This window comes from Halichondria panicea, chromosome 3, assembly GCF_963675165.1.
Source record: "Halichondria panicea chromosome 3, odHalPani1.1, whole genome shotgun sequence".
In the NCBI taxonomy this organism is placed as follows: Eukaryota; Metazoa; Porifera; class Demospongiae; order Suberitida; family Halichondriidae; genus Halichondria; species Halichondria panicea.
This window is the reverse complement of record NC_087379.1, coordinates 4,272,521-4,342,727: the sequence shown is the minus strand read 5'-3', so window position 1 is coordinate 4,342,727 and position 70,207 is coordinate 4,272,521. Positions and strand designations below refer to the sequence as shown.

Here is a 70,207-nt window from a genome sequence, read left to right as displayed (position 1 = left end):
ATCGACTCGATGTGTTATATCAACTCGATTTCATCTGGTAAGGATCGACTCGATGTGTTTTATCAACTCGATTTCTTCTGGTGAGAGGAGGATCGACTCGATTTCACGCCGCTGGGGGGAAAAGGCGAGTTTCGAGGGCGGCTTGATATCGAGGCTATCTATGGCTGTACTCTTGCAACAAAGGCGCTAGGCGCAGCAGGTCAGAGTAGCTGACCTTCCAGGCACGCCTGCAGAAGGTCACAGCAGCTTACTTGTGCTGGATCACAGTACATTCACTAAATGCTTGTCTACTTGACTCTTGAGTTTATGAAACATAGCAAGTAGCTGCTGTGTGATCTCAGGCTCAGAAGGTCCCCATCTGAGCTACTCTGAGCTGCTGTAGGCGTGCCTGTGGCCTCAAGAGTCTCAGTGTCTTGTCTGAGCCTAGCGCACGCTAGAGTACAGCGACTACAGCCATATCAGGCCGCCCTCGAAACTCGCCTTTTCCCTGGAACCGAGTCGATCCTTACCAGAAGCAGTCGCTAAATCAAGTTGATAAAACACATCGAGTCAATCCTTACCAGATGAAGTCGATAAAATCGAGTTGATAAAACACATCGAGTCGATCCCTACCAGATGAAGTCGATAAAATCAAGTTGATAAAACACATCGAGTCGATCCCAACCAGATGAAGTCGATAAAATCGAGTTGATAAAACACATCGAGTCGATCCCTACCAGATGAAGTCGATAAAATCGAGTTGATAAAACACATCGAGTCGATCCCTACCAGATGAAGTCGATAAAATCGAGTTGATAAAACACATCGAGTCGATTTATCCTTCCACACCAACACATGGTATTTTGTATCGCCATTTTGAAATAAAAGGCTCACCATAATTAGCTGGATGGCGTCTAAGCTTCTACTCTGAACTGTGACCATCATCATCTATCTACACTGCGCTAACCACTCCCTAAAGTGTATTGCCTTGAATAAATACCAAGAAAAGTTTTGCGTTTATTGACAGTAATACTGGGACACGTGCCAGGGTATGGTGTGGTATCCGTGCCAGTATTGGCCGCGTTTATGCCAGGCAATAGGTGAGCCAAAAACCAGGCCCTCTCCCAGGACAGGAGCTCCGAGGGGTTTCCGTCCTTAGGATCCCAGAGTTTCTGTCCTAGGATAAAAGCTCCTACTCCAGGACAAGAGCTTCCCCATGCTGCGGTGGAAGTCCACAGGTAATCTGAGAGGTAGTCTAGCTACAAAGTAGCAACAGATCACTCTGACTATGCTATATATAGTATTGAGGACTGGGCAAAAATCAATAGGTTTTGAATGAGAAGACTTTAACCTGCTTTAGGCATGCTTGAGTGTCTGCATGTCTCCCTTGAGAGGTGCTGAGAGGTGCTGATATATGTACAGAGTCAATACATCAATACAATGCAAGAGAAATTAAGAACAACCAAAAGTGCACAAATCATAAAGTATAATACAAATCATAGAACAAAACCAATTACCTATACTGGTGCTTTGCTGATTTTCGCACAACGATGGTGATATACCACTTATTACATCTGTCACACAATGCCATATCCTCAAAAGAGTCCAGTCTCTTGCACATACAGTATATTATAATGGCAATGCTTTGTGGTGCTGGTCTCCTGGGCATGGCTTTCTTTGTGCCAAAGCACTTGATGAGATGTGCTCTCATTTTGGCCTCGTCAAACACTAGAGTACCCACAATTCGTCTCATTCTGTGCATGCCAGTGCTGTCTCAGGCAGGTATACAAACATTGTTGCTGCAGAGTTGTCTTGTACACTTTAATTAGTGGAGAGCTCATCTCTGTATTTATTCTGGCCAGCATTGCTGGCAGCAGTCTTGTAGAGCAGTAACTACTCTTGTTGATAGCCATTGACTAGAAATACAATACATTCATTTCGCACGCACACTACAATCTTAACCATAGATGAAGGAAGAGAAAGCAGTGGCGGATCCAGGAAAAATGATAGGGGGGTGTATAGGATTCTCAACTGGCTCTGACAGGTGTTCTAGCTGACTGCATGCTACTTCACTAAACACTTTCACTTCACTTCGTTAATAATCATCCATGTGGCAGACTGAGTCACCAGACGTGCACAAGATATGTTGTACAAATAGATAGTAAAATGATAGTCAGTGGTGACGTAAATATAATGATATACATAGCTAATCAATAAATTCCATACAGGGGGTTCCAAACTACGAGCGCGCAGCGCGAACTTTTTGGGGGGTTACGCCCACTTCCAGTCACACGTGACTAGGGAAAATCCAATCATGCCCCAAGGGAGGGTTTCCATCACTACGTCACAACGAAATCAGAGACATAACGGCCAACCTCCTATCAGAAGTCTGCAACAATGTATGCATCGAACCTCACTTGCAGCCAATCTCAGGAGAGCACCTCCCAGGAACAACAGCAAACATCACAGAAGGAGCTCGCCTAGACATTGCCGCAAATGGGCTATGGGGAGGACGCTTTGAACGCACCTACTTTGACGTGCGCGTCTTTAACCCCCATGCAGCCTCAGACCAACCTCTACAGAAAACACGAAATGGTAAAGAAACGTGCTTATGAAAGTCGAATCCAAGAAATAGAGCACTTTTCCTTCACACCACTTGTGATGTCATCAACAAGAGGCCACTTACAAGCGTCTTGCCACCCTCCTGGCCACAAAATGGGACCAACCCACAATGAATTGGCTGAGATGCCGCCTCTCTCCTAAGATCTTCAATCCAAGCCATCAGCCTCAAAAGCAACTTCCCTCCTAGTGATCAGTGAGTCACTGATAACAGATCACTGATCCTTGAACATTGAACTAACTAGCATAATTATTACACTGTACATTGAACTATACTGTGTGTGTAAAAAAAAAAAATACTCAGCCAGGGGAAGTCCCATAATAGACTTGCGTGAGCTAGCCTCGATCCCAGGCTGACTTTTCGCTTTTATAACGGTTAGGTGAACAACCGATTTAGTGATCAGTGAGTCACTGATAACAGATCACTGATCCTTGAACATTGAACTAACTAGCATAATTATTACACTGTAACATTGAACTATACTGTGTGTAAAAAAAAAAAATTCAGCCAGGGGAAGTCCCATAATAGACTTGCGTAGAGCTAGCCTCGATCCCAGGCCGAGTTTTCGCTTTTATAACGGTTAGGCGAACAACTAGCCTACCGTTATAAAAGCGAAAACTCGGCCTGGGATCGAGGCTAGCGCGCGTAGAGCTAGCTAGCTAAGTAGCCAGCCCTTCCTCGGGGTAAGGGACTGGTGGATTGCCTATCTGAGAGTTGTGCCGGTGGAATTTTAATGACATCATGTATGACATTATCATGTGGTTTGTAATGTCTGATATGCGTGGGTTGCAAATAGCTACACAATTACAAATAAGCTCCCCTTGCTTAGTTTGTGGCAGAGAAACCAAGAAACATTGAGACTGGTGGTAGAAGGCTATACTGTCAAGCCCTTTCCATCCCCAGACTGGAAAGATTTTCTCCAATGTAAGACAAGTGGTGCAAATCATTTACATACTAAAGGATTTGTCTCAATTGCAGCTTGATTTGATAAGCTCTGCTTGGTTGCTTAATGTTGCACTAGCACAGTCTTGCCTATCCATTATTTTGTTATTATCATGCATTCTACCACAAAGAAATTAACTAAGCAATACTGTGGGCGTAAGAATGTCACATGACAGTGATACTGCACTCTGATTGGTCATTACCAGATTCAGGTATAACAGCACAACTCTCAGATAGGCAATCCACCAGTCCCTTACCCCGAGGAAGGCGAGTCTAGCTAGCTAGCTAGTAGCCTCGATCCCAGGCCGATCCGTCTCCAATTGAACGCTAGGTCGCCTCCTCGGCCTGGTATTGATTGTATCTGGGCATGTGCTGTGGTTGCTGTGGTTGCTCAGGTATTTGCTAAAAAAGAGCGAATACCTGAGCAAGGTGGAAACACTAATAGTGTATGTAAGCATACTTACTCCGTAAAATCACCCGGGCGTTAAATCACAAAGAACTCCGTGTCATAGGTCTATTCTTTGCAAGTCAGAGATATAGGCTTAGCTAGAGTGTGAGGAGCTGTCTTGTGCGAAGGAAGAAGGAGCATCACTCTTGTGAAAGAACAGACCTAGGTTCTCAAGTTTCTGCTATCAGTTGGCTACCTTTGATTGACTACACAATTTAATACAAGCGCTTGTGATTAGACCATTGATTGCCAGATACACTTGGTAGAGTCTATCCTCAGACTCCCTCCAACCCCCGTCGTACTCCTCCTAGCTGATGGGTGCGAACTCATTGAAAGAGGATGCCCCAGTGCCACTCGTGTCCTTCCCAAGGGGCCGATCTTATAGAACTACTGCACTGACGTGGAATGGCTCTTTCAACACTTGTGGTTGCTATCCTGACCAGTGACATCAGGATTCTACTGTCTCTTGATGCACTGTGAACACACAATCTTTGTTATGCCACCTGAAGGCTTAGCAGGCATATCCAACGCAGTATTTACTAAGTCTTTCTGGAAGCTCTTGTTTGAGATCTTCGCTTCTAAACATCTGCATTTATTATGGACGCAGTACTGCTGTGCACTCTACAGAGTATTAATTTCTAGTGTCATTATATCATTATACTGTATTTTTAGCTAACTGTTGAACTGAAGATGGCCAGCAATGCACACACGATTGTGGACATACAGGATATTCTCTAATACAACGTTTATAAATCATATTCATAGAATTACATCATTCTCCTACCATCATATCCTGTTCCTAGACTCGCTGGCCACTCCCATCATCACTATCTTGAGGATTGGGACTGGTCAACTGCCAATCTGCGAGTTGTTCTTGTGGAATTTTAATTAGTTGCATGACATCATCTTGTGGTTTGTGCGGTTGACCAAAGTTGCGTAACTATCAAGTGAATGTGGGTTATGTCCCGTGGTTTATCTAACACAACATAAGACCCAACCCAACAACAACGAATTACGTGGGCGAAATATGTCATATGACATTGCTTCTGCACTGTGATTGGTCATTACCGATTTCGGTAATGACAGTTGACCAGTCCCAATCCTCAAGATAGTGATGATGGGAGTGGCCAGCGAGTCTATCCTGTTCCACGACGTCTAAGTATATATCTTTAGAGAGATTCTACACTTCTTTAGCTGTGTATATAATTAGATACAGCACATATGGAGAAGACTATAGCTTAGTGCTGGTATTCATAAAATAAAAATACCTTGGAAGGCATTGAGTTTGTTGTTAAATAAGTGTTATACTATAATTATGACATGTATGCATCAAACACAATTGTTATTTTGGTTGAAGTCATTTACAGACTGGACGGAGTTGTCGTGGATCCCTGAAGAAGATCTCAGTCACTGAAGCTGCCATATCAACTATAGTGATGGTATAGCCAGCCACACAGACGTTAGTGATGACTCTGGACTTGGGGATAGACCAAAATATTGTTATTTATATATATAATGACGGTACTATTATACTGAGTGAGCTAGGTTGTATGCGTTGAATTGTGTAAGAAGATGATAAAAAGTCATTTCTAAGGGTACCGCAACCTGAATAGTCAACACACACTCTGGGTTTACAGCTAACCATCCAGGTAGACCTATATAATTATATGCAACAAAGTAAGTTCAACCATAACTGATAGAGACGGATCAACACGCCAAGTTGGACTCACAGCTAATCCTTATTCGTCTCTACCAAATTATGGTTGACAGGGACAACCTACTTGATTGCTCAACGCATACAACTACCTAGTACCTATACATATAAATTCTAAGAGAAAATATATCACAGTCAGTAATTAAAACGTTTATAATACTGGCTTCCACATGCTTCCACAAAAAAACTTAGTAACATTAGTACCTGGGAAGCTGAGACTCCCTTATTAAGGTAACGCTGTCAAACGTCATTGTAACTTAGCCGCGGCGTCACAGACATTTATTAGTGGTACAAACGATCTTTACAAATTTTACGCGGCGTCACAGACATTTATTAGTGGTACAAACGATCTTTACAAATTTTACCTCGCTGGAAAGCAAGACTAATTTCATTTCAAATACAGTTTCCGGTCAAGAATTGATTGAAGAATCAGATAGCGGTGTTTTTCTCCGGATTCGGAAGGTCAATTGTGACGTCACAATGACGTTTGACAGCGTTACCTTAAGCTTATTTCAATGTCCTCTGAGCTTGAGCATCGCTGCTTGAAGCTACATGCCATATGCCATGCATGGCCTTCATTTCTTCCTCCTAGGAAAAGCATATCACGTGATATTTGTGACGTACTACTACATTATTTTTGCTCATTTTTTCCCAAGTTTGTAAGCCTCAGGAAAATTTGCGAGCACTTTCATCAAATTTTGTTGGTTCAGTATGACACACACATCATTAAACCATCGGAAAATGTTAGAAATGTTCAAAAATAGCTGGGTAGACTCAGTATGAAATCAGAAAAAAATTAAAATGACCTCATTTATTATAAGAACAATGTGTTCATATAGTAGTCTAGTTATCCTTCGTGGGAAAATTCCAGAGCCGAGTATAGGCTTAGTTAGGAGCTTTGTTAGACACTATTAGCCCTAGCCATACAGCATCCTAGCCATACAGCATCCATCGGAAAATGAAGAATATTCCACCACCTGTTGAAAGGAGAGCAGTAAGAAAACAAATTTACTATCACTTCAATGTAAAACAGTGTGTTCATAACGCGGAAGTATACGGAGTAGATTACAAGCGGAAATCATTGCATGTCCAACCATAGCCTCGATTCCAGGCCGCTAATTGTTTAGGCCTTGTGAAGGAGGCTAGTCCAACCATTGCTGGCCATGATAGCATAGCCTCCTTCGCAGGCCTTCCTTTTTCAGTTATAATTTTGTTTCTGTTGTGTTTGGAATAATTGGAGGAGCAAAGAAAGAAAAAAGGAAGTCACTAAGAAAAAGGAAGGCCTGCCCTGCTAAGTCTTGTGATCTGCTACTGACGTAGCCAAATTTAATTGAGCGTGGGCAAGAGTAAACCGCAATATCTGTCCTCCCACACACTGTGACACAGTACTTGGAGCGTATTTACAGTCAAATGGCCAAGGCACCGGAAGTCTATGTAAATGCCTAACGGTTAATTTAATATGCATTTCCAATTACGTCATGTTAGAGAGTAAACAAAAACGAGGGCTTGAGTTTGAGGCCAGTTTAAAAGCACGCGGTAGGAAATAGCACTACAAACTGGAAGGGCATCATCTCAGCTACAGGTGGATATCAAGTTTGTGGATTTTAATCACGCTTGAGCTTGGCAACAAGCCTGGATCAAGTGTCTTTTGGGTGTCTTTACTTCTGCTTCTGTTCCCCACCAGATTACAACTGTGCAGTTGGTTATCTTGTACAGGTAGGTCTATTCTATGTTGTGAATGATTATCTAGTTGTTCTCACCGTTTCTGTGGGTTTTATGCAGCTTGAAAATTTCATGGTTTCTCAAGCTGTACAGGGATCTGTAGGATTTTTCAATTTTGGCATGTCAGAAGTATTGCTGTGAGTTGTCCTGGGCAAAGAAGGAACATATCGGATATCCCAGATCCTGGACAACTCACAGCAATACTTTTGACATGCCAAAATTGAAAAATCCTACAGATCCCTTCATGTCATCAGAAGGAATGTTTTAGTCCAAGTCATAATAAAGAAGAAGAAGCTATATAGATTGCCCTGGCACAATCACACTATCCAAACTAGAAGGGCAAGGGCAACAATTTTATCCTCGGATAATTACAGCAGAACTACAGACTACAAGACTCGCCTTATCAAGTGCTCCCACTCTCAAGACCTCACGTTTGACCTAGTCGAGTGTCTCAAATTACAGCAGACAATGTAGACCTGAGTGCTTATCTGCAGGTATTATTTTCGTATCCACTATAGAGCTGCCAGAAAGTTTCCAAAAGGAGCAGAACCTCTAAAACTACTACAATAGGATTGCACGACTATGGAATTGACTGGACCCTATCGATATATCTAACATCAATACAATCTATTACATGTATTGAACTAAGGGAAAATTCGACATTGATGCTCGTGCCCCTGTGAAAACTGTCTCATGCACACAAATTAGTATGGTTTAGTCTCACTCTGTCAGTACTCATGAGATCACAACCTTGCAACATTGTCATGTCGTCTCAAATACACTGTTTCTAGACTCACTAGACTACTAGTAGCTCAATAATAATAATAATAATAATAACTCGAGGCTTGAGGATAGGCTCAAAGATAGACCTTTAGTCTTCAGACTTGACTATGCTAGGTATTAATTCCTAAATCCATCGTCGATGATAGATAGCAGACTTGCAGTAAGTCTGCAATGCGTAGGCATCCTGTGGCTTTGTTGCCTGTCAGGCTCTGCCCATCTACTGAAAGCCCACGCTCATTTTCACTGTGCCACCGTCACGCGACTTAGCGAGGCAGGCTCTCCTTTTTCTTGGACGGTTCGTTCTTTCTTTCTTTGTTCCTCCAATTCTTACCGTCGTGTGACAAAGAACAGAAAAAGGAGAGGCTGCGAAGGAGGCTAATGATAGCATTCCTCTTGATACTTACCAGTTTCCGGTCACGCCCAGATACAATCAATACCAGGCCGAGGAGGCGACCTAGCGTTCAATTGGATACGGCTAGCTAGCTAGCTGCCACGAACAGTCAACTAGCTAACCTACCTTAGCTAGCTGGTAGCTGTAGTAAAGCCACAATAGCTAGACTGAAAGGGGGGATCCATGGCACCCTGGGATCTCCCCCTTGATCCGCCACTGGAAAGGGATTGGAAACACACGTTATTTGACGTCACGTTTTGTACGTTGTGTGGGCTTTGAAGTCTAGGCGCGTTACGCCTAGGCTACTGAAGAACACTGGCTATTTTGTCTGTAGTCACAAAAATAAGAGCTAGATATTGCGAATGAGATGTGCTTCATAAAGAATATACAAAATACAAAGCTGTAGATCTACGTTGTCTGAACGTGAAATAATATGTGCTATGGACTATTAAAGGTCAAATTTTACTTATTAATCCCCTACTCAAAGCTATCTTTCATAGCTTCTCTCATGAACTAGACTCTATGTACACTACTTTAATGTATAGTCTTTCCCCTTTCTTGTTTGCTTTAGACAAAACTGTAAAGGCTGTTATGCCTCTATTCTAACACTGATCTATTATTAGCACTTTTCTGGCATTCATAGCAAGGAAGTATATAGTATCGTAATGTGTACTTACTTTTAATAGGAATGCCACGAGGGAAAAATGCTGCAAGAGATAAACGACCGGCTTGGTGTATGTGTGCCAAGAAGATGCATGGAAGTGCAAACAAAGTCCTCAAGTGATTCTAATGATTACATTGTGTCATTATATCCTCTGATTAATAACTTTTACCGATCATAAACCAACTACAGACGTATGTCTTACATCATCATTTTTTTATAACTTCTATTATAAAACAATCACTTTTACAATTCTATGAAATAATGAACTGTAGGACTTGAACCAGTCTCTCATTCTTATTATCTTGTAAAATAGAGATGGTAATCTTTCCTTTATTGAGCTCAAAACTCTTCAGCTTGAATTGTCATGGAAGTGTATTTCAGGTCTGAGCTGACTTTTCAGCATTCAGATTGTCTGCCCTTGATGAGAAGAAGACAAGCTTTGATTCACTGCCACAACAGCCTCTCTTATTGGTGCCAATCTCGCGCGCAATGTCTCCCTAAATAATGATTACATCACCGTAACGTGCCTGGATTCAACCACGCCCATCGTTTCCAATCCCTTTCTCTTCTTTCATCTATGCTTTAACAGGGTTTAGAAAATGCTTGTTACACAGCCAAAAATCCACGGGTCCGTTTCAGGCCGTTACATGTCTGTTACAGGACGTTCACAACATCCTGATACGGGACCGTTGGGTAGACACGACCCAATGGCTGAACCACAGTTCATTTGGGGGGAGATTGACCAACTAAACAAGGCTTACTCAGAGGTGGTACACTGGAAGAGAAACATATTCTCTGTTCCATCCGGAAAGGCCGGCAAAAGCGAACTATCCCGCCTTTCAGGAGCTATGCAGAGGGCTCAGCACTGGAATCGGTTGCACCCTGAAAGCAGTTACCACGATGAGCATCCTGCTCTTACAGAAACCAAGTCGCTCCTCCGATCACACTACCTGCCTAGAGAGACGCCTAAAAACATGGAAGGCAGGGGACTTCGACAACCTCTTGCTAGAAGGCAGGACCATTCAGCAGCGGTTAGGATCAAGGAAGAGACCCCAAGAAGAACCAGACCAGCTCGCTCGTGCTTTCTCAAACTTAATGTTGAAAGGGAACACAAAGGCGGCCCTGAGACTTATCTCGAGGGGTACGTGTCCTTCACTTGAGCGATATCGCTCTCTCACACGGTGATGAGTCACAATCCGTCCTGGACATTCTGAAATCTAAACACCAACCAGTGGACCTCGTGGATAAGGTGAACGATCCACCAGCCATCCACCCTATTATTTTTGACAGCATCGATGGGAAGACCATACGCTCTACGCACTAACGGATTGACGCACATGGATGGAGGAGGATATGTACCTCCTTTAAGTCTGCCTCTGGCCATTCATTAGCCCTTCTAACTAGAAAGATTTGCACGACCTTCGTCGACCCTGAAGGACTCAGTCCACTCTTGGCCTGTCGTTTAATAGCTCTCAACAAGAACTCAGGAATGCGACCTATCGGAATTTGCGAGACAGCTCACAGAATCGTTGCCAAGGCCGTACTAACAGTCACAAGTGATGATATCCAAGATGCTGCTGGCTCTTGTGCAGGCCAAACGGCTGGTACTGAGGCTGCAGTCCATGCTATGAACCTCGCATTTAATTCTAAAGAAGAAAATGTGGTAGTTTTGGTCAATGCTAGCAATGCATTCAACTCTCTAAACCGCCAGACGGCACTCAGAAATGTCAGGGTTCTCTGTCCATCCATCTCAACCATTCTCATTAATACCTACCGCCAGGCTGTTCGTCGATGGATCCACTCTGTTATCCCAGGAAGGCACCACCCAGGGTGACCCATTGGCAATGCCCATGTACGCCATCGCCCTAATGAATAGAGTTAACCAGTCCGTAGTAGTCACCCACGCTGCTGCCACTAGTAACATCCCTGCTCTTCACAGATGGTGGGAGGAACTGACCAACATTGGCCCTGCCTATGGATACATGGTCAACGCTCATCTGATAGTAAAAGCCAGCCAACTCTCAGAAGCCCAAACAACTTTCGAGGACACACAGATCAACATCACCATAATTGGGAAACCACACTTAGGATCCCCTCTTGGAAGTCAGGAATTTACAGAGTCATTCGTCAGAAATAAAGTGCAGACCTGGTCAGAAGAACTGGAAAAATTATCGATTATTGCGAACATCCACCCTCAAGCTGCCTATGCCGTTTTCACCCACGGCATTGTAGGCTACCTAGTGAGAACCACCCCAAACATAGGCCCACTATTACAACCACTGGAAAACATCACCAGGATAAAATTACTACCAGCCCTGAGTGGAAGAGTAGCCCCCAATGACTCAGAAAGGGACCTGCTGGCACTTCCAGCTAGGCTAGGTGGAATAGGGGTTATCAACCCAACAACAACTCTGTCAGACTCGGCCTACTCTGCCTCCAAACAAATTTCTGCGCCCCTCTACAACCTCATACTAAACGGAAGTCTGGACTACACGCAGTTTACTGCCAAGTTAGAGGTCAAAAAAAGAAAAAGGGAACTCAACGCCACTTCTGCCGACCAGCTTAAGTCAAATCTACCACCTAACCTCCAACGAGCTATGATCTTGTCCCAGGAAAAGGGAGCCTCAAACTGGTTAACAGTGCTACCAGTGAGTGGAAGAATTTGGCTGCCTTCAGAGACGCACTAGCACTCCGATATGGGTGGCAACCCAATGGCACCCCAATCACATGTGCTTGTGGCACCAACTTCACAGTGGAACATGCGTTATCATGTGCAAAGGCGGCTATCCCCAGGGGCGGATCCAGGGGGTGGTTTTGAGGGGCTGAAGCCCCCCCTTTTGAAAAAACTACCTATGTATTGCTAGTCTGAGGTTACAACAATTTTGCCACCAACCTTATTACTTATGCATTACGTAAGGGTTATACAATCTGATTGGTGCATATGCATTCCTGAATGCAAACTGCTTACGTAATGTAGGCAGTCTGCAATCTGATTGGTGCTGCATGTTTTTCTGCAGCAAGAACGAATGCTAGATAGGGCTGCAACCCGTCTCCCTTTTTGGAGGCGGGCCACGCCCATCTAGACCTAGCTAGCTAGACTTACATACTAATTTAAAGTGCATAGGTCTGTTGCTGAGTCAGCTCCTTGTGCAATGTTTTGTAGAAGGAGGCATGCTGCTGAGCTGCAACATGGAGCAGATCTCAGACTAGTTGCAAGGAAGCAGCCTTACCTCCTCTCACTCTCAGTGCAGTCTGAGTATAGGCATTGTGATTCTTTCATGTACCAAGAGTGCATGAATGTGCATGTAACATACTCCTTTGTTGATTAGAACGAGTTTTTTGTATTAACTTTTTCGTATTCAGTATTCACTTAATAATAAGAAAGTTCCAAGGTCAAATTGTGAGCAAAAAGCAAAAAAGTTTGAGGTGGGAGGGGGATGCTCCCCCTCCCGTGCCCACCCCCTGGGTGGCTCTGCCACCCTCGTACGGGGCTTTCTACTAGCCCCCCCCTTTCATTTTTCATGGATCCGCCCCTGATCCCTCCATAAAATAACGAGATCAGAGACTTCACGGCCAACCTCATGTCGGAAGTTTGCCACAATGTCGCCATAGAACCACACCTACAACCCATCACCGGCGAAATTCTATCAGGTGCATCTGCCAACACACAAGATGGTGCCAGATTAGACGTGGCAGGAGATGGTTTTTGGGGAAGCAGATTTGAGAGAGCATATTTTGAGGTATTCAACCCGTACGCACTCTCAAACAGGCTACCGCAAACACGAAAACATAAAGAAGAGAGCTTATGACCAAAGAATCAGAGATGTAGAAAACTCGACCTTCACTCCCCTCATCCTGTCATGTACTGGGGGCCTTGGACGTGCTGCTACCTCCACCTACAAGAGATTGGCGTCTCTCCTATCTACAAAATAGGTTCAGCCCTACAGCACCACCATGGGATGGATCAGATGCAGGCTGTCCTCTCTCCTCAGATCAGCCATCATGTGTATTAGGGGGCCTATCGATCTAGTGACAAGCGAGTCCTTGGTCCCACCATACCCATGAACTAACTACACATAACTTATTTGCCTGCATGGTTCTCTCTTAACCCTTGTTATTGTAAAAAAATAAAAAAATAAACTCAGATACAGCCTGTAAACGGCCCGTACAAACGGCCTGTATCATGCTGTTCTCATGCACAATAATAAGCTGTGAGTATCATGCTTCAAAAGGTCACAATTCAAAGACAAAGAAGACAAAGAAGACAAGAAAACAGCAAGATATTAATTTCTGTTTAGCTACATTATATATGTCTCTCATTTCGTCTGTGTCTTCACATCCCCGCGGTGGCACTGCAGATAAAAACAACCAGTTGAAACCGTAGGCTAACGCTACGTAAGTATACTAACTTACTGTATTCTTGTCTTATTTTGTGCAGATACATGAAGATAGACTCTGAGGAGAAGAGACTGGTAAAAATACACCCCTGCTTACCGGCGTACTACTATGAAGTCAGTGAAAAGCTTGAAGAGCCGTTCTTCATCTCTGAGATAGCTCGCCAGCTGTACACTAATAACACTTATTCTTTATCATTCATCTATTTATGAGGCATATAATGCATCACCAAACACATACAAAACAATGGCACTTACCTAACACGTCCAGACTCCAACTCGGTATGCCGATAAAGAAATCTATTAAAACTAGTGTTCAAGCCTTCTAGACCAACGCAATAGACAGCATAAGCAGAACTCAGTCATAGAGATAAAGTATTACGAAACATACTCTTAGTAAACGGACTAATTTCCGGTATAATTTACTAAGGTTTTATGTTCGTAGTACGATTACCCATATTCTGGGTAATCGGGAATTTGAATTTGCCTTAGCTTTTCGAGATGCCCTCTCACTTCGCTACAGTTAGCAACCATCAGGAGTCCCTTCATCTTATGCATGCGGTAAACAATTCTCAGTTGATCACGCTCTGTCATGCCCTAAGGGTGGTTTCACAGAAATAAGAGATTTAACGGCCAACTTACTCACTGAAATTTGCAGTGACGTCTGTGTAGAGCCTGAACTACAACCTGTAAGTGGTGAAGAACTAATCGGGCTGCCATCAAACGTCCAAGACGGTGCCAGATTAGACATTGCGTGTAATGGCTTCTGGGGTGGGCGCTTTGAACGTACATATCTGGTGTTTAATCCCCACGCAAGATCGAACCAACACACCAACTACTACAGGAAGCATGAACTTGAAAAGAAGAGACAATATGAACAACACGCCTCATTCACTCCTTTGGTGATGTCAGCCACAGCCAACCAGGCCACTGTGTTCTACAAAAGGCTAGCCTCAAACTTGGCAATCAAATCTAATGAATTAAAGCGAACACTGTCCTGGCTAAGGAGTCGAATTACCTTCTCTCTCCTACGCTCCGCCATTCAATGATCCCGCTCCATGCAGTCGTGGACAGCCAGCCAGGTCCCAGAATCACCCTTCAGTGGACTTGGCCAACTCGGAATATTCGGTTTTACATGACTTTAGTTTTTTCACATTAAGTTAACTCATTAATCATTAATTTTGTCATCATTAATTTTGTCCTCTAACTCACTTTTATTTTCAAAAAAAAAAAAAAATATATTCTGGGTAATTTGAAGCGCATGCGCACTATCACCCCTGCAATAGGTACCAGGCCTTAATATTTTAATCGGCCAAGGCTAGTAAATACCAGAGGAGGGTCACATTTAATAAAGGATCAAACATTCTTGTTCTGGGTTCTTGACCTTTGCTGCATATAGCAGCTTAGCGCTTCTGTTCTTTATTTGCCTGCTTGGAAAGCCTAGATCTATCCAGTGCAGCAAGCCAGTGCATCAACATTTATACTATAGCCACAGAAGGCTAATTTCCATATCTTGTGGTTTTGAAGAATGCAATAAAAGGTCAAAGGTTGCAATTAAATCCTGGATCTCCTCTCTCAAGCTGATTCCTCTGGGGCGCGATAGCTCAACCGATTTCTGTTGTGATTATAAAGAGGATCAAGCTGTATAAACTCAGGGGCGCGAGGTAGCCTCGATCCCAGGCCGAGTTTTCGCTTTTATAACGGTTAGGCGAACAACTAGGCCTGGTACTAGTTGTCTGCGCATGCGTCAATCGTTAGTCAGATTCTGACGAATGGATATTCTCGTTCACTTTTGTGACATTTATATTCGTATACTATCAATTTGGAATGGCTACTGCAAGTTAAGTTGTATTGTGTTAGACAGTGCTATAGCTGACGCTCTATCTTCCCTGAAACTTGGAGATCTTATTCTAAAGTCAGAGCAAGTAAAGGCTATAAACCTGCTTTCTCAAGGTCATGATGTCTTTGTGTGGTTCCCGACTGGTTATGGCAAATCCATATGCTATCAAGTGCTCCCATTTGTGTTTGATAGGCTGCTAGGTAGATCTGAATCTCCAAGCGTTGATCAGAGTGTTGTGCTGGTAGTGTTGCCGTTGGTTTCTCTGATGGTGGACCAAGTGAAGAGTTTGCGAGCTAGAGGAGTTGGTGCTGCCATTATCAGCTCCAACAGAGGGATAGACCGTAGCCTGGTGGCTACTGACTGTGGTATTGGCAGTGGGAGCTATAGGATTCTTTACTCAGCCCCTGAGGCTCTAGTTGGTGATCATGGCTCGAGTTGGACCAAAGTGTTACTGTCTCCTCCTGTCTGCAACACTTTGGTTGCTATATATTGCTGTAGACGAGGCAGGCTCACTGTGTTTACAAATGGTAAGAAAATAATTATACATGTATAGTGCTTTAATTAGTATACGTCACGATTACAAACCACACACACACACATACACCACAATAGGAGTTCTTATTTCCGTCCCTGTTATGGTCGTATTTGTGACTTGAGAGCCTATGCTCCACCGGGTACGCCGATGCTTGCAGCCACTGCAACAGTAACAGAGAAGATGAGAAGGCAGATTGTCGGAACTCTTGACATGCGAGGGTGCAAATTTGTTCGCTACTATGGCCCTCGGTATGGGTATGAACTTTAAGGATTTGACTTCTATTGTCCACTATGGAGCTCCAAGATCACTTGAAGACTACTTTCAAGAAAGTGGTCGGGGAGGAGAATTGTCCACGTCTACCATATACTGGTCACCATCAGATGTCCCCAATAGGAAAGACAAAACGACCCCATGTGAGCTGGTGGACTAAGTCAGGTGGCAGAGAAGCAAGTTGAAATTGAAGCTTAAGCGATTCGAGTGCATACTTCGTATTCCTATTCGCAAAGAAGTGGATTTTCCAACATCTTAGCATTCGTAGTCCATCACCTTCGTGCCAACCATTGTAGAACTCTGAAACAAGAGCAGGAAAGTGACAAAGAACATGCGCATAATTGTTGACAACATCACTACTGTCATTAAGGGGCTGTCCAAGAATCGCTTCTGGTACTATAGTCCACTTGTCAACAATTGCACTGGCAACGTCTGAAAGTTTGACTTTAACCTTAGCTCCAGTGCTGTCAAGTGGAAAGTCGTCTACACTCTTTATGCCAAGTTCCAAACGAGCAGCTTCCACTAGATGCCCATAAAACGCTGTAAGAAGACCTGCGTGGAGATTCTTCTTTGGTTTGTTTGCATCAGGGAGTCGACCGATCTTGTGCCGAAGTGTGCCGTGATCTCTTGGGCTGGTCTTAAAGAGGTGTTTCCAAACAAGCTGCAATGGTGAGATGTATTATAAACGGTATACTTTTGTGTGTAGTATACGTACAGTAACATAGTTACAGTAAGATACGTACGTACCTCAGCCGGTTACCTGCAGTTTTATGTACATGTAACATTAGGATACGTATGTCTATTTTATTCTATTAAAGTAACACCCTATAGGTCACATTACTAGCCATGCAGTCCATACCATCAAGAAATTGAGGAGACAGTGCCAATCTGCTATACATGGCTCTAGGTGATGAGACGACCAGAGGGTGTGTTAGAGCAAATAACGTGTCTTTTGCTTCCGTCCTGCCTCTCCTTCGTGAGTAGGTCACCCACCGACAAACATGTGTTAGCGCTGTCTCCTAGGTAAGAAATCATTTCTCTCATGATATCGATCATGTCCGTTGTTTTTGTCTCACACTTGTGTAGGACATCCACAACTCCTGATTTCTCTTTCATTTCCTTGCTGTGGGCATGCTGAATGTGAGCCACTACTCTTACGTTTTTGAGGCTTAAAAACTCCAATGTAGTCAGCGAGAACCCTTGAGACAAGTTGGACCTCAGAGCATCTACATCTGCTTGATTTGGCAGGAAGTAGGATACCGCAATCTTGGTTAAATCAGGGGGAATGAAGTCAAAGATGGGAGGTGGAGGATCAACTCTGGCTCGTACAGCAAGTAAGCTGTACATGTGTACTAATGTGCTTCTTTGGTCTGTTCTTATGTCTCGCACTCCCACTGTCTTGTCCACGTTGTCACCTACAAATTGAAATATTGTTCCCTCGTTGACCCATTTCTCAATTGGTGCCTTGTGTTGCTCACTTATGCCGGTGATTAGTTTCATCACTGCTGTGTAACTGATAGTTACATTCATGTAGTTTAGTCTTGTAAGCACCTGTGTAATTATAAGTTGGCTTTTACAATCAGCAAGACAATGCACACACACACGCACACTACTGACACTCGATATCTAATATCCGTGTGTGCATATAATTATACCAACCTTTTTTTGTACATTAGAATTGCACAAAACGAGTGAGAGAAAGGTCTGGAGCCCTGTCATGTGCTGATTTCGTTCTTTTAAGACGAGAGCAACAGCCATGCACATGCTGGGATAATGCTGACTTGTGCATTTCACAGTGTTCCTCTTGTCAGACCTGGTTACAACAGTCCATAGAAGCTGGTATAGGGTTGGACACTTTGTCTGAAGCTCTGTTATGCAGTTACTGTATGAGAACAACTCAACAAAGGAAACCTCCGGAAAAGTGACAGTGGTGGTGTTGTTTTGCACATGTTGCTACACTCGTCGTCCAACACTCTAGCAACACGGATCAGTACTTCCTTTTTGAGAGAAGGTTCGGCCATCACAGCCTCAGGACAGTTACAAGTTGCTATTGCCTGCACAACCTTGTGCAAGTTTTCATCCACCACGCTCTTCACTGGGCCTATCGTGATCTGTAAGTTAAAATAAGTATCTATTAATAGAATTTATTTTTAGGTATTACAGTACTTTTCCACACCCCCTTTAGTTTATTGCTCGCAAGCTGTTGCATGCCCTCTCTTTTTAATACGCTAGTACTTTGTCATGGATTTTACGGTTCCGTACAGAATGTCACTAAATGGAAAAAGTGCCCCAAGTATATAAGAGAGCTTTAATGCTCGTCGGCACTATACCTCTCCTATATATACTATGAGGCATTTTTATAATGCATGTGCATTAAACAATTTCCCCAGGTATATAGGAGAGCATTAATGTCCATTGGCATTAAAGCTCTCCTATATACTATAGGAAACATTTAATGCTCGGCACCAAATCTCTCCTTAGTAATATGGGATATGCTTTATGATTGAGGGTCTCCTATAATGATATGGGATACGCTTAATGCTCGGCACTAAGTCTCTCCTATAATAATATGGACAATGCCTAATGTCTGGGAGCACTAAGTCTCTCCTATAATAATATGGGGTATGCTTAATATCTGAGGGCACTATAAGTCTCTCCTAAATAACTATAGGAGATAATTTATCCTGTTTGCACTAACAACAATCATTAATTATGCTTCAAATTTGTATGGGGAAGAAGGGACAATTTAACTAAACTATCAATGTCAAAACTAATCAAGGCATAGTTCAAGAGGACGTCTTGCTTTCTTCGTCACGGCACATGCAGGGAAAGGTAGAAAGCTTTCCTGTGTTAAGCAGCTGAATATGTGTCCTCGCATCTCCTTCTGGTTAAACAGCAAACTCGAAGGATCTTCCCCATATAATAATAACACACAAAAGGCGATTGCAAAGCACCCACAGTCCTTGCTGCCCTTTTGGCGCTGTACATATGGTCTTTGTACCAGGCATTTTCCATAGAGCAACAGCATCTGCTCTTTTAACTTCAGGTCGAGCTCCTTTGGCAGAAGAGAATCGAAGAGGAAGACGATGCCACTGCTACGACTTGACAGTGCCCAATGACCAGAAAAATTGTGAAAGAACATCGATTTTTGTTGGGCGGCTTTAAGAGATCCTGGAAGTTGGGCTGTCTGAGGATCTGGAATACCAGGGAATTGCTTTGATGGGGTGTTTAGACAAGCATGCATCCATGTGCTTGTCAGTGAGTAAGCCTCCTTTCAGTAGTATCGACCTCGTAAGTGAAATCCAATACTCGGTGGGTGTTGGAGGACTATCCGAGATCAGAATTTTATCTGCATAAAAATAACTCAGTCTGAATGAATTCTACATGCATGTAACTATACCTATAATTATATACATAAATAATTTAAAGTGTACTCTCTTAATTGTTTGCACATCCTCCTATATGCATAATTATAAATCATGTTAGATCGATCTACTAAATATAATACACTTTGCCCCATCTTCTTAGTACCAACATGATTTTCTCTTGTTGCTGCTGTCTGCTAACTTAAAACTGTGTCTTGCTTTCTTGTGACCTGTTGGTGTATGATCACCTGAATTGAATGCATGTTTTCTGTCGGGAGGACCTTCTGGGTCATTATCTGTGTGCAGTCTCTTTCGATAAGATAAGAAGTGAAGCAACTAATTTATCAACATTTAGCACCTTCATTAACTAATGTAAGCGCCTCATATCATTTTACATTAACACCTTTTGGTGGGCGACTTAGTGCCCCCAGACATTAGGCATTGTCCATATTATTATAGGAGAGCTTTAGTGCTGGGCACACAATATCATTCCTATAGTCATATCTGATATATAGGAAAGGTCTAAAGTAATATAGGAGAGTATTAGTGCCCTCAGTCATTAAGAACCTCCCATATTATTATAGGAGAGATTTAGTGCCCTCAATCATTACACATTATCCATATTTTTATAGGAGACTTAGTGCCAAGCATTAATTAAGCGTATCCCATATCATTATAGGAGAGACTTAGTGCCCTCAATCATAAAGCATATCCCATATTATTATAGGAGAGATTTAGTGCCGATCATTAAATGTTTCCTATAGTATATAGGAGAGCTTTAATGCCAATGGACATTAATGCTCTCCTATATACCTAGGGAAATTGTTTAATGCACATGCATTATAAAAATACCTCATAGTATATAGGAGAGATATAGTGCCGACGAGCATTAAAGCTCTCCTATATACTTGGGGCACTTTTTTCCTTTAGTGACATATTATCCGGACCCGTATTTTACATAGTGTATATTGCTTACCATTACACTGGATATGTCAACATCTGTTTGACTACCAACAGTGCGAACAGGAAGTACTTCTAACACAGGAGACGACTGGCTACAAGTATCTTCGGGACCACCTATTATGTAACAATTTTTTTCAATTATGTATATGTATTATTATGTATAGTGTACGTGCATGTATGTATTAATAGAGTGCCTAGTATAGGAGCAAAGACCAATCTCTTTCCAGCTGTTCCAACAGTGCTCCTCTTCGCTAACGGGCGAGACTGGACAGTGTGAGGTGAGGCTTCATTCCCACTTGTGTCCTTAGGTCTTTTTTTACCTGCCCTACTTTACAGGACTGGAGTGTATCTGCTTCGTTGTTTCTGGTAGCTCTGTCGTGCAAGACACTTAAAGCCTCAAGAGAATCAACCTTTCTCAAGCAAGATCTGCACAGGTACTCGGATAGTCCATCAGATTGAAGAACTGGAAGGTCCAGCAGCCTGCTAAGCCTTCCTGCAAAATCTACCTTGAGGCATTCAGTGCTAAATACCATCCTGAAGTTATGCTGGGACACTATTACTGTGCTGCAGCACAATCTGCAACTCTCTACTTCAGACATACTATACTATTATGCACAACCATGTGCAACTTGTATACTGTGAATTTTCGTGTACAACACCTGTATGATGATTATTTTTACGCAGAGATACCGCGGTAATCGACGCATGCGCAGACAACTAGTACCAGGCCTAGTTGTTCGCCTAACCGTTATAAAAGCGAAAACTCGGCCTGGGATCGAGGCTAGGGCGCGAGGGTAAACTCAGTTTTACATAGGGCCATGTGGTGTTTTAATTAGTATACCTTTTGACACTGGCATTCCTCCTCTGAGTAAAAATACAGGAAATATGTCCATTGTCGACCTTTGAACCTTGAATATAAAATACTCGTTTTAATGGTTAAAAACCGTAACTGTCAAATCATTATTAGTTTCTTCAGAGCAGCTAACTAGGGCCTGGGGCCAGGGAGAGCAGACTGCTAGCCTCCTTGTGATGAACCATGTATCCTCTACTATCTATGGCACAAGTTTATACATATTAAATAGCTAGCTCTAGACGATGTAGATATCTAGTACCAGTAACCCTTCCCACCACCTCCACTCTTGTTTCACTATATCTATTTACTTGATGCATTTCATACTATCTCACTTTTTGTTTCACCATTTGCAATTCCCAGGCCGTACTGTGCAAGTGAAAGCAATCGATCCTTGAGATCTGCAACGTCTCGGTCTACCGAAACAGACTCTAGTATCTTCACTTCTCATTTCTGGATTCTTTACCCATGTTCCAGTGGATCATTTAATACTGTGTGGCTTGTACGCGCTACAGTACATATTTTATCTTCAAATTTTGATTGGAGTTCTATTAGGGCAGATCTAACATCATCCTTGGGACCGAGACTACAGTAGACTCTCGCTATTCCGGCTCTCTGAAGTACGGCCACCTCGATATACCGGCCATTTGGTTTGGCACGGAATGCTATCTCTATGTTTACTGCACAAAACTCACCCTGAAGTACGGCCACTCGCTATTCCGTTTACCGGCGAGTGCTGGCTGTCCCAAATAATGTAATTTTATATGTTTTGGGTGTGGTTTAGTAAATAAAATTGGATTACACTTAAATAGAGAGCAGAATGATTCCGAGACAAGAACTACAAATCAGTGATTAGATTCGATAAGCCGCGGCTAATTATCTGAAGTACGGCCACCTTGCTATTCCGGCCAAGCTGCATGATCCCAAGGGTGGCCGGATTAACGAGAGTCTACTGTATAGGACAAATCAGACTGCTCATATACAGTGAAGAGGCGAACACAGATGGCAGAATGTTCTTTGGCTATAATTATGATTGTTTTTTGCGCAATAATCACTCACAACATGTTGGGAGGAGTATAATTTTAATACCCTGCAATGCAGCATAGATCTAAATGTTAGTAGCTATATGTACACTTAGTTGATAATGATGTCATATCTATGTTTAGACTAGTCTGGAACATTCTAGAACTTTCTTGTGTTATGTATTTAGGTCATTGTGACCATGTGCTTAGTCAGTCCATGATATCTTTCTATCTAGCTAAATCACATTGTAAGCTTTGCTAACAGGTTATGGGCCCAGTGAAAGTTGTGCTAGGTAGCTACTAAGAAGAGTTGAAGTTGCGATTGGAGTTGTGTCGGTAGTTTGGTCGGTTAGACTGGTGCAATTATATTAGTGAGCGTACAGTTTGTTTTGTTCGGGAGTTGTTGGTAACGTTGCTAGTCGGAGAGATGGCCGAATCGAGGAGCATGGTTGCTGTTGTCCCGTTGAATGGTGCCAATGACGCGACATGGAGGGTACAATGCCAGATGTCGCTTATGAAGGAAGGACTCTGGAGAATTGTTGAAGGTACTGAGGCTGCCCTGGCAGACAGTGATGCTGGTTATGTGAATTATTTGTCGAAGCGAGATCGGGCGTTGGCTATTGTGGTGTTGTCTGTCGATCTGAATCTGTTGTATTTGATTGGTGAGCTCCTGCAAAAGTTTGGAAAAAGTTAAGCGAGCAGTTTATGAAGAAATCATGGGTCAATCGGCTTGAGCTTAGGCGGAAAGTCTACTTGTCGGACGGCGAGTCGGTGCTGGAGCATGTCAGAAAGATGACTGAACTCTTCAATGCGTTAGCTGGCATTGATGCTCCACTATCTGATGAGGATTGAGTAGTTCACTTGTTGGCAAGTTTACCGGACTCTTTCAGTGTGCTAGTCACTGCTCTCGAGGCTAGCCCTGAGGTACCCTTGATGGAGGTGGTGACAGAAAGGTTGGTGCACAAGGAAAGGAAGATGTTGAGTGGTATGTTGAGTGGTCAAAGTGATGGTGATGCCAAGGCTATGACAACTAAAGCCAAGTGGTCGAATAAGCCGAAAGGACGTTGTTACTATTGTCACGAGCTTGGGCACTATCAGAGGGATTGTTTGAAGTTGGCTCGGTCTGAGAAGCACAAGTCTAATAGTGCGATAGCTGATGATTTGAGCGATGAAGAGGCGAGTTTAGTAGGTGCTTCGGCTAGTTGGATTGTTGACTCAGGAGCTACGTGCCATATGTGCAATACCAGACGCGATTTTGTTGTTTTCCGTACATTGCCGAGGCCAGAGAAGGTGACGGTTGGAGATGGTCGAAGCTTAGAGGCAATTGGTCGAGATTTGTGGATGAAGTTACCTAGTGGTGCTACTCAAGCTTCATGATGTGTTGTTTGTTCCTGATCTATCGTACAATCTGCTCAGTGTTTCCAAGGCATCTGAGGCTGGGAAGGTAACTCAGTTTGATGAGGCTGGTTGTCGGATTTTGAATGCTGATAGCAAGGTTATAGCAACGGCGGTTCGGTGTGGTAGTCTTTATTTTCTCAACTGTCAGTCCCTGGAAAAATCCAATGTTGCTGAAGATGTTTGGCACAAACGTTTTGGTCATTTAAGTATTGGAAGTTTGAGACAGTTGGCTGCTGATGGTCTTGTTGACGGTTTTAACTTTGACAAATCTAAGGACATTGTTTTCTGTGAGTCGTGTGTTGTGGGGAATCACCACAAGAGCCCCTTTCCCGTCGGTGGTGGAAATCGAGCTAAAGAACCTCTTGGACTGGTTCACACTGATGTGTGTGGCAAGGTTAACGCTAAGTCGATTGGTGGTGCAGAGTATTTCTTAACGTTTGTGGATGACAAGACGAGGTATGTGTGGGTGTATTTTTTGAGACGCAAAGATGAAGTGTTCTCTCGTTTTTTGGAGTGGAAAGCCATGGTGGAGAAAGCAAGTGATCGGAAGTTGAAGGTATTGCGCTCGGATAATGGCGGTGAGTACACGTCAATGAGGTTCAAAGAGTATTTGAAGGCAGAAGGAGTCACTCATGAACTCACCGTTCCTAAGACTCCTCAACAAAATGGCACAGCCGAGCGACTAAATCGTACATTGGTGGAGATGACACGGTCTATGTTGGTTGGTGGTAATTTATCTCAGAGGCTTTGGGCGGAAGCGTTGTCTACGGCGGTGTATTTGAGGAATCGAAGTCCATCCAAAGCAGTGGAAGGGATGACCCCTTTTGAGGCATATCATGGGAGAAAGCCGAGTGTTGAGAATCTCCGTGCGTTTGGATGTGTTTGTTATGCCCACATAGCAAAAGATGAGAGGAAGAAGTTGGATCCAGTTGCTAGAAGATGTGTCCTTGTTGGCTATGGCACTGAGGTGAAGGGCTATTGCCTGTATGATTCAAATCGAGACAGAGTTTTCTACAGTCGTGATGTAAAGTTTAACGAGTCAGCGTTTGGATTTGAGAAGGGCAGTGAACCTGAGCTTTGTGTCCAGTTTGATTGTGACGTCGATTCCGGTGGTGATGTGTCCGATGGTGATGCTGCCGATTATGATGTGTCCGATGGTGTTGATGTGTCCGATGGTGATGCTGCCGATGGTGATGTGTCCGATGATGTTGATGTGTCCGATGGTGATGCTGCCGATGGTGATGTGTCCGATGGTGTCGATGTGTCTGAGCCAGTTCTTAGAACATCGCAGAGAGTCAGACAAAAGCCGAACTACTACTTAGAAAGAGCTTCTATCGCTACGAGCAGTATTGAGGAACCAAGTTCTGTCCAAGAAGCTGTAAACAGTCCAAACAAGCCATGGAATCGGAGATGAGATCACTTAAGGTTTGGGAGCTGGTGAAATTGCCAGAGAATCGGAAAGTCGTGGGTAGCAAATGGGTGTTTAAAGTGAAAGTTGACGGTGACGGTTGTGTGGATCGTTATAAAGCTAGATTGGTGGCACAGGGTTTCTCTCAGACCAAAGGAATGGACTACGATGAAACATTCTGTCCTGTTGTTAGGATGGAGGCCATTGTTGGATTGGCTGCTCGGAATGGTTTGAAGCTACATCAGCTTGATGTCATCACAGCTTTTCTAAACGGCAAATTGGACGAAGAAGTGTATATGAGACAGCCTGAAGGTTTTGTTGAAGAAGGTAACTTGGTGTGTAGACTGAAGCGAAGTTTGTATGGTCTCAAACAGTCTCCACGATGTTGGAATTCGGCTCTGGATGCTCACCTAAAGAAGTTAGGCTTTCTGCAGAGTAACAGTGACCCCTGCATCTATGTGGCAGCAATTGACGAGTTGATGGTTGTTGGTGTGTATGTAGATGATCTCGTAATCGGATGTAAGTCGGACGAGCAGTTGACAGACCTCAAGAGAAAGTTATGTTCAGGCTTTGACATGAAAGATCTTGGAAAGCTGCATCATTTTCTCGGGTTGAAGGTTATTCAGAATGAAGAGTCTGGAAATGTATGGATTGGTCAACCTGCGTATGTTGAGAAGGAGCTGGTGAGGTATGAAATGAAAGATGCTAAGAGTGTTGGAACCCCTGTTGATGTGAGTGCTAAGCTTGTGCGTGCTGGTGACGGTGAGGGTGATTTGTTTGATTCCGAAGTGTATCGATCGGCTGTTGGCAGTTTGTTATATGTGTCTACTGGTACTAAGCCTGATATTGCTTTTGCAGTGAGTATGGTTGCAAAATTCTCTTCTAAACCAACGAAGCAGCACTGGCAGGGTGTAAAGAGAATTCTCAGATACCTCAAGGGTACAGCTGATCTTGGACTACTCTACAGAAGGAGTGATGCTGAGGAGCTAACAGGCTATTCAGATTCTGACTGGGCTGGGGACCTGGACGACAGGAAGTCAACCTCTGGATATATGTTCATGTTAAGTGGTGCTCCTATCAGCTGGAAGAGCAGAAAGCAGAGTTCAGTTGCACTTTCAACAGCAGAGGCTGAATATATTGCACTTTCAAGTGCTACACAGGAAGTAATGTGGCTCAGACGTTTACTTTCGGAGTTAAATTGTGCACCACAAGAAGCTACAGTTATGAACGAGGACAACCAGTCAGCGATTGCACTGGCACAGAATACTGTATTCCATGGAAGATCGAAGCATATCGACTTACGTCACCACTTCGTTCGTGAACAAGTTGTTGCTGAGACTGTGAAGCTCAAGTACTGTAGCAGCGATCAGATGATAGCAGACATGCTGACCAAAGGACTTACACCCAAGTTAAGTTTGAGAACCTGGCTGGAGTTGTTCCCATTATCAAGCAAATTGAGAAGGAGTGTTAGTATATGTACACTTAGTTGATAATGATGTCATATCTATGTTTAGACTAGTCTGGAACATTCTAGAACTTTCTTGTGTTATGTATTTAGGTCATTGTGACCATGTGCTTAGTCAGTCCATGATATCTTTCTTATTTGTTAAACTGAGAACTTGCTCTATCTAGCTAAATCACATTGTAAGCTTTGCTAACACTAAATGCATGCACTAGAGATTTTAAAGTTTCATGTGCTTGTGCATAATCCTCTGGAGCCGCCCCCACATCACAAAAAAATTTAATTAGAAGGTCAAGCTCTCGATCTCGTTCCCTGCCCAGTAGCCAAGTACGTTATTTTTTCAAAATTGGCTTTGGGCAACTCCTAGATCCTAGAGATCCTACCCCCTTCAGGCATTCTATGCTGTGTAAAAGCAACACAACATCAGGAGTGTATGAAGAGGAGTATGCGACTCCCACGCACATTCCATTCTAGCCGCTTGTGTGTAGTCCAGACTTCCGTTTAGATCATAGATAGAAGAGAAAGGGATTGGCAACGGGGGCAGTTCACGTGATGCTTTTACATTGAATATACACAGATGGGCCTGAAACCATCCGTGTTGTGTTTCGCTCCCGCGAAAACCTGGGAAACTTATTGTGTCTAATGCCTACTTCTCAAAGACCCCTCCAACACTTAAACACATGCCCCCTGATGGTAGGTATAATTTAGAAATGAATAAAATGATTTGCCTCTGTCAGAGGCTTTTTCATACTTGTGTTCCTATAGCACCTATAATATATAGTGTGCTATGTCCACACAAATGAGATGTTTAGCAGTAGAACTGCTTGTAGACTTTTTTACAGACGGCAAAAACAATTCTTATGAATTATTCATGTTTAGACTCCCACGTTAGAAGTAAGCCTCGAGGCGAAACACGGAGGGTACCGGAAGTGCACTCCGTTGCCAATCCCTTTCTCTTCTATCTATGGTCTGATAGTGACGTGGTATGACATACTTGTACCGGAACATGGTTTACACTACAACTGCTATACAGTTGGATACTCCTCTTCATACACTTCTGACAACATCTATATAGCAGGTGCACAGAGAAATCTAGTTAATTATTATTGTTCTGGAATATTTTTGAGTCCTGCACAGGAGTAGTGTAGCCATGCATGTCACTCATTACATTGTATCTCAATTACAGTTTGAGAGCTTGCAATACTGGATTGTCTTCTATTAAACAAGAGGCACATACTTTTGGCTGTGAGGGATTTTTCAGCACGTTGGTAATGTTAGCCTTCTTGTGCTTTCTTGTTGTGATTTAAACTTCTGCATGTGCCTTGTGGTTTTGTTAGCTACATATTTTCGTTTCACTCGTGCGCATCTTGTTGTTTACCATTTGTTATGTCAGGAAATATGCCTATATGTGAACAATTACATTGTTGTGACTCTTTATTTATTACTTCGCAGGAACTCTATGATGATGCCGGTGGAGTCGAGTGGATCCTGTTGGACATTAATTGAGAACTTATACTCCAGTGGCGTAGCCAGAGGGTGCAGAGGGTGCTCTAGCCTCGACCCCAGGCCGATCCGTCTCCAATTGAACGCTAGGTCGCCTACTAGGCCTGGTATTGATTGTATTTGGGCGTGATCTGGGCGTGGTTGTGGTTTTTTAATACATAAACAAATTGACTCTTGGTACAACAAAAAAATGAATCCTCCAACAGTGGTCTTCAACAACAGCCTCTGGGGCAGTATACAGCAGGAAATACTTCCCAGAAGACACCAACCAAATCTTTGTCGATTCCTTTATTGCTACTGAGGATGGCAGCAGAAACACCTCTATTGTTTAGACTCCTGACCTGGTCAATCATGAGTCTCATGATGAGAGATACAAGGGGAGAGACAATTAACAAGAACAACACTTTTGTCAACAGGAGGAGCCTTGGTCCTACGAGTAGAAGAGGGATTGGAAACGGAAGTACCCTCGAAGTACCATCCGTGTATCTCCGCGGTTTTAATCGAGGCTTACTTTTTAACACGAGGGCTAAACATGAATAATTCATGAGAATTGTTTTGCTCTCTGTAGTTCTGCTGCTAAACATCAACTTTCTCTAATACTTGAGAACACAGGACACTATTTAGTTACAAAGCCTTAGCTATATCAAAGGTACTATAGGAACACAAGCATGAAAAAGCGCTCTGTGTACCTCTAGCTACTTCATGACAATCGAGATTATATTTTCTTTGTTTCCAATTGATACCTACTATCAGGGGGCATGTGATTCAGTAATGGGGGTAGCTCTAAGATGTATGCTTTGGACACAATAAGTTTCCCAGGCCTTTGCGGAGTTATGAGGAGATACATGGATGGTCCTAGCCTCGATTCCAAGCCGCTGAGAAAGGCGGCCTGGTATACACTGTTTACGCATGTTTACGCATGCGCCAGAATTACCCAGAATCTGGGTAATCGTAAATTGCAGTATATTTATCAGTATTCTTATTCCGCATTAGTTTGTAAAACATTGATATCCGTTTCATTTATAATGATGTCATTGAAAAAAGAAATCTAGTCCAAGTTGTGTAATGGCTGCTACCTTCTCTTCTGCTCTCGCGTACGCGTTATCCTGTGTTGGAAAACCAGGTCTAGTCTTGAAAGACAAGCAGCTGGAGGAGTTGAAGTGTCTGTACGCTGGTGTTTATCTGGGTATCGTACCGACCGGCTATGGCAAGTCCCAGAGCAAGTCCATCTGCTTTCCAGACACTCCCTTTCTCGATTGATGTGAAGCTTGACAGGACCAGTGCACCTCTCTCTGAAAGAAGTGTTGTGATGGTGATTTCTCCTCTTGTTTCTCTGAGTGAAGCCATCTTCAAAGTGTTGGTGTGTCTGTTCAACGTACGAGAGCCTAAAGACAGGAATATGTCCATGAACTTTGACCTTATAATTAATTTTTGTCTGTGACGTGGGGGCAGCTAGCTCCAGAGGATTATGCACAAGATGCACAAGAAGCACATGAAACTTTAAATCTTCAATTAATACTAGATCTAGTGCAGATCCATACAGGGTATTAAAATTAATGTGCTCCATGCATCCCAACATGACTATTGAAATTAATACAGCAAACATTGCACAAAAAACAATCATTATTGTGAAAGAACATTTTGCCATTTGTGTTCGCCTCTTCACTTATGAGTCTGATTTGTCCTATAGCCTCGGTCCCAAGGACAATGCTACAATAGCCCCAGTAGAACTCCACTCAAAATTTGAATATGTACTCAGTGTAGCACAAGCCACACAGCACAGGAACATGGGTAAAGAATCCAGAAATGAGAAGTAAACGACAGACTCTTTGTAGACCAAGACGTTGCAGATCTCAAGGATTGCTTTCACTTGTACAGTACGGCCTGGGAAATGGTGAAACAACAATTACAAGTGAGATAGTATGAAACTAAAGTGGAGTAAATGGACATATAGCGAAACAAGAGTGAAGGTGGTGTGAAGGGTCTGTCTTTACAAACAAGCGTTAGATCTACATCAGACATGTATCTATACCATACCATGTACCAGCTAGCTATTGTGTATACTGCATGTACTGTACTGAGATGATATAATAATTTTATAGACTAGAGTCTTCCTAATTTTATCTTACTTGTGCCATAGATAGTAGAGGATACATGGTTCACCACAAGGAGGCTAGCAACGACTGCAGTCTGTTCCCTCTAGCCCCAGGCCCTAACTAGCTAGCTGGCTAGCTCTCATCTCTCAAGCTCTGAAGAAAATCGAGGAACCTCAGTTTGAATATTAACGGTTTTTTACCATTAAAACGTGTGTTTATAAGCAAGGTTCAAAGGTGGACATTGGACATATTCCTGTATTTAGTCGCTTTCGTTCGACGTTCAGTGCCATTCTCTCTGGAAGGAAATATTGTTGTGACATTTGCCAAAAATTGGTCACAGAGTAAGTACGTGGTATCTGATCCGAGAACTGTGTGGCCTGAATGTGTTTACAAATCCGAGGGACTTGTGTGTATCCGATCCGAGGGACTTGTTGCTTGAGTGTGTATCCGGACTTGTTGCTTGAGTGTGTATTAATGGATAGTGCTTTCAATGGTAAATCTGGTAAATCTATTGTCCTCACATTATGTTACGTCACAGCCACTGTACTTATCCACATTTATTTTTTACCCACAGGTTTAACTAATTTCTTATGAGATTAACTTGTCGCCTGAGTGTGTATCCGATCCGAGCCTCAAGTTAATGAATAAATCTCCAGAGCTGATGTTTTACTTAGCTGTCTCTGTCTACAGTATATACAGAGAGGTAGCCTCTTCTTTTTCTTTTTTCTGTCAATAACTGTTTTAACGTTCAATGAGATAAAATACGGTAAATAATAAATTAATTGTCCACCCACGTGCCAACAGTAAATACCAGGCCCACTATTCAAGGGGCGGCTAGGATGGTCCCTGTAAAGTATTGTCAATGTTGTGATCAGTACAAAGTCGATGTAAATAGATACACAATCTAGAATCTCTTAGTGTGGAACACAAATCATAAGATGAGCCATGTGTGTGATCACCTGATCCCTAGTCACATGATAAGATACAATAATACTAACTAGCTACAACAGGTAATGTTACATCTCCCTTCTTGGGACAGTTAAACAGTCTCTGGGTTTGACGGGTCATATCGAACAGGTTTACGAATCCAGTGTCGTCTCGGGTTTTGTTCTCCACTTAAATCGCTTGGTTCATTAGGTATAGTCGGTGTTTCGTCAACTTCTTCGTCAACTTCTTCGTCACTGACATCTTCGTTTGTCTGCTCGGAAACATGATGCAAGGGTCTAATATGTCTCCTGTTCCTTCGATACGTTTGTCCATCAGCAGTGACAAGAATGTAGGACCGGGGATGTGATGAAATGTTTCTAACACTTGCTGGTTTCCATATTTTGCCACATTGGAACATGACTTTGGTTCCTTTGTCTAACACAGGTAAGACTTTTGTATGTTGATCGAAATATAGCTTCTGAGTTTCCTTTTGTGCAAGGAGATTTGCTTTGACAACTGATGGTTGTATGGTTTTCGGAGCCAACAATTTAGCTGTTGTAGGTAACAAGGTCTTTGTTCTACGACCCATGAGACGTTGAGCGGGGGATCCTAGAACGTCATTTGTAGGTGTGTTTCTGAAATCCAACAGTGCTAACTGAAAATCCTTTTTTTCAGATATGGCTTTCTGTAATAGACTTTTGGTGGTCTGGACTGCTTTCTCGGCCTTGCCATTTGACTGCGGGTAGTGTGGACTGCTAGTATGGTGATTAAACCGGTACGTTTTGGAAAACTCGTGGAATTTGGTACTAGAAAATTGTGGTCCATTGTCAGAAACAAAAACATCAGGGATTCCGTGACGGGAAAAGTGACATTTGCAACAATCGATAATCTTTTCACTAGTAGTCTCTGAGAGTTTGTCTACTTTGATGAAGTTTGAATAGTAGTCTACCAAAACCAGGTAGTGTTGGTCATTTAGTTGGCATAAATCAGCAGCTACTCTTTCCCATGGACGAGAGGGAGTCGGATGTGACTTCTGTGGTTCTTTTGTATTACTCCGTTGTTGTGTTGAGCACGTAGAGCAGCTTAGAACTGTGTCTGTGATTTGTGCTGCCATACCTGGCCAGAACATTACATCTTTGGCTCGTCGCTTGCATTTTTCAACTCCAAGGTGTGCGTTGTGGACGATCTCTTTTTGCATTGAAGCCGGTATTATAATGTTGTTTCCTTTGAATAGGAGTCCGTGGTGGTATGTGACTTCATCACGAAAGTTCCAATATGGTTTGGCACCAGGGAGTGCATCTGATTTTGTTTCTGGCCAACCATCTTGTATCGTTTTGTGTAGGTCACGGAGAGCAGTATCTCGTTCTGTTTGTTCTTGGATTTCTGCCAGCTTTGGTTCAGTTACCGGAAGTAGGTGTATTATGTTAATATCGTATTGCTGGAATTCTAACTCGGTTGCTTTGTCAGGTAGGGGGGCTCTCGAAAGTGTGTCTGCTATTAGGAGTTCTTTTCCTGGTTTGTAAATGACATGAATCGGGTGCTTTTGGATGGACATGATCATTTTCTGTAGCCGAGCGGGGGCTGTGTGCAATGGTTTGGTTAGAATTGTTTCGAGTGGTTTGTGGTCGGTCTCTACTGTGATTTTCGGTATACCATACACATAGTCATGGAATTTTTTGCAGCCGAAGGCAGCGTAGTTTTGTTGGGTGGTTGTTAGTGACTTGGACGCATAAGCAATTGGGTATCCGTCTTGTAGCAGGACTGCACCCATCCCTTTTGAACTGGCATCTACAGAGATTGTAGTTTGGTTGCTTGGGTTGAAATATTGTAACACTGGAGCATTCGTTATGAGTTTTTTCAGTGTTGACAGTGCACTCTTTTGTTGCTCTTCCCAATGCCACTCAGATTCCTTCTCTAGCAACGTTCTTAATGATGCTGATGTTTGTGAGTAGTTGGGAATGAACTTTGATAGGTATGTTGTCATACCTAGGAATCGCTGTAGCTCTTCTTTGTTCGTGGGGGCCTGCAACTGGGTGATTGCTCGTACTTTCTTTGGGTCTGGTCTGACTCCATCTTGGCTTAGGATGTGACCTATGTAGCTGATCTCTTTTAGCCTTATCTGGCTTTTGTCTTTGTTGAGTTTTAGATTCCGCTCTTGTGCACGTTGCAGGACTTGCTCGAGCCTGGTTCTTCGATGGTGGTGCCCCACACTAATATGTCATCAACAACAACTTCGACACCTTCAGTGTCCTCAAAGATATCCGACATAGCAGCTTGGAAAACATCTTGAGCTGACAATATTCCGAATGGGAGCCGTTTGAACATGTATCGCCCAAATGGAGTATTGAAGGTACAGAGCTTGGCACTTTGGTTGTCGAGCTTTAGTTGCCAAAATCCTGCGCGGGCATCTAGAACAGAGAAGGTTGTTGCATGTGGCATTCGAGCAGCTATCTCTTCAATAGTCTTTATGGGGTAGTATTCTCTCTTTATTGCCTTGTTGAGGTCTTTCGGGTCAATGCAGATTCGGAGCTGTCCGTTAGGTTTTACTACGGTTACCATGGAGTTAACCCAGTCGGTAGGTTCATGTACACGCTCAATGACTTCTAGTCGTTCCATACGTTGTAATTCCTCTTTTACTTTGGACCGTATTGTGACAGGAACTTTGCGTGGTGGGTGTACAACTGGCTCGTCGATTTGAATGTGGTGGACAATATCTTTGATGCAACCCAAACCAGTGAAGCTGTCAGCGTATTTGCTCAGTGTATCGTCTGACAAGGTGTCAATTCGTTTTACAAGTCTCATTTCCTCGCATGTTTTCAAGCCAAGTACGTTTGTTACATTATCGAGGATTTCGAATTCGATTGATCGATACTTATTTTTGTGTTCGCATAAGAGGTTGAGTTTGCCACGAGATTTGAGCCTTTGCGCGGTTAGTTTTGCTTTGGATTTGGTGAGAATTTGTTTCGAAACAAGTTTGTACGTTGCGGTAGACATGACGTTGCAATTGTGCACCTGTGTCAATTTTGAATTTAACATCGTGAGAGTTGATGCTGATGTCGGTGCTCCAATCCTTGTGGTCTGGGCCGTCGATAGTGTATAGAAAGATGTCATCTTCACTGGAGCTTTCATAGTCGAGTTCTTTGACTTCAGCACGTGTGGTGTTCGGTTTTCCTGATCGGCATACTCTAGCGAAATGATTTCGTTTACCACACTTCATGCATTCGGCACCACATTTTTGGTGAATGTGTTCCCCGCCGCAATAACTGCATTCTGTTTGCTGTTTGCTCTTGGGTTTTTTGTGTCTCATCTTGAGTAGTTTGACATCAGGTTCATACGTCGCTTCTGCGTGTGTGAGGATATCGACTTCATTTGTGTGGTTGTAGCCTCATCTGCCCTGCATATATCTAGGGCTGTTGCTAATGTGCTTGCTTGAGCAGGCGTGATCTAGTCTTATCGCTGGATGTTCCACACACTATTCTGTCCTTGATCAGGCTCTCGGTGAGCACTCCAAATTCGCAAGTCTTCGCTTTGTTTCTGAGGTCGGTCACGTAGTGGTCAACGGTCTCATCAGATTGTTGGTTCCTAGTGTTGAATATGTGCCTTTCCCAAGTGACGTTTGTACGGGGTATGCAATGAGCTTCAAACTTTTCCAGCACTTTGTCCAACTTCTTGTCGTCGCCTGGGGTTACAAAACTGAACGTGTTGAAAACCTCTAGGGCATCTGGTCCAGCAAGATGTAGGAGAGTAGCAGTTTGTACTTCATCCGTTTTTTCGTTTTTGCCAGATGCTACCATGTATAGTTCAAACCGTTGCTTCCACTTGCGCCAGTTGTCACTAAGGTTGCCTTGTAAAGATAAACTTTCTGGGAGTTGGAAACGATCCATCTCTGACACCATGTAAAGTATTGTCAATGTTGTGATCAGTACAAAGTCGATGTAAATAGATACACAATCTAGAATCTCTTAGTGGAACACAAATCATAAGATGAGCCATGTGTGTGATCACCTGATCCCTAGTCACATAATAAGATATAACTAGCTACAACAGGTAATGTTACAGTCCCAGAGTATGGAATGTTATCAGTGACAATAATACGTATACCCACCAGAAAGTGCTACCCTAAATATGCTGACACTGCAAAAAGGACACTGAAGTTGCTAAAGTTGCAGAATCAGACCCCCCACAAAAACTTACCCTCCAGAAAATCATACCCAAAAGTTAAACAGAGAAAATACACCCATGCACAAAAATCATTACCCTCGAGGAAATCATACCTGCGCACACACAAAAACAGACAAATCATACCTGTGCACAAACAGACCCTCCAGAAAACAATACCAAAATCATAACCTCCAAAACGTTACACTACCACCCCCTAGTTGCAAGCCATGCCCCTTCACAAAAAGAAGGAGTTGTTCTCTGTGCCAGTGTGTTGGCGTTACCAATCAGATTGTAGATTTCTGAAACGTCATCGTCCACCCAGTCATATCTTAAAACCACACCCACATATTGGCGTGCTGATAGCTAAATTCCAAAGGTAAAATTCCTATTTCAGACCCTTCTTTCCGTGAAGGGGCGTGGCTTGCAAGACTAGGGGGGGTGGTGTGACGTTTGGAGGGTATGATTTTGTGCGTGCAAGGTTATGGTTTTGTGCACAGGTAGATCTTCTCGAGGGTCTGTTTTCGTGTGTGCATGGCATGATTTTCTGGAGGGTACGTTTTTGTGGGGGGTCTAATTCTGTAAATTCAAATTCAGTGGCCTTTTTGCAGTTTCGGGTAGAATTTTCTGGTGGGTATTATTGTCACTGATAACATTCCATACCAGAGCCACTACGTAGACTTCATTGTAAAACATCACGTGAATCACTTCCGATTCCAATCCCTATTCTACTCTATCTATGGTCCTACCTAGCTTGTAATCCATTAAAAAGGGATGATGTTTACAAACACAAAACATAATTTTTGTGACGTTTAGGTAGTGGTGTATTTCCGTCATCAGGTCACTACACAGCTTTTGCACGACCAATCGTAATGAATAACAGTGCCCCTTCCCCCTGTCATTGGCATGCCAAACTTTTCCAAAGGGTCTTGGCAGATCCTCAGATGTTCTGAGTACCCTGGGAAAAGCAATTTACGGGTAAGTTTGAATTAGCATATTTCCAAAACTATACAGGTTAGCAAGGAAAAACTTTTCTCAAGGCACATCGGAATCATTAGGCAATAGGTAGACCTAAACAATAGTGCTGTACAATGTATTGTTAATCAGCAACTCCCCCGCAAACAAATGTACTTACGAATTCTTCTTTTCACACTTTTATGTTAATATTCAACAATTAACAGCATAATTCTCAACTTAGCTATGCCTAAGGCATATTTCAATGCTTCCTCTACACTGTGATCACTCTCAAGCAACCATGGCTACTTCCTAGCTCAAGATATCCCCCCACAAAGTTTCATACCTTCAAATTCCCAGCTAAATACATGTAAAATAGTGCTAGATGGACCTCTGATGATCAAATAAATTAGGTAAATGATGTAAACCATACATTTACTATGGATAATGTACATACATACTAGCTCTGCCAGTGCTTGCTGCAGTTTTCTTCAGTTTCTTCTCCTCTGTCTTTGCAGCTTGCTCGCAATCAATCGCAATCAACACTTGCGGAATGCAACACGCATAGTGTCAGAATTCTCTAGGGCAATACATTGGTCACCTGAGATGTTTCCAATCCCTCCCCTCTACTATCTATGGACTTGCCATACCCCGTTGGGAACCAGACAAACACGTCCCTTCCCTCAAACAGGAGCTTGAGAGCCTGGGCCTGTTCTGCCATGAGAGTGAGGTCATCTTGCTTCAAACAAGACAACGCGTTGCATGCCATAGTTAGCTAGCTAGCTATAAATTGAGAACATGACACGGAGCTACATTACTGTAACTTTTACGGGAGTAAAATGCCTCTACGTACACCTTTAGTATTACAGAAAAAAAGCAGGAAACAAAATGTGAAGAATCTCTGCTTTAGTTTCCGGTTCCTGCCACGCCCAGATACAATCAATACCAGGCCGTATTTTTCCAGAGAAGGTATGACATAGGTTGACCTTTTGCTAATGAGTTACTCCCGTATTGCATTCCTGCAGCATGACAGGATGTCACGCCCACATGATATTTGTGTTGAGTCAGCAGGTATTTTTATTTTATGCACCATCAGCGCTATTTTACTGTTCTTTGTGTTTATCTTTTCTGGAGTCTCTCCAAGAGGCATTTTCTACTAGTTTACCAATTTTAGTATCTACTATAAGTGTTACATTAACACAGGAGCCATAGAAAGCGCAACAAACTCTTACACTGTAAGTTTATAGCTCATTTCTTCAACTATGACTGCTATTCATTTTCTTATGTCACAGGATATAGCTAGGCATTATTTATAACTACTGTGAGTACTATGATCGTTTGTAGTCTTTTAGCTAGCTAGGAGAGCAAGTTTTGGTGTTGTGCTTCCGTATATTCTCTTCTTTCTCCGTACACTCACAATTCCTCCGTGAAACTTGATGATAAATTATGACGCGAGGCCACACCTCCTCTAGGTAAATGTGGGTGTTACATCCTGTCATGCTGCAGGAATGCAATACGGGAGTAACTCATTAGCAAAAAGGTCAACCTATGTCGTACCTCGGCCTCTGGTATTTTTTAACTTCGTTTTAAAAAAAAATCGGCCTGGGACCGAGGCTAAGGGTGCTCCAGCAGCCCCCTCTGGCCTCAGACTCTGCTCCACAAGTTCCTTTTACTAGCTAAGCTAAGCTAGCTATCTAGTAGCCTCGATCCCAGGCTGCACTTCCCACTTCACTTAGGGAAGTGGGAAGTGCCGGTGAAGGAGGCTACCTATCAGAGGAGGCTGGAACCACTGGACCTTAGCTAATTAAGGTCACTAATTGGATTTATCCAAACTTCTCTTGCAGACTACTTCAAGCCTAGTTTTTAGTGTCTATCAGTTTAAAACGTTATTTTTCAGGGGGGGTCAAATTTTATTTTTGGAAATTTTGCTCAGAAGCAGAGATACAATCAAAAGTCTTGCTCGCACTAGCCTCGATATCAGCAGCAGCTTGTTCTCGAGGTCACTGCATAGCTGGCTTTGAGACTTGTATCTCTGCTTTTGAGCAAAATTAGCAAAAATAAAATTTGACCCCCCTGAAAAATAACGTTTTTTAAACTGATAGACACTAAAAACAAGGCTTGAAGTAGTCTGCAAGAAAAGTTTGGATAAATCCAATTAGTGACCTTAATTAGCTAAGGTCAAGTGGTTCCAGCCTCCTCTGGCTACCTATTTGTGCATGATCAACTTAAAACTCCACCTCCAACTAGCTAGCTCCACCTCCAAATATTCAGTGCACATGCGCAAAGCCCCCACAGAGTTGCAGAACTGTTCAGCAGCTATCACCATCATTATCATGTCACTCTTTGAGTATTTTTCAGTTGAGCCCAGTTCACAGAGCAGCACTGCAACTGCAAGTGGCTTGCCACCCTGTCTTGCTAATTCACAAGCAGAACCTGATTAGCAGCTGCATGATTTAATTGTCACAACTCAACATTTTATAGGACATGATGTGGCTTAACCACCAGTAAGTACCCTCAAAGCAGCAGTACCCTCATTTCTTTAGCCAGATTGCGTTAGAATCAATCTCAGAGCATATGTAACAACAAAAATTTTCTGGGGGAGTGCCCCCAGACGTTGGGGCGCATTTTGCACCGCCAGTGCACAGAGCGCACTGGTAATTCCTTCATCCAGCATCCCCCTCTCTCAAATCCTGGCTATGCCCCTGTACTCCCTCATCAAACAGTCCACTTTTTCTATCACACACCATGCATGGATACCCATTGGCTATCTCTGTTTTATAATATGTTTACCTTCATGAGAACAATGATGTGTACTGTGCTCCGCACATATAGTTGCGGCTACATCCATAATACAATGTTTAGCGAGCATGATACACGCATAGCAGTTATTTGCCAAATTGGAGATTCCTGGAGGGACAAAGCTCTCTACATATTAAAGGGACTCTCCTTCGTTGGCTCCTTCTGTGGAGTTGATTTCCTAAGGCTCAGGGCGGGGCTCAAGCTTGATCTATTCATCTTTTCATGCATGTATCTAGCCTCGATTTCAGACCTCAGGGGCGGCTAATTCGTGAGGCTATTGCAGACGGGGTGAACTGAAAACATGGCCTTATGGCCTTACGGTAGCCAATCACATGTCTGCATAAAATTATGATCCACGTGGTATTTTCTACTGCTACAGCTCTGCTAGCTAGCTAGCTATGGCAGAATCCTACTATTCGGAGTCGGAGTCAGACAGTCCTTTTACCAACTTTGTGGAGAATGTGAAGTAAGCTGACTTGCTAGAAAGCAGATTCCCTTTTACATAGGTAAACTTTAATAGTAACATTTGTGCACATTGTCTTGCAGTGGCTGAAAACTGCAAACAGCTAAGGAACTACATAACATGGTTTCATTGTTCGACTTCCAATAAGGTAAATCTCACAAGTGCAGTTTATCATGGAACGTATAAGCATGCTGGTCAAAAGAAACCTTCTAGAAGAAAGTACGGCGCTCCAGTACATATCCCATTGGAGCAGAAGACAGATCGAATTCCGTTTAGTGATAAATCCAATACTACCAATACCTGTATGACGAAACCAACTGTTCCAGTCACTACTAACAACATCATTCTGCATTCTAGCAATGTCATTGCGTCATCTCTCAACTCACTTGCTCCTCAACGAAACCAACCCCCATTAGGTCAAGATGATTAACTACACTCTATCCTCTCTCAAATGCTTGGCAACAAGCAGAACACACCTTTCCCAGAAAACAGCTGTAATCAGGTCTGATAAGCCATTTTTCATTATGCAGCTGAACAATAGGATTAAAAGATGCTGTGGATGTGGGCAATTGTTTCGAGATACAGGAAGCGATTCCCAGTATATACTTGGCCATCAAGAAAGAGACTGGTATCCGTCTGACAACAAGTGGAATGTTGGAAGCCTCCAAAACAAATACTACCATATAAGGAAAATATGCATACTGCAACGATGTGCCGTGTATTGCTTTCCTCAGGACCTTCAAAACATGAAGATAGAAGTTATAGTTATTGACTGGTTGACTAGTAATTATTGCTTATAAACAACCAATACCGAGGGCGCAGCCCGAGGATGAGGTTGTTTATAAACCATAATTACTAGGCAACCAGTCAACAACTGATTTATTTACTGCAAAAACAGCAAAACAGTCATTTGAACATCAGTGGAGACAGTCAAACTTGCTCTCACAGCCTCAGAATTATGCAGTTAGAACAGTTACAGGCATAGAACTAGCAGTACTACTGTGGAGCTACATGAGCTAGCTAGCTAGGTTCAGCTAGCTGGAAGCCATGCATAAACTTTGACCAGACCCGCCCACCACTAAATGCAGCTGCGAGGTTTGTACATGTAGCTAGCTAGTTGGTTCATAGATATAGGAGGGAAGGGTTGGCAACGGAAGTGGTTCACGTGATCATTTTACATGTGTTTCTGCAGTTTTGTAATGAAACCATCCGTGACTCGCCTGTTTTCCTGCCAGAATGCCCGCAAAAAGCAGAAAAAGTCTGTTGTGGTCTTCCTTTAGTGCCTCATGACCTCTCATGGTGTTACACTGATGTTGTGCTTTATTTAGAGTTAGATTATCTTGCCAGTTTGTAAAACTAAAGAAACAAAGACTTTTTACTACAGAAAAACTACAATTTTACAAGATTTGATCCCTTTTTAAGAAACAGTACTCATCCATATTACTATTCTTCAAGTTTTCCTGGTTGTATGTATGTAGGTTGATCTACTGAAAGGCAAAAATTGCCTATTCATACCATTTAGAATGTGTTGTAGTGTTGAGTATGGCTTATTTCATCTGAAGTTTTATGCTCCCTTTTTAAGAAACACACATGCTTTTAAAATATACTGACTTCATGAGAGTGTTTATCAATGTCAGGTCCATCAACTGGTACAGGTTTTGTGCTTCAAATTTTTGTCAGTTGCAGAAAATATGACTGGAGGTGTAAGGCCTGATTATCGGCTTATATAGTAAGAAACAGAACTGGGATAGAAAGCTCCAGGTCAGTGCCACAGTGTTTTACTAACTCATTCATATGCCCCCCCCCCCCCCACATACACAGTCATACTATTAGATCTTCATCGTACAGTAATCAGTATGCTGGAAGAAATTTATGAAGCTGAAGAAGGAAGAGTTGATTGACTATTTTGGGCTACATATTAAAAAACGAAATGAAAGACTTTGTTACATGCAAAAGACCTGTACAGTTGTATAGCACCAGCTCTACCTCATGCAGTAGCAGCAGTAGCAGTTCATTATGCAGCTTATTATGGCAGTTTATATGACTTGTGAAATGTTGATAATTTATTAAAATTTGGTATTAATAAAATGTCGTACAGAACATGTTACAGAGAATATTGATAATGGCTACAGTACTATCAGTCTATCTATGTTATCTAGTTCTTGTGCATACAAGCCCAGAGCTTGTATCAAATGTGAGAATGGACATGAACACAAGCAGTATTGTCTAAGTATTAAAGTGTTGTTTCTGAGCTTATCTCTTTCTTGTTGACTTTGAGAATCCCTCTCAGTATTTAACATGAGGCAGATTCTTGGGATGTCAACTTGCATCTGTCATCAATGACTTCTTTCAGAGTTAATAAGGACTTGTTCTCTCTGTTATTTTTATTGCCATAGTTTGGAGGCAACAAAAGTAGAGGCAAAGTGATACATTCCAATGACGTAGCGTGTCACAGATAGCTTCAAATTTTCTACCGTTGCCAATTCTTCCCTTCCTATATCTTTGGTTGGTTGGACTCCGCCCAACTAGTAGCTAGCTAGCTAGCTAGCTACGTACCTGTACTGTAACTCTGAACTAGTCTGTTATTGTCAACAACACCACAGTCTACTTGTAATCCTCTACTTCTGAGCCACAGCCATAACTACTGAGAAAGCACAGAGCAAGAATTTGACTACAGGCTTCAGCTAGTTCAGTCTTCAATACTGTCAAGCTTACACAACATTTTTGAATTTTATTGCGTGCAATGTACCAAATTTTGTCAAAATGCATCATATCAATTCAAATCTGCTGGAAGTAGATTATAAGAATAGTGCCTGGGGGAAGTAATTATATAATAGTTATAGACTGAGTCCAAGGTCTCTATGGGGTTTTGAGACCTGAAGGCCCGAGGCTGTAGCATCTCGAGCGTAGCGAGGGTGCTACTAAGGGCCTGAGGGTCTCAAAACTCCATAGTGACCGTTGACGAGGCCTATAACTGGTTTAGAATAGTGCTAAGCAAGCTAGGCTATATTAACACAAAGAAGACTCTGAAACCAAGAGTTTCTACAAGCCTCAAGCAACGTTAAAGCTTTGCTCTGGCTAGTCTACATAAAAAAACTCACATTGATGAAGGCAGTTTCTGTTTCTTGAGAATCACGCATTGCAAATAAAAAGTTGCTATTGTCATAGTAGTTAGCTCTGCACTAGAGCACTAGCTATTGTAGCTGCAAGAGAGAGATAAAAGCTGCAAAGCGGCACTGCAGAACCCAAAACTTAAAAAAATTAATTTTTAATGATGCACTGTATCATCGTTACTATGACTTCAACATAAACTGTGTGATGTTGCCATGTTCCATACAAGTTAATCTTGACATCATCTTGCCTGTAGGCATAATCAGTATAATAGACCTACTTAGAAGACCTCAGGTCCATAAGTGAAATAATGGACCTCTCAGTGACCTATCAGATTGCAGTATTACTACAAGCATTTTCTAAGTTATAGTTATAACACGGGCACAAGGGATGTATGGAATATATTGCACTGAAGCACGAGGGCGTAAGCCCCGAGGGCTGAGTGCAATATATGCCATGCATCCTGTTGGCATGTGTACTGGCGTGATTGTTCATGATTTATCCTGTTCTATCCTGTTCTATCCTGTTTTATCCTGATGTACTATTTATCATGTGTCATACCCATGCATTTACGCTGTTGTGTAATTCACAGTTTTTCTTTGTGGTTGTTTATTCTCACATTGATCATGCATCCTTGTTTCTCTAGAAATATTCTCATCACCCCCTGGGACCTGACTCTTATAAATAGTTGTCCATCCATTACCTTTTTAGTTGTTGGTTTTTGAGTTGCTGTCTTTGTATAGTTTGCTGGTACTATCCCCTTATTGTGAATTTACTAGATCTATATGAAATATAAAAATGTTTATTGGCAGTCAATCTCAACAATAGTAATAGTCTAGTCTGTATGGTTGCAAGAAGAATCCAACATTTATGGTCCTTCGAACCGGATACGCAGAGAATCAAGCTGTTTATCACTGGTTCTTCGTTGCAATCTTCTCTATTGACTTCGACGACTCGACCAGCTGCAATCCACTGCACAAGGGTGCTTGTCTGTCTAACTGCACAAAGGTGCATCGATTTGTTTTGATTTGTTCGATTTGTTCGACTAACACAAAGGTGTAATCCACTACACAAAGGTGTTCATCTATCGACTGCACAAGGGTGCATTGATTTGTTCGACTAGCACACAGGTGCAAATCCACTGCACAAAGGTGCTCATTTGTCTAGCTGCACAAAGGTGCACTACGTTGATACGAACAGTGATACAAACTCATTCTCAGACTCAAACCACACCAGCCTTTCACTGCAATGGCTGACTTACCAACCCTTCGACGAAGAAGAGGAGTAACAAAATCGTCCATAACTAAGCTTGGAAACAAGACCAATGATTTGGAGGCAGCAGAACACGATCATAATTATTGTTGTGAGCCATGCTGCACAACTTTTGAAAAGGCTAGAGACCTACGATGCTGACTACAGAAGTCATCACATGGCCATTATTGATGCCTTGGAAAGTGACGAAGCTACAGTACCTGAACAAGAAGAACTGGACCGTCACGATGAAGATGTAACTGACTTGACTATTAGCAGGGGCGTAGCCAGGATTTGAGAGAGGGGGGTGCTGGATGAATGGATTGTCTGAATTACCAGTGCGCTCCGGCGGTGCAAAATACGCCCCAACGGGGGGGGTCTGGGGGCACTCCCCCAGAAAATTTTTGTTGTTACATGCTCTGAGATTGATTCTAACGCAATCTGGCTAAAGAAATGAGGGTACTGCTGCTTTGAGGGTACTGGTGGTTAAGCCACATCTTCATCTGAATTATGTCCTATAAAATGCATTGTTTTGAGTTGTGACAATTAAATCATGCAGCTGCTAACCAGGTTCTGCTTGTGAATTAGCAGGACAGGGTGGCAAGCCACTTGCAGTTTTGCAGTGCTGCTCTGTGAACTGGGCTCAACTGAAAGAGTGACATGATGATGATGGTGATAGCTGCTGAATAGTCTGCAACTCTGTGGGGGACCTTGGTCTGCTCAGCCCACGTGGCTTTGCGCATGTGCACTGGCTGGAATGAAATTTGGAGGTGGAGCTAGCTAGTTGGAGGTGGAGTTTTGAGTTGATCGCAACATAAGAGCTCATATCAGCTAGCTAGCTAGCTACATGTATAGCTTAGCTAAGGAACTTGTGGAGCAGAGTCTGAGGCCAGAGGGGGGTGCTGGAGCACCCTCTGCCCCCCTCTGGCTACGCCACTGATTAGGCTACAAGTGCTGTCAACGGCACCAATCTCGGCTGTCACTGATGGACGTACTTTGGCTCTACGCCAGTTGGCACAACTGCAGGCAAAACTCACTGCCATAGGAGACGATATCTCTACACTCGCTGCCGACCCAAATGACGTACCGTTAGTGCACCTCTACCAAGAACAACTCATGGAATTCAAGCGAGAACTATTTGACATTCGCAACAACGTGATATCGATCACCGTGGACGACTCTGACCCCCTAAATGATACTATCAAGAGGCAGGAGAAATTGATATTTGACATGTCTGTCACCGTGAAGAGGCTTCTCTACAGCCCTAGTACAGAAGCTCTCGTCCCTACCACACCAGAAACTCCGACTCGTGGAGTCAATCTTCCCAAAATTGAAATAGCTACATTCAATGGTGACCTGCTCAGTTGGCAAACATTCTGGGAACAGTTTGATGTGTCCATACACAGCCGCAGGGACGTTAGCAATGCTGAGAAACTGGCCTATCTTCGCCATTCCCTGAAGGATGGATCTGCAAAGGCAGTCATAGAAGGATTGTCGCAATCGGGTGATCAGTACTTGGAAGCAATTGCATCGCTCAAGGCGAGATACGACCGACCAAGGCTAATTCATCAAACCCACGTCCAGAAGATATGTGAAGCCCCAAGTCTTAAAGATGGTTCTGGCAAAGAATTGAGACGTCTTCACGATACCGTTCAACAACATCTGCGCGCCCTCAAGGCGATGGACCAAGATCCCTCTGGAGCCTTCATCACATCCATGATGGAACTAAAGCTCGACCAAACTACCATGTTTGAATGGCAAAAGACTAGCCAAGCCACAAAAAGCGTACCTCATTACCAGGCTATATTGGAATTTCTCAACCTCCATGCCCAAGCTGCAGAGACCTGCTCTACCCAAGAAAGAAAACATGTTCGAAACGACTCAAGAAAACCACCCAGATTGATTCCATCTCATATCGGACATGTGTCTGAGGTGAATGCTACTGTTTGTGTCGTGTGCAAGACTGAGAAACATCCTTTATACACTTGCCCCAAGTTCAAGAACCTATACCCCATGACAAAATGCTGCTAACTATCCGTTCCAACAACTTATGCCTGAACTGCTTCAGAACAGGACACATGGCGAGAAACTGCACAAGTATTCATCGGTGTAAAAAGTGTCAAAAAACTCATCATACTTTGTTGCACACTGATGCTAAACCTCCTGATGCTAAACCTCCTGACTCACAGTCAACCACCAAGGACCCTCCAACGATCGAGCAATCTCTCACAGCCAGCGTTGTATCTACTAATGTTGGACAGGTTGGATCGGGCTCACATACGCTTTTAATGACCTGCCAAGTGTTAATCCATGCTCCCAATGGTTCTCAGATCAGAGCACGTGGTCTACTGGACACTGGTTCATCAATCTCGTTTGTGTCGCAACGATTGGTGCAATCTCTCAACTTACAAAGATCATCGAAGAATCTTGAGATCACTGGAATAGCGGGAATATCTCACAACTCCCCACTGCACTCAGTCTCCACTTTCTATATCTCACCGACTGATTCACCAAATGAAAAGATGCCAGTCACTGCGATAGTGGTCCCAAGGGTCACCTGTGACTTACCAGTGCAACCCACTCCATTTGATTCGAAATGGGAGCACCTATCCGATTTGAACCTCTCTGACCCAGACTTTGGCCAACCTGGAAGAATTGACATACTTCTTGGAGTTGATATTTACACTGAGGTGTTACTGCAGGGCCGGCGGAAGGGACCAACTGGATCAATATCCCCTGTGGCATTTGAAACGGCATTCGGCTGGGTACTTGCTGGAAAGACAGGAAAACTCTCCACTACTCCTGACAAGATCACTAATTACCATGTATCTGTTACCTCTGGTGATGACATCCTGAGAAAGTTCTGGGAAATAGAAGAAAGCACCAAAACTGGATCAAACTTCTCCCCACAAGAACGCACTGTTGTTCACCAATTTGAAAGAAACCACTCTCGTAGAGAAACTGGTCGATTTATTGTCCCACTTCCCAAGGATCTACATGCCAAATCGATTAGAGAATCCAGAGCACAAGCCGTCCGCAGATTTCTATCCCTAGAAAAGACCTTACGCTCCAAGGAACAATTCTCACAATTTGCTGCTGTCATGGAAGAATATATGGACCTGAATCATGCTGAAATTGTTCCAGTTGCTGATTTACAGAAACAAAATGAAGATGTGTTTTATTTGCCAATGCATGCTGTTCACAAGGAGCACAGTACGACTACGAAGATCAGGGCTGTATTTGACGCGTCAGCCAAGTCTACCACCGGTGTCTCACTGAACGACACACTGTTGGTCGGACCCACCGTACACCCTCCACTGATAGATGTTCTATTACAATTTCGACTACACAAGATTGCGATCACAGCTGACGTGAGCAAGATGTACAGGGCTGTTGAACTGACTCAATCCAATCGGGATCTCCACAGATTTGTGTGGCGCAGCAAGCCCGACAACACTCTAGTCGATTACAGAATGACGAGAATTACATTTGGTGTCTCTGCTTCTGCTTTTGCAGCAAACATGTCAGTCAAACAAAATACTATTGATCATGCTACTGAGTTTCCACAAGCTGCAAACGTAGTGAACACTTCATTCTACGTCGATGACTGTCTAACAGGTGCTAACTCGATTGAAGAAGCAGTTGAGCTCCAACGACAACTACATGGTCTTTTTGCAAAGGGAGAATTCTTACTCAGGAAATGGAATTCTAACAACACCACTGTGTTACAAAACATATCTCCCGAGCTCAGAGACAGTCAGACACTACAACTGCTACCCACCAATGATGAATACACCAAGACTCTAGGGATTGAGTGGAGCGCAAAGAAGGATCATTTTCGACTCACTGTTGCCAAACCACCTCCACTTGAAACACTGACCAAACGAGCCCTAGTATCAGACATCGCCAAGACATTTGATGTGCTTGGGTGGTTCTCACCTGCCACCATCAAGGTGAAGATTCTGCTGCAGAAGGTATGGGAGGAGAGAATAGATTGGGACGATCCAGTTCCAATGCATATCAAAGACATCTGGTCGAAATGGCGGACCGAATTGCCCGAACTATGGCTCATTCCCCGTTGCCACTTCGACACAGACACAGAAATTGTATCCACCCAGCTCCATGGTTTTTCAGATGCCTCAGAGTCAGCCTATTCTGCTGTTGTATATCTTTGTCTCACAGATACTTCTGGTCTCCATCAAATCTCTCTGGTAATGTCCAAGACAAAGGTAGCGCCGATCAAGCGTCTCTCAATTCCAAGGCTCGAACTTTGTGGTGCACATCTACTTTCTCAATTGCTACACCACGTCAAACGAGTACTCTGCATACCATTGTCTAACATACATGCCTGGACAGACAGCACAGTAGTGCTGAATTGGTTGGACGGCAGTCCTAAGCGTTTTAAGACTTATGTGGGCAACAGGATCTCAGCCATCCTTGATTTGATGCCACCAGACAAATGGAAACACATTAATGAACTCCAGAATCCTGCTGACTGTGCATCCAGGGGCCTCTGCCCCTCTGAATTGCTAGATCACCCTCTCTGGTGGGAGCGGTCCTGACTGGCTCAAGCAAGACCAAACCAATTGGCCAACACAAGTTGAACTTACTCCCAACAGCCATGATGATGAAGGAACAGAGATTTCATTAGTGGTCATACAAACATTCCCCCAACCTGTGATTCCAGTCGATCGGTTTTCAAAACTCAACCAACTCAATCGTGTCACCTGTTGGATCATTCGCTTTATGAAAAATAGCAGATTCAAGGATCATTCCAAGAGAATTCTTACACCTCTGACCATGTCAGAGCTCCAAGAAGCAGAAAACTATTGGATTAAGGATTATCCAAGCGGCTCATTTCAAGACAGAAATTGAGCACATACTCAGCAAGCAACCACTATCTAAGTCTAATTCACTCCTCACACTGAACCTAATTGTTGATAATTACAATCTGCTACGTGTTGGTGGGCGAAGGCAATTATCTGCAACCCCATTCCACAAGTGGAAACATCCCACCAGAAATCTCCACATTGGCGATATGGTCGTTATCAAAGAAGATTCCCCTCTACTCAACGAATGCCCACTGGCTAGAGTGATTGAAGTTCACCCCGGACACGATGGTTTAGTTCGTGTGGCAACCATCAAGACTTCAAATGGTGTATACAAACGCCCGATTAACAAGCTCGCACTCCTACTACCAAGTGAAGAACAACAACATTGAAGATGAACTTATATGCAAGGAAATGTTTTGAAACTATACTTTAAGACCATTCGGTCTTGGCCGGCGGTATGTTGGCATGTGTACTGGCGTGATTGTTCATGATTTATCCTGTTCTATCCTGTTCTATCCTGTTTTATCCTGATGTACTATTTATCCTATGTCATACCCATGCATTTACGCTGTTGTGTAATTCACAGTTTTTCTTTGTGGTTGTTTATTCTCACATTGATCATGCATCCTTGTTTCTGGATCATTCTAGAAATATTCTCATCACCCCCTGGGACCTGACTCTTATAAATAGTTGTCCATCCATTACCTTTTTAGTTGTTGGTTTTTGAGTTGCTGTCTTTGTATAGTTTGCTGGTACTATCCCCTTATTGTGAATTTACTAGATCTATATGAAATATAAAAATGTTTATTGGCAGTCAATCTCAACAATAGTAATAGTCTAGTCTGTATGGTTGCAAGAAGAATCCAACACATCCTGAGTGCACGTGTTATAACTAGTTTATATCCCGAGGGCATAGCAACATAACACTGTCTTAGTAACACAATATAAACTGCACAAAAAGATGACAAAGACAACTCTAGACACAGCTCCATCTCTTCTCTCTTCTAGACGCAAGTATATGCAGCGTATTAGATTGGCATGACAGAGGAATGGCTTGACACAAAATCCAACGCTGAAAGCACTGCAAAACAGCCCCACCCCCACTACTGCAAAGAAAGAGCCCCACACTACTTACTGCTGCGAAGAAACAGCCCCACCCCACTACTCAGTGTATTTTAAATGCTGCTCGAATAGCCCTCCACTATCTTCGGCATCACAACCAAGCCAAAGAAGCTCGCCTCTATACACTGCTGTAAAACAGCTCAAGCCCCCAGCAAAAAGAGCCGCTTCTAGTGCTATACATGTAATTATGGTGAAGCAGAATTGACATGCATCACAAAGTCGAGGACTAGATCTAGGAACACAGAATCTTCCACAAAATGAACCTTGAACAATTTTAAAACTTGCATGGTTGCAAAGAAACTCCAGTAGTGCTGAACATTCCTGCATGGCTGGACTTACTTTGATATATAGAGTCTACTTGTTATTTCTCATGATACAATAATTATTGTCTGCTTAATTTAATTGTCTGTCTAATGCCGGAGGGGCGTTTTGTGGTTAGTGCATTATGACTTTGCGGTCAGTGCATTATGACTTTCAGCAGTGCATTATGCTGCATATTGCACTTGGCAACAACGTAGCAACGGGATATAAATAATATAATTACTGGACATCACCTAAGATACGGACTGAATCAGTAAATAATGTTACATATACCCACACCTATCAAGGTGTTGCTTGCTATTCACAACCTCCCTTATTGAAACTAAAAAAGTCATGTTCATGTTGATTGTGTTTATTATTCTGATGTTTTGCATGATAATGTCACGTTTATGTTGATTGTTATTTTAGTTCATTTATGTTTTGTCATTATTGCATGATTAATTCTTTCTGAGATGAATAATTATTATTAAGGCCATAGGCTATGTTTTCAGTTAGTTAGCAGAGTGATACTGTAGCAGTAGAAAATCATAATTTTATGCAGACATGTGATTGGCTAAGGCCAGAGGACATAAGGCCATGGCCATGTTTTCAGTTCACCCGCAGACTGGTATGTTTGCGCATGCTCAGACTGAATTTTGTGACCTTTGACCTAGGCTAACCTTGGATTTAACGCCACTAAACATTTCAGAGCTGTTGGCAAGGAACAAGAACAATTACCTCTGGACAAAGGTGCAATGGCCTTTTCAAAACTCTTGCTCGTGCTCACTCACTAGATCACTATAATTATAGCTAGTACAGATGCTTCCACACACTGGAAGTACTCTGACAGCATCACATATATCACTCTGTTGCTCACCAATATCAGTTCTATACACATCACCCACCACTGTGGGTTTTGGGGCTGCCCACTTTGATTTACTGCCCTTCTCTGAGCTATATACATGCAGTAAAAGACTAAGTACTAAGTGTAGTGGTCTAGAATCTATTATCCACACACAACCACTTGACCTTAGGCTTAGCTATTAGTCTGCGGTGAGATCGTGAGATAACTAAGGCATATCTCTGCACATGCGCAGACTGGTTAAAAGTTCATGTTGTCATCTCACAGCGCATGTACAGACATAGGAAACAAAGCGGCCTGGGACCGAGGTTATAATTGTCATTCAAGTCATATAAAAAGCGGCATCCATTCAGTGAATTGTGCTATTTCCTGTATAGGCTAATCGCTGCAATGGAAGCTGAAAAATCAACTACAGTGACAAATCAAGGTCAGAATGTGAAGTATTCAGTGGCTGGTGCAACTGGTGTGACCGTGAATGCTCGCCTGATCATCCAGCAAGCTAATATCATTATTCCTGAAATACCGACGCTCCAAGATCACCAAAAAGCCGCCAAAAAACAATCTCAAGAATGGGTCGACAACATTTGGCCTCCCCTCATCAATACTACTGCTGAGATCATTGACTATGCCAATACCTTCCAGGCAACATACGATGTGCTGCTGGAATTGGTTCCAAGACTCCGAGCTGGCGATGTGGATGCAAGGGATGAGTTTGTGCAGGCCCTCAAAGGAGCTCTTATCCCGGAATTGCAGAGCAAGTTATTTAAGGCAAACAAACTTGCTACTAGTACCAAGCAATTCCATGATGGTTTTGAACCATTGTACAACGAATTTCAAAAAGATTTCACAGAAGCAATCAAAGTGATGACCAAAGACAACACAAAAATACAAGAGGATCAGGCAAGTCTTGTCGAATGGAAAACTAAAGCCGATTTAGAAATCTTTGCTATTCTTGCCTTTGGAATATCTCTACCGGTAACAGTTGTTGCTACAGCATTGTTGTCTGAAACTGGCGTTGGTGTACTTATTGGTGGTATTATTATTGTAGGGGAATTAATTGCCATAGGTGTTCTGCTTGCTGAGTATGCAGAAGCAATGAAGAATGTAAATGATTTGATAACTGCAATCAAAGAAATGAAATCTGAAGTTGCGCAGCTCCATCTGATCGAGGGCCAAATATCTGGCCTCCAAAAGAATACAGAGAAGGTTGTTGCTTACTCCGCAAATGTTGCCGACGGATGGCTTGCACTAAGTGATGATATGAAAGAAACAATTGGACATCTTCAAAGTATTTCACCACAGCAAGCTGCGATCTACATCGAGATCAATCTAAAAGCAGCCAACAAAGATTGGGGAGTTGTTCTTCAGCAAGCTAAAAATCTTCAACCAAAAGGTGGTCAACTCGAGCAGAAGATCTACGCAACTTCCGATGAAATGGTGAAAGCGATTCAAGCACAAGCCAAGAATGGATAAGAGATACTTCATTAGTAAAAAACATGCATGAAGTGAACAGATATACAATAGATGTATAGCTAGCTATAGGTGTTCGAAACATAATACTGTTATATAGGCAGTATTTATAAGAGACAATGCATATACAGATGTACAGATGTCCATGTTATGAAACTGTTTTATCACAGAATTGAAGTAGTGGTATGGAGCAGAGGCATACATAACAGAACTAGCCGACTGAAGTTGGCCAATATATATCTTCCTGTAAATTGGTATATCGATCGGCCAGTTAACAGATTAATTGATCTTTTTCTATGTTCTAGTCACATGTTCCTCCATTCTTTATAAATAATAACCCAGAAAGTATAGTTGTGGTAGATAATCATGATTCCAGACCACATGCAGCTGCAGGAGGGTGGATAACTCGTCATTCATTACTTTCAGTGTACTCTTGAGGGGCGGGTTTTCTACAGCTATATAGAGTCATACCGCACTGTTACACCATGGAGTTTACTGAGATTTTATGTAGATACTATTATACAGTCTTAAAAAAAGAATGCATGCATGGGCATAATTATGCCTATAATTATAATAATAACAAATTAAAGTTCAAAAGCAAAAATCATGGAAACTTGGCCAGTGCATGCATGCATTTACGTTTCTTCCTGCGGAGGTTCATAAATTAAACCATTGGACCCACTTTACATGGATCGTAAGGCGTTATGCCACTAATGCATGTTATACTGTGTATATATATCGTGTCATTATAATGGTCTCCAAACTGAGCTGTATCATGCATGCAAGATAATAGTTACTTAAGTTCATTGACCATCGATTAAGTATGCATGCATGTGCATGTTCATCCAATCCATGTATGTCTATATGCATGCATGCATGCATGCATGTGCCGCAAAATATTTGTTAAGTCCAGACCATGCACATGCATGCAGCTGCATGCAGGGTGGATATCTCGTCATTCATTATATATATTACTTGCATTGTTTACTGCTGAGGAGCGGTCTATATATCTACATTATAATTATGATACTATGCACACACAGCAAAAACACTTATGTTATATAAGATGCATTATCGTATTTTAGTGTCATTATAACAGAAATGTATATCATTTCTACATTAAAATTCAAAAGATGCATTTAACATGTTTCATGTTACTGTAACGAATGCATGTACATGTGTTTTTACTGTGCATTGTCAAAAATGTATGCATGCATGTATGCATGCATTCAACCCTCTTTTTAAACACTTGGCATGCCCATAACACATGCTCATAACACATTCGTCAGAAAGATTTTCCTGATAACACAAATCCTGGAAACAGACATTGAAAGAGAACTATCTAGTATAAACATTGTAATATGTACGTGTAGTATTATTATTTATTGCCGGTTTGTATGATTTGTCAATTTGATAACGGCATGAGTGATTACATTATATTTTATTGTGCATGTCACACATCACATGACCCACACATATACATACACGAACTGAAGTAGGTTAAGGCATAATTATTATTAAGATCAGTGCCATAAATAGTATAATTAATGAAGTGCCTTGTCATTGTGAAATGGCATCATCAATGCATGTTTTTGCTCTTGAATTATATCTTATACGTAGAAAGGATCAGTATGATAACATCTTTGCCATGGTTACTGGCATGTTGTGTGCGTTACCTGTGACCATTTATTTTAAACAACTCTTTTGAGAATGCAGCCTCCAATACACAAGTTCATGACCCCATCTTAGTATCAAAAGAAAGCTCTTACTATAGTACAGTAGGAACTAGGCTAGTATTTAGGGCTGCTTTCATGTATTTTGTACAGTATGCATATGAATGATTAATTTTCTCCATTTTTCAGCATTTTTATTAATTAAGTTACTGTAATCTGAGCTATAGAATGACCTCATACCAAATACTAACATTTTTTCTATTAGATATCACCAATAGCTTTCTTTTGGTAGTAATATTGCTTTGTATAAAGTAGTATTGGAGGCTGCATTTCTAGTTAAAAATTTAACCACAAAATTGCACCCGTTAGATCTTGATACTTGCACACACAGTATTTAATTTCAATGCGTGTGCTAGTATAGTAGTAACCACAAGTTACATAGTGGTTTTGTGAGAAAGGTAGCTACACAAACAACAAAATAACACAATCCAATAAATACAGAGCCAGATTAATTGTAGCAAAGGAGTGCCTTCAGTAGTAGATGGGAGAAACGTAAGTGTGCCAATAGACCCCAGTCTCGGTACAATCAGCACGAGTGTCCGAGTTCCTCAACTAGCATTAGTCACACAGCAGGTTGGATTCTCTCTTGATGTTAATATACACTGTCTTCATTTGTGTCGAGTGGAGACGTTTCTCTTCAGTGCTTTGGACGTTGTACTATCCACGATTCGAGCTGTTCATGGCACTATCCAGTGTTGTCCTTTCTCCTCAATGGCCACCTGCATGTTGATACGTTGCTATTAACCTACCTGAGAACACATGCATTCCCATGCACTCATACATATAAAACATTTATAGTATATGGTGGGCCGTTTGTTTCAAAATTCAGATGTTACATTTTCATTCAGATTACAATACATTCATCCAAGATGCATACAGTATTCATTCAAGATGTGCAATTTTCATTCAAGATTTTTATCAATTCAACAGTACTTTGTGGTTTTATTGCATGGTGTAGTTGTTTTAATTAACAGGAAATGGGGTTCACAATAATCAACTCCCTCCCTCAGTAGTGGTAAGGTGATTCCCAAAAAACCAGAAACATGACATTGATTGACGAAAATTAACAAGAGGTCAGGGGTTCGTTGCCGACTCATATCATGAATAATTATTGTCGACTTGAATGCATTAAAATCTTGAATGACAATTGCAGGTCTTGAATGAGAATACTGTATATATGCATCTTGAATGAATGTATTGTAATCTGAATGAAATGTAACATTTGAATTTTGAAACAAACGGCCCACCATAAAAAACTGCTACATTTTTTTGTATATATATAAAATATATGCAGCAAACAGCAAGTGCATGGTTTCTATGCTGGTTTCTATATGCAGCAAATGGTTTTCAAGATAGTTATTACATAGCAGTCTAACACAGCCCATGCATGCATGTATGCATTTCTATTGCAACAGCAAAAACCACAATTAGATTGTTAGATCATGAATATCATTATCATTGTTTTTTGGAGTACTTACACTTTCTAAGAGTACTTTAACTTTGCATTTTATTACAGGTAGAAAAAGCATAGAGCCAAACTGAAATGACAACCACTTTTTTAGCAGATACTCTCTATATAGGCATGCCTCCCCCCCATCAACAAAAGAACATATATGTATATATACATGTACAGTCAATCAAGCATTCTCTTGAAATGTACTTTATGCAAATACATGTACATGACTACTAGGCTTTTCAAGAATGCTTTTTCAAGATAAGTATCCACACTCTTGTAGGTATCTATCAGTGAGACTATGACTGAGCCCCTTCTTGGGCTTTAGGTTTTACATCCATCCCCCCATGCAGCCTGTAGATTCAATTTGCTCATACCAGAATAAGCAAAGGTTCAATGATATTCTGCTAAAAAAAAACAGTAATAAAAGTGCAAGCTATAAGCAATGAAATTATTATTTGTAATGAGATTCATATCTGGTGGTTTTGCTGTTTGGCAATTTTCTGTTGCAAGTGCACTGCAATCCACTGTGTTTGAGCGCCAGTGTGTCTAGATCTTATCATTAAGAGTTGTTTGATTAACCACCAATTGTAGTCATAATCACAAGAGCATCTACTCTTGATAATGGAACAATACTCAAAGAGTATATATCCTGACTGTAGCATATGCATGCATGATATGTTGGTGAATGCTAAATGGCAAGACAAACATATAATTATGCATCCAGTCATTGGGTCTTCTCCTTGAGGGAATCAGAATTATAATTATGCTATGAAACAACTACCGTATAATAGCGCAAAATTTTTGAGGCACTTATATTTCTTGGAATGGCCACTAAAAGCATTTCGTTGCACAATGTTCGTAGAATGACTACTTACCGAAGCCATGCCTTGATCGTCAATATTGTGAGTGATAATGCGCATGGAAAAAAGTGAGGATTTTTTAGCACCGCAGTATGCGAGACTATAGTTGACCTTTAAATTTAAATTGGCCTGACCACTTGCTTGCTACGCCCCTGTAAGGTACATGACTGTGGAGCCCTCTCTCCACCCTTTAAGGACCATCTCTTAAAGAAAAAGTGGGGAGAAATGCTTCACAAAAATGAGTTGTAAATGTGGAAGCACATGCACGCACTTGATACATACACAGTGCATGCATGCAGGCAGAGATCAAAGAGTGTTGACTATACTACTCAGTTGTAAATGGGTTTGTATTTCATAGTACCACAAGCCACCTGTATTTACCCTGTGTGCAGTTGTATGTATTGATAATTCCCTCTACAAATCCAATCACCCTAGATATGATTAGATATGATTATTCATGGTATACAACTACATTCAGGGTTTTGCAGAATCCTTGCAACTAAACAGACACAGCAATGACTTCCATATACCGTATAGCGCGAAATTTTCGAGGGGCTTAATTTTCGCGGATTTCGTGGGGTTAGAATTCTACACGAAAATTAAGTCTATGAAAATTGTTCTTTAATTAGAATTACCTGCTATCATGGAAATATTTAAAGGCGTGGCTTCCGGTAAGCAGTCATTCCGCGAACATTGTGCAACGAAATGGCTTTTAGAGACCAATCCACGAAATATAAGTGCCTCGAAAATTTCGCGCTATACGGTATATAGAAGTCAACTGCTGACTTATAAATTGTGTACATGCATGTACATGTAATACTATATGTATGCAGACTCCCCTCGGTACTCAATTGTATGACTGAGTGTCCATAACCGGCAGGGTATTGAAATAACTGTTGACCTTTTTTAAACTGATATTCTGGTGACTTTTTAAAGTCCCCTCTCTAATTCAAAATCCTGTATGACACCCTGGTATGTGCATTGAAAGATATCCAGAGGACATCAGCTTATTTACAAGATTTAAGGTGGCGGATGGTATACTGTAAAAACGGGCAAGTGACCGTCACCACCAAAAGGTAGTGAAAGACTGGGATCACAGCAAAGAAGCCTGGAGTGTTAGACTTAGAGAGGTATGGCTACTGCCAGGCTGGAGTATAGGATCCAGAGTCAGCCAACAACCAGTCACAATTTTAGCTTTCTTAATTATATCAATTGTTCCTGGTATGGATCACTTTAGCTGCAACTACGTAATCAAGGCCACGTGTAGCTAGCTATAGCTGCTTCAAGCTTCTTAGCTTTTGCTCTACAATGAAGCTTTAACATCAATATCTGCCACTATTTAAACCAAGATATTGTTGTGTGAAGGCTATTTATGCTGCAAACGCAGCGCTGTGGGACCTGTGACAAACAAACAAACAAACTAGAGCACTAAAGTGCAAACCCTCGGCTGGTGACATGATTAAAAAGAAACCAGAAATATAATGCAGTGCATAATTATAGTGAATATAGTGATGTTGGTATCATGTACGACTTGCACAGCAACTCAGGAGCAATAAAACTAAACCAGACTGGAGGCATGCTGAAACATTTGAGAACAGGTAGTGGTACTATAGATATATGCACTGTGGATTAGGATCACAGTAAAGAAGCCTGGAGTCTCAGAGAAGTATGGCTCCAGGTTCTGCATGGAGTAGGATCCCAGTCAGCAGCAGGAGCTATAATTCAAGCTTCTACTTTAGTGACCCTGTTCCATTGTTCCTGGTATATACAGCTTTCTACTTTAGTGACCCTGTTCCATCGTTCTTGGTATACAGGATCACTTCAGTTATAAGTAACGCATGTGCAAGTTCTGTTCAAGCTACATTTTGCTCGCTTTTATTAGACAAAGGAGCTTTAACACCGCGCCGAAAGCTGCCACTATCAAAAGTACTAACTTGTTGTGTGGAGGCTACTCATGCTGTAAACACAGTGCTAGAACATCCAGGTAAGCAGACCTAGTCACAAGCTTATTCAAGCTTCTTAGCTTTTGCTCGACAAAGAAGCTTCAACATCAAAATCTGCCACTATTTAAATCAAGATATTGTTCTGTGAAGGCTACCTATGCTGCAAACGCAGCGCTATGGCATCCAGGTGAGTAGATATACTCGTGACAAACAGACAAACAAACAAACAAACAAACTAGAGCACTAAAGTGCAAACCCTCGGCTGGTGACATGATTATAAAGAAACCAGAAATATAATGCAGTGCATATAGTGATGTTGTTATCACGTATGACGTGCACAGCAACTAAGGAACAATAAAACTAAACCAGACTGGAGGCATGCTGAAACATTTGAGAACAGGTAGTGGTACTATATGCACTGTGGATTAGGATCACAGCAAAGAAGCCTAGAGTCTCAGAGAAGTCTGGCTCCAGGTCCTAGATCCCAGAGCTAAAAGCAGGAGCTATAATTCAAGCTTTCTGCTTTAGTGACCCTGTTCCATTGTTCTTGGTATATACAGCTTTCTACTTTAGTGACCCTGTTCCATCGTTCTTGGTACAGGATCACTTCAGTTATAAGTAACGCATGTGCAAGTTCTGTTCAAGCTACATTTTGCTCGCTTTTATTAGACAACGAAGCTTTAGCACCGAAAGCTACCACTATCCAAAGTACTAACTTGTTGTGTGGAGGCTACTCATGCTGTAAACGCAGTGCTAGAACATCCAGGTAAGCAGACCTAGTCACAAGCTTGTTCAAGCTTCTTAGCTTTTGCTCGACAAAGAAGCTTTAACATCAAAATCTGCCACTATTTAAATCAAGATACTGTTGTGTGAAGGCTATCCATGCTGTAAACGCAGTGCTGTGGCATCCAGGTGAGTAGAAAATCCCATCACAAACAGACAAACAAACAAACAAACAAACCAACAGACTACTATACCCGTGGCCGCCCACGCGCCTCGGGTAACAAACTAGAGCACTAAAGTGCAAACCCTCGGCTGGTGACATGATAATAAAGATATAATGCAGTGCATGTAGCATGTATGACCAGCACAGCAACTCAATAGCTAAACACTGGAGGCATGGCATGCTGAAACATTGAGTGGTACATGTCACATGAGACATGCAGCACTGTGGACTGGGATCACAGCAAAGAAGCCTGGAGTCTTAGGCTTAGAGATTCCTGCCAGGCTGGAGTATATAGGATCCAGCAACCAGTCACAATTTTACTATTCTATTGTTCTTGGTATAGGATCACTTCAGCTGCAAATACGTAGAATCTAGTCAGCAGAGGTAGACAATTCTAGCTTTCTACTTTAGTGACCCTGTTCCATTGTTCCTGGTACAGGATCACTTCAGCTGTAAGTAACCCATGTGGAAAAATCACAATGTAACATAGGGTATCTCGAATAAAAGGCCGCGTGTAGTTAGCTGCCAACGGGCAAGTTTAGCCATAGATACACGAAAGAAAGGGATAGGCAACGCCCAGCACTTCCGTTGGATGAGGCGAGTTACTAAAAAGGGGCGTGTAATGAGCAAAAAGGGGTGTGTGCACTCAAAATGTCAGTAAAGATATTAATAGTTTGTAGTATTATAGTAAACTGTGCTCTTGAGGAGACACCAGATACACTTAGACATAGGCTATTAATTAATCTTTTAGAGCTACTATATGCAAAGTGATGAGAAAGTGAGCTCCAAAGGGGGTGTCAGTACACTCTACAAACCATAACAGGTCTGTTCCCAAGTCCTTCAAATGCCATCTCTTCGATCACACAATACATATAAAGATACTTGTGTTCCACTTTCTAATACCTAAACTGTGTCTTAGAGCACTTCAAACTAGATTACCATGTACAGTAAGAGCAGGAGAGGTACGCAAACTTTCTGGACTTCGGACAAACGTTTCATGGTGCTGCTACTACTTCACTGCATTGAGAGCTGGAAAATATGCTTTGTTCCATGCAGTTATAAACACACTTTAATTCTGTGAAACGTACATGTTATAAAATTATTTCATATTGGAGATAGAGGTACATAAACTGACAAATCGGTGTTTTTTCACACAAATCAAGCTGAATAAAAGAAAGCTCGGCACTAACATAGCAGCTGTACCTATCAGTAGTGCTGGGTGTATGTGTGCATGATGCCTGATTGCTTTGAATTTCTCTTTTAGGCCCCCTACGAGAAAAATAAGCAGATATAGGGATCATTGTGTACTTTCTTGAGCGCAACTCGCCTCCAACCAGAGGGTGTGACGTCACACACTGCATTTACCTAGCATCACGTGGGGCGTTGCCTATCCCTTTCTTTCGTGTACCTATGGTTTAGCTTTGCTTGCTTTTATTCGACAAAGAAACTTTAACATCAAAATCTGCCACTATTTAAAGCAAGATATTGTTGTGTGAAGGCTATCTATGCTGCAAACGCAGCGCTATGGCATCCAGGTGAGTAGAGATTCTCGTTACAAACAAACAAACAGACAAACTAGAGCACTAAAGTGCAAACCCTCGGCTGGTGACATGATTATAAAGAAACCAGAAATATAATGCAGTGCATATAGTGATGTTGTTATCACGTATAACAATAAAACTAAACCAGACTGGAGGGCATGCTGAAACATTTGAGAACAGGTAGTGGTACTATATGCACTGTGGATTAGGATCACAGCAAAGAAGCCTGGAGTCTCAGAGAAGTATGGCTCCACTATACCCGCTGGCCGCGGCACGGCCTCGGGTAACAAACCAACAGACTACTATACCCGTGGCCGCCCACGCGCCTCGGGTAACAACTGACTACTATACCCGTGGCCGCCCACGCGCGCCTCGGGTAACAAACCAACAGACTACTATACCTGCTGGCCACCCACGCGCGCCTCGGGTAACAAACAAACCAACAGACTACTATACCCGTGGCCGCCCACGCGCGCCTCGGGTAACAAACCAACAGACTACTATACCCGGCACAGCCTCGGGTAACAAACAAACCAACAGACTACTATACCCGTGGCCGCCCACGCGCCTCGGGTAACAAACCAACAGACTACTATACCCGTGGCCGCCCACGCGCACCTCGGGTAACAAACCAACAGACTACTATACCCGTGGCCGCCCACGCGCCTCGGGTAATAAAGTCATAATAATTACTTATGTAGGTTAGAAGTGTATAATTATACAAATTAGATTATGTGCCGGGGCTACTGAGCTTCAATTATACGTGCATGTGTACCGGTAGCCTCGATCCCAGGCCGAGTTTTCGCTTTTATAACGGTTAGGTGAACAACTAGGCCTGGTACTAGTTGTCTGCGCATGCGTCAAATTTTTATTGTATTTGTGGTCGGCAAAATATTTAATAAATCAATAATCGAAATTTGTACACAGAAAATGCAGTGAGTACACACAAAATATGCACATAGGGAGCTGCTTCACAAGGGCCTGGGGAGTTGCCAGTTGTGCTGCAGCACGATTACAGTGACCCAGGGCAACTTCAAGATGATCGAATGTCTTCAAATTACGTTTCAACGATTTAGCAGGCTGCTGGACTTCTCTGATTCTAGGCCCCAACTCGTAACTCAGTTAAACTTTGCTTGAGATTCTCTTGATGCCTCTGAGCTACCCAGCAACGCTCGAACGAGCAGGTCATACTCCAGTCCTGTAAGTATAGGACAATATTAAAGAAACCAAACACGGTTAAACCCCTACCTTAAACTGTCCAGTCTCGTCTGTTAGTATAGCCAAGAGGAACAATGTTGGGATAGCTGGATAGTAGCCATTGCTCCTGTACAGAGAAGTAGACATTCAAAATACGTGTAGATCTATACATATTAAATTTCTCGTATTAAACAGGTTATAGTGTCATTGTCGACGAGCTGATGATGGCAGCACTAAGTTCTCTAGCTCACACTCTTCACTTGATCCACCATATTAATGATGATACTATAGTCTACCTAGATCTTTAATACCAAACATGAACAAGACTTGATAGCATAGGGCCCACACAAAAATATCTGACCTTAACAAGCTTGACAAAGCTTTATACCTCTTCCCTTGTTGTTCAGTCTTCAGAATAATGTTTTCTAAGCTTCAGAGAAGAGAGAAGCTTCAGCTAAGAGCCATTCCAATAATGATAAAACGGGAACTGACTTCTAGTACACGATAGTACACGAATATAAATGTCACGAAAGTGAACGAGAATATCCATTCGTCAGAATCTGACGAACGACTGACGCATGCGCAGACAACTAGTACCAGGCCTAGTTGTTCGCCTAACCGTTATAAAAGCGAAAACTCGGCCTGGGATCGAGGCTAGTGTACCGGTAAACCACGTTTACGTTTTCGTTGGTAAGTTTTCGTAATTACCTGCTACCGTATTACTAGAATATTTTGCGAGTGAAAAACCTTTGCGAATGAGCCAAATCAGCAGAAAAGTTGACCCTTTGCGATCTAACTATTGCGTTCTGGAAAGGATCTGTGTATTTACTAGTAATAATTTAGGTTTTGTGGATTTAATTGTTGCGAATTGATCAACCCTCGCAAAGTTCGCAAATGTTTGATGCTCGCAAAACATTCTAGTAATACGGTATGTATAATTAATTATAAGCCAAATACCATGATGTCACAAATACTGGAGTATGAAAACAATGCGTGAAGCTGAGCCAATTATAGCTACAGAAAATAGCAGGCACAATTATGTTTACAAGAAGAAGTATCGGCTCGGACTATAGTGGTATACCTGAACAGCATACTGGAGAGCCAGGGAGGCTATGCAAATTCTTATTACTCTATATATAGAGCAGTAATCTTAGGAATCAATTATTGTGAGCAGAACAATAACGTTTGGAAGAACTGCTGTACTGCAAGCCTTGTCAGAACAATTAATAGCTTGCTATAAACTAGTGTTCAAGCTGGCGCTGTGCTAATGCCTCTCGCCATGTTTTTGCTTTCGCTGAAAAGTATTAGAGTGTTATATTAGTTTCTATAATGATATTAAAGTTAGCTTATCTATATAAAGTCACTGAGAAGAAAAGACTTATTTACATGCATCTATTGTTGTTATTATTAATATTGTATTATGTGGCTTACCAGGACCTCAAGAAAGAAGAAAATTGATTCTTCCAGGATCTGTAGTTCAGTGTATATAATATCTAAGAAGAAAAGACCTGTGTACATGCATATTGTTATCTATATTGTTATATGGTAGTGTTTTGTGGCTTACCAGGCCCTCAAGACAAAGATGATTCTGCCAGGAGGATCTGGATCTGGATCATGGATATTATTTTCTCACACATGGGGAATGAGCGCGCATGCGCATTACATCCACAGGAATAATTAAAGGGTGTGTCCAAAGAGATCAATTCACAAAATAGTCCCAGGCCCATTTTTTTTTAATAGAACGAACTAGCGTTCAATTAGCCTCGATTCCAGGCCGAGTTTTCGTTTTATAACGGTTAGGCGAACAACTGGGCTGGTACTAGTTGTCTGCGCATGCGTCAAATTTTCATTGTATTTGTGGTCGGCAAAAATATTTAATAAATCAATAATTGATAGGAACCTTCCTCCCACAGTACTGCGATTTCTCTTCTCATGGTACAGGGACCAAGAACTAGTTGTTCGCTGGAATGCACATATTTCAGCATCTTTTAATGTTTCGAATGGTGTACGTCAGGGTGGTGTTCTCTCTCCAATCCTTTTCACGGTTTATATTGACGAGCTCCTGCAAAGACTATCTCGACTCGGAATTGGTTGCCAACTTGGTGGGCATTCTGTCTGTGCACTTGGTTATGCTGACGATATAGCCCTTCTGGCCCCCTCACCATCTGCCATGCGTAACTTATTGAAAGAATGTGAAGTATTTGCCTCTGAATTCGGTATAACTTTTAATGCCAGCAAAACTCAACTTATTTGTTTCAGCAATCGTCCGATGACACTACCTAACGAAGTATTCAGGTTCAATGGAGTTGCTCTTCAATTTACAGACATAGTGACCCACCTTGGCCACACTCTTCATCGCAAGTTGGATGACGAAGTTGATATTGCACAAGTAACTTCCGCTATGTGCAGGAAAGCTAACTACCTGCTGCATACATTTAGTGGGTGTGATATGAGAGTGAAAACTAAGCGAATTGTGACCCACTGCCTCTCACTATATGGTTGTGTTTTGTGGAGAATTGACAGTAAGAAAATTCGTGCTCTTGAAACCGCTTTTAACAATATTTTGAGGAAAATTTGGAGATTGCCTCGTCAATGTCACACAAGAATTTTCCACTGTGTTGCTGGAGTTCAGAGTTTGTTTAATAGAATACCAGATCTTTTTTCTAACTTCATTTCACGTGCTTTAGCATCGAAATCCACCCTCATTAGATTGGTTTTCTCGTGGGCGTCTAGCCATGCATTCACAGCAGTCGGGGCTAACAACCTGATCAAACGGAATTTTATAAAAGTTTATAGCAGTGACGACATGGTTTGTGCGGACTTTGTTCGGGATGTCAGGCTTGGCCGCATTTCATTCAACTCGCGTGAAGATACATCAATGATAATTAACTCTATCTGCTGCGATTGACTTTAAGTTGGACTAACTATTCTTGCACTATATAGCTATAGTACTATACTATTACTATACATGTAATATAATATATACACCTATTCTGGTGTGTTCAATGATAATTATTATTATTATTATTATACTGATAGAAATTTGTACACAGAAAATGCACAGAGTGAGTACACAAAAAGATGAACATAGAGAGCTGCTTCACAAGGGCCTAGGGAGTTGCCAGTTGTGCTGCAGCACGATTACAGTGACCCAGGGCAACTTCAGGATGATTGAATGCCTTCAAATTACGTTTCAAAAAGATTTAGCAGGCTGCTGGACTTCTCTGATTCTAGGCCCCAACTCGTAACTCTTGAGAAAACGTAGATTTTCTTGATGCCTCTGAGCTACCCAGCAACGCTCGAACGAGCAGGTCATACTCCAGTCCTGTAAGTATAGGAAAATAATTATTAAAAGAAACCAAAGACGGTTAAACCCTTACCTCAAACTGTCTAGTCTCGTCCGCAAGAGGAGCACTGTTGGGATAGCTGGATATTAGCCATTGCTCCTGTACAGAGAAGTAGACATTCTAAATACGTGTAGATCTATATTAAATTTATCGTATTAAACAGGTAATAGTGTCATTGTCGACGAGCTGATGATGGCAGCACCAATTTCTCTAGCTCACACTCTTCACTTGATCCACCATATTAATGATGAAACTATAGTCTACGTACCTAGATCTTGCCAAACATGAACAAGATTTGATAGCACAGGGCCCACACAAAAATGTCTGACCTTAACAAACTTGACAAAGCTTTATACCTCTTCCCTTGTTGTTCTGTCTTCAGAATAATATTTTCTAAGTTTCAGAGAAGACAGAAGCTTCAGCTAAGAGCCATTCCAATAATGATAAAACGGGAACTGACTTCTAGTACACGATAGTACACGAATATAAATGTCACGAAAGTGAACGAGAATATCCATTTGTCAGAATCTGACGAAAGACTGACGCATGCGCAGACAACTAGTACCAGGCCCAGTTGTTCGCCTAACCGTTATAAAAGCGAAAACTCGGCCTGGGATCGAGGCTAGCGTTCAATTGGAGACGGATCGGCCTGGGGTCGAGGCTAAAATGGCTACTGCTAGCTAATGCAGTTTAATCAGAGGAGGCGTGAAGCACTTAACCTTTGCTAATATGGAATTTAATAGCATATTAAATGGGGTTAACAACAAGGAGCAGGCCGCAATGACGTCACTCATCTCAACGCATGTGCACTAAAGTTGAAGCCTCGTGGCAGTCTCAGAACTATTAGCAGTCACTTTGTGAGCATATCAGATGTCCATCATTCATTCATTCATTCATCTTCTGTCTACCAATTCTCTCTACCGATTAGTGCCCGGTCATCGGCCATGGACCCCCCCCCCCCCCTCAGTTGGCAGGTACAGAACACCTAAGCCTTTAGCCAAAAGTTACTTCGACACCACCGCAGCTGGCACGTCGATAACCCCTCTCCATTCTAATACGAATGTGAAAAATCAGGGGCACAATTGACTGCCAAGGTGGTGTAGGATCAATACATATAGTTGCTAACCATGCCTTATACGTACCTCATGCTCAGTGTAGCTATAGACAATAAATTAATAAATTATATCATGTCGCTGCATGGAGAGTATGGCAAACTCAACAAGTAGCAACAGAGTATGGCAAAATCAACATAGCAACAGAGTAAGCCTATGTACGTGCATATAGATGCTTTATTCGTATACCTGTATAGACAATACCTATAATGATCATGTCGCTGCATGGACTCAAACAGATAAGAGTATGAGTATGGCAAACTCAACAAATAGCAACAGAGTATGGCAAACTCAACAATGGCAGGGTATAGCAAACCACTGCCAAGGTGGTGTAGGATCAAATGCTTTATACGTAGTTAAGTACCTAGCTATATACAGTACATGTCATGTCGCTCCACGGACAGCGGCCAACTCAACAAGGTACGGCAAACACAGCAAATGGCAGGGTGATGGCAGACCCAACAAATGCCAGGTACCGGCAGGGTGATGGCATACCCACAAATGCCAGGGTGATGGCATACCCAACAAATGCCAGGGTAATGGCATACCCAACAAATGCCAGGGTAATGGCAGACCCAGGGTGATGGCATACCCAACAAATGGCAGGGTGATGGCAGACCCACAAATGCCAGGGTGATGGCATACCCAACAAATGCCAGGGTAATGGCAGACCCAGGGTGATGGCATACCCAACAAATGGCAGGGTGATGGCAGACCCAACAAATGCCAGGGTGATGGCATACCCAACAAATGGCATACTAACAAACTGCCGAGTGTGTATGTTAATAAATGCCGACTGTAGCAAACACAACAACTGGCAGGGCGTGGCAAACCCAGCAAATGAAAGCACCGCAGGAGACACAAAGCTATTATACCAGGCAGACTAGATCAGTAATTTCTCATCAGCCCCCTCATCACTTTTAGCCTTCCCCCCAAAAGTTCATTATTCATTATTTGTTAGGTGTGGCCTAAATTAATGAGCCACACCCACTGTATATTAGGCAGTGGTCTACAATTAATGAGTTACACCCAGCCCACACGGCAAATTAGAAACCGATTACTGATGATGTAATGGTGTGTACCGAAATATTGCATTGTCAGCATAATGAAGAGTGATTAGTGACCCCTCATGGCCTCATCAATTTTTAAAAAACCATGTGGTGGTGGGAGGCTGCTGGTCTGCTTTGCCTGAACATTTTTGCTGCATGCAAACTCAGAGTGGGTAATGATCGACCAAGATTGTTGTTAAAAAGTTCAAGTCTAAAATTAATCGTCTCTGTCAGAAAATTAATGACTGCCATCAGCAGAGCCTTGCAGCTCTCTTCTCACTCTTGCAGCTACCAATAGCTAGCGTTCTAGTTCAGAGCTAACTACTTCGCAGAGTAGCAACACTCGGTAAACAAGTTTGGATACATGCTCTGGCATTCCAAGTAAGCAAAACTAGGCATAACTCGAGAATGAAGCACTGATTATTTTGCAAATCCAAGAAAACATGACTAGAAGCCTATAGAGAAACTCTTACTTGCACTTCATTGATCCTTGAACAGCTGTAGCAGTCTACACTGACACACACACACAAACATACTACCGTATACCTCGCTTGCGCATGTGCACCGAGGCACAATAATGGCGAGTATGGCAAAACCCAACAAATGGCATACTAATAAACCAGAGTATAGCAAATGCAAACTCAACGAATGGCAACACACTCAACAAATATAGCCGAGTAGGGTGTGGCAAACCCTGGTATTGCAAGTTAACCTCAAGTAGCGGGGTATGGCATATATACCCCCCTGGGCCCATCCCCCAAAATAAATGTCGGGGCAGGTCAATCAAACACAATATACACCTCAGCAAGCAAAGAGCCACAGTACACTTTATGAACTGCTCCTGCACGCACCACAGGTATCTCGCAAAGTTCGCAGGTATGGAAAACTCTGAGTATGGCAAACGCAGCAAAACTCAGTAGGGTATAGCTATGGCAAACTCAACAAATGGTACCAACAACAGGAGGGGTATGGCAAACTCAACAACATTTAGGAACAAGTGCAGGGCAAACTCAGAAAATGGCACTGACAAAAGGCGGGTTATGGTAACTGGCAGCAAACTCAATAAAATGGCAGGGTAGGCGGTATTGGCAAACCTACATGTCTTGATAGTAATGGCCTTAAACGATGGTCGCCACCCATCACAGCCATGGGAGATAAGTGCACCTCCCTACAGCAAGCAAGCAAAGAGCACTTTAAAATTATACACGGCTCACCGCAGGTACCGGATCAATGCCCCGCCTGCTAAACACCCTGACAATCAGGAGTTCTCAACTACGGATACTCAGCTTCCTACCCAACAAAGAAGAAAGTAGTCTCGATCTAACACAATCATTATAGTCAAACGCTCCATGGTGGAATCGATTGCCATCATGAAGGGGGGGGGGCTGAGGGCTGAGCAAGCCACTATAATATACATTGCTAGTGGCACTATTATAGGGTATAAACACATTGGAACTAGGCATACATGCACAGCCGTTATTCTCAGCCATGCAAGCCATGCCCCTTATGCTTACTAATGTACACGGCTATATACAATTGCCAAGCTCAGCAAAAAGTAAAATTCCATCATGGACCACGTATGACCACAACCTTCGGGAGGACGCAGCAGCAATATAGGACAGCGTGATTGGTAAAAAAAAAAAAAAAAAAATGGAGGCTGGAATATTATATGTCGGGCTGGTGTCACATTTGCAACTCCTCAGACCCATTCCCAAGCATGCAGCCGCTCCAAAATAGCCCAGTATAAGGGGCACTAGCGTCGCTCGGTGTTGTCGACTCCACCCCCCAAAGCAGCTACGGCTGGTGGGACTGGAAACCTACAGCTCCGATTTCTGTATGTATATATAGGTGCAAACCAAAATAAATTAAACCATGCTGCCCACAAGTGCATGTATAACCCCAAAGAGAGCGATATACTCTCTTGCACAAAAACAATGAAACAGCTAGCTTGTGCACGTTTAGTATACTTACTCCACTTCCCAGGTATTTGTTTACATTTTCTAGTTCATCCCCATGTTATCACTACATTCACCACAATCATTTTTAATTTACCCGTATTTCCTAACTTTAATGGTAACCTATATCTATCTGCAACATGCCTGGCAGCAAGGGGCCAGCCTACAAAAGACATTACCATGCATGCAGGGGCCAGCCTACAAAAGACATTACCATGCATGCATGATCTGCAGGCCAAAAACTAAAGGGTACCATTTACACTCAACAGCTGGAAGCGCGGTAATGCATGCACACCATTAAAAGCCGAAACCTGGGAGGCAGAACCGAGCCACCACCCAGATAATACCCAATGTAGTTAGTATGTCGTAAACAGATTGGAATATAGTCAAAGGCTCCTTACAAATTACATGAAATTTCCGCCCAAAGACTACACCTGCAGCAGCATGCAT

At 42.4% G+C, this 70,207-nt stretch overlaps 2 protein-coding genes and 5 long non-coding RNA genes across 8 annotated transcripts; 6 read left to right on the top strand and 1 right to left on the bottom strand.

Moving 5' to 3' along the window:
* The first annotated feature begins 15,477 nt into the window (after positions 1–15,477).
* On the top strand, positions 15,478–17,321 carry LOC135334257 (uncharacterized). 2 transcript variants are annotated; one of them, XR_010394222.1, is made up of 3 exons: positions 15,478–16,024; positions 16,110–16,971; positions 17,134–17,321. It is a non-coding gene; the product is annotated as an uncharacterized LOC135334257 (long non-coding RNA). The 2 variants fall into 2 exon arrangements; XR_010394223.1 differs by having other exon boundaries at positions 17,121–17,321.
* Positions 17,322–17,514: 193 nt separating this feature from the next.
* On the top strand, positions 17,515–21,315 carry LOC135333608 (uncharacterized). The gene is made up of 4 exons (XR_010393996.1): positions 17,515–17,636; positions 17,979–18,415; positions 20,685–20,908; positions 20,967–21,315. It is a non-coding gene; the product is annotated as an uncharacterized LOC135333608 (long non-coding RNA).
* A 9,415-nt stretch (positions 21,316–30,730) lies between these two features.
* LOC135334428 (uncharacterized) lies at positions 30,731–31,158 on the top strand. The gene is made up of 2 exons (XR_010394281.1): positions 30,731–30,862; positions 30,944–31,158. It is a non-coding gene; the product is annotated as an uncharacterized LOC135334428 (long non-coding RNA).
* Positions 31,159–40,784: 9,626 nt separating this feature from the next.
* On the top strand, positions 40,785–41,747 carry LOC135333544 (uncharacterized). Its single transcript, XR_010393969.1, has 2 exons — positions 40,785–41,431; positions 41,492–41,747. It is a non-coding gene; the product is annotated as an uncharacterized LOC135333544 (long non-coding RNA).
* A 3,086-nt stretch (positions 41,748–44,833) lies between these two features.
* LOC135332948 (uncharacterized) lies at positions 44,834–49,730 on the top strand. The gene has a single exon (XM_064527883.1). The coding sequence runs from the start codon at positions 46,054–46,056 to the stop codon at positions 48,592–48,594; it is 2,541 nt and encodes an 846-aa protein (XP_064383953.1). The 5' UTR covers positions 44,834–46,053; the 3' UTR covers positions 48,595–49,730.
* Positions 49,731–51,488: 1,758 nt separating this feature from the next.
* On the top strand, positions 51,489–52,790 carry LOC135332981 (uncharacterized). Its single transcript, XM_064527921.1, has one exon. It carries the CDS (start codon positions 51,539–51,541, stop codon positions 52,619–52,621), a length of 1,083 nt encoding a protein of 360 aa, XP_064383991.1. The 5' UTR covers positions 51,489–51,538; the 3' UTR covers positions 52,622–52,790.
* A 9,108-nt stretch (positions 52,791–61,898) lies between these two features.
* Positions 61,899–62,949, bottom strand: LOC135333545 (uncharacterized). The gene is made up of 3 exons (XR_010393970.1): positions 62,656–62,949; positions 62,346–62,421; positions 61,899–62,295 (listed from the first exon to the last, which is right to left on the bottom strand). It is a non-coding gene; the product is annotated as an uncharacterized LOC135333545 (long non-coding RNA).
* Between the last annotated feature and the right edge of the window lie 7,258 nt (positions 62,950–70,207).

Bases quoted from the DNA above. Each gene is read 5' to 3' on its own strand.
- LOC135332981 (XM_064527921.1), top strand. From the start codon at position 51,539: ATGGAAGCTGAAAAATCAACTACAGTGACAAATCAAGGTCAGAATGTG.
- LOC135332948 (XM_064527883.1), top strand. From the start codon at position 46,054: ATGCTGCTAACTATCCGTTCCAACAACTTATGCCTGAACTGCTTCAGA.